We start from the raw sequence: 56916 nt of genomic DNA on the forward strand, positions 1-56916 counted from the left end.
GACTGAGTAACTCCATGGTAAAAGTAACTAGTTACCCAGGAAAGTCACTATTTCCATTACTTTAATAACAAGTTCAATTTCAAAGAATTTGAATATTCTTTGAGCAAATACGAAACACTCCAGTCTTTGACTGGAGTTTACTTAACGAGATGGGAATTACGACTCTTTTAGAGACGTTTTTTTTTTTCCGACTCAGTTCACTGAAGAGAGACAACTGTTTTGGGGCCACAACTGTTTTGGGGCCCAAATGGCTCTTCAGGTAGTTTTTGTTGCTTTACCTTACATTAACTATTATTATGTAACATAATAAGGGGAAAATAAAGACAAAGACTAAAACGCAGAGGAAATATAATTAAGATATTTAAATAAACAACCAAAAAAAGATCAAATACTGTGCGGCCCCCTCTAGTCAAGTCATGTTTATTTGTATTGCCCTTAATCACAAAGAGTCTCAAATGGCTGCACAGACCACAGAATATTGCAAACCACAGACTATTATTACACCATGCCCTGATCTAAAACCTACATGAGGGCAAGGAAATACTCAAAAACCTCAACAAACAGAAAATGAAGAAACCTGGAGAAGGGGCAGCACATGAGGTAATCCCCCTTCCAGGATGACCAGGCCGCAACGGATGTTGTGAAAACAAAATCATTTACAGATATTGTCAACATGAAATATAGGTCATTCATAAGCCATGGCACAAACACAACCCGGTTACACAAACATTAACCCGGCTTTTTCAATAACACAACTTTTAGTGCCCTGTTAGCGCTATGTTACATCGACACTCATTGCATGAGTAATAAAAATGAAAATTACCTTAGTGATCAATCCTATTCTCAACAACACACTTGTGATGCTTAGCTGTAGCTTGGTTCGGAAATTGTTGACCAAAAACTCAGCATGTAAAAATGGTCCACTCTAATATTTGTATTTTTGTTTCTTTTTTCCTTGCTTTTTCATTTTTCCTCTTTTTGTTTTCTTTTTACTTACTTTTTTTCCTTTTTCTTCTTAGTTTCTTTTAACACGCTTTTACTTCTTTTCCCTTGCTTTTTGCCTTTTTTTTCTTGTTTTTTTCCTTATTTTTCCTCTCTTGTTTCTGTTTTTCATTTATTTTTCATCTTTTTCTTAGCTTTTAATTTCCTTATTTTCTGTTATTTTCTTCATTGTTTCTGCTCTTTTTTACCTCTAGCTTTCATTTTTTTAAATGCTTTTGAAATTTTATTATTTTTTGTTTTCTTTGTTTCTTTTATGTTTTCTAATATTTTTCTAGCTTATTTCCCTTTTCTTCCTTTTTTCTAATGTTTTACTTTATTCTTCTTTTTTTCTAACATTTTACTTTATTATTTTAACCTTTTACTTTTTTTCTGGCCCTTTTTCTTCTTTTTGCCCTTTTTTATTTTTATTTTCTTCTGTTTCCTTTTCTTCGCATTTTACTTATTCTTTCATTGATCTAATTTCTCTTTTTTTTTAGGTCTATTTTTTTCTCCTTTTTTGTTTTTTTCTTATTTTTTTTATCGTTTTACCTATTTTCTTTCATTATGTTCTTCTTTTTATTTTTCCGAGCCGTCACTTCTTTTTGATTGTTTTTTTTAATCTCCCGTTTTCAATTTGTATTTTATTTTTTTATTATTTTTTTTGTCTTTTTTTTCTTTTCCTTCCTTTTAAAGTAATTTGTGCATAATATTACATAATAATTGGTCATAAATAGATTAAAGCAACAAAAAACAATCCGAAGAACTGTTTGGGAGTCAAAAGAGTTGCCTCTTTTTAGTTAGCCAAGCCGAAAAAGCGGTTTTCTAAAAAGAGCCAGAATTCTCAACAAAGCTTAGTGCAAGGCAGTGCTACCTAGTGGGAGAGGTTGGTGTGGCGTTACGGGTGGGGGTGGGTGGACCTCGGTGGACTTTGCCACATCACTGATGAGAAGTGACGCCCACGCCAAGTAGCTTTGTCCCCATTCTCTGCACTCGCAGAAAAGGGAGCGGATTTTATGTTGTTATTGCACACTGGATGTTGTTGGACAGCACTTTTGAGTTCCATTTCATTGGCTGAAAAGTGCTTTACAAATACGTTTTTGATTGATTGAATGCTGACACTGGTTGAGGCAGTGATTGCCACCTAGAGCAGAGGTTGAAAGAGGCATATTGGACGCATTCTGTGGAGGATAATGCACCACGTGACTACTCTATTGCAGGATACCTCCTCAAGTTTAACGCCATTATAATATAAATGAATTACAGTGGGTCTCATTTCTTTGATCAAACTGAAGGAGAATTTCTTAAAATTATATTTATTTGATTTGGAAACAAATTTGATGGTTATTGTGTTGCGGGTGGTGATCCAGATTCCCCCAAAATACGGCGGTCTCATTTTCTTCTAAAGGAAGCAATAGTCCAAACATGAGCTGATCAGACACTGGAGGTGAGTCCTGTGACCGGTTGAAGATTCCTGTTAACGCTTTGAAAATAAAGTTCAGCAATTGCCTGATTGGATAATAGGTGAATTTCCCTCTGGCATGCAACAAAATAAATCTCTGGCATGAATCATGATGACATAAATAGGCACAGAATTGAACTTTTGATCACAAATTTTATATATATATATATATATATATATATATATATATATATATATATATATATATGTGTGTGTGTGTGTATACATATTATCAGTGGGTGTTTTAAGGGGAGAAGTGGTCGTGCAACACATAAAACAGTTGTGTTGGTGAGTATGAAATTGCTGGTAACATTTAAAACAGAACCTATCTATCTACCTACCTACCTACCTACCTACCTACCTACCTACCTACCTACCTACCTACCTACCTACCTACCTACCTACCTACCTACCCTGGTCATATTCGAGAGGGATGACCAACAGCAAGAAACACATACGCAAAAACAAAGAAAAGAAAAAAGGAAAAAGTAGCTAAAAACAAAAAATATTGACCTAACCAACCCAAATGCCCAAACAAGTTAAGCATCTTGGCACCCAAGTTGGTCATGCTTTCATCCCTCCAGATGAAACGGGACACAAGAAACCACTCTTCTGTTCAACAGCAGGACCCAACAGCTTTTGCTGGTTTACCCCTGCCGCATCATACAGGTACCCTGCCCATCCCTTAGAACACGTCCAAACATCCCACTATCCTTTCACAACACCTCTCTACTCAAACCTATCACCAATAAGAGCTCTAGCCTCCACTACATTTAGACCTGTTTCCTGCAGTGCACTCATGACACAATCCATTCACATCAATCGCGGCCTTCCTCTTGATCTTCTTCCATTTACTTCTGCTCTGTAGAGCCTCTTCAACATTCGTCCTGCATCCATCCTCTGCATTAGGCCAAACCAACCAAGTATTCTCTCATCCACACGCTTGCTCAGTTCCACTACCACTCTCACAATTTCATTTCTAAATCTATCCAATCTTGTCACTCCTAACATACTCCTCAAACACTTTATCTGAAAAACATTTAATTTCCATCTCAAATCTGCGGTCAGGCTCCAAGTCTCTGCTCCATACAACACAGTCGGCACAATCACACTCTCATACAGCCCTCTCTTTACATCCATACTCAAACTCTTGTTACTCATCACTCCCATCAGAGCACCCCAAACTTTGCTTCTTTGCTTCCTTGATTCACTTGAACCTAATGAGAGAAATATGAATTAATTTAATACATTGTTGGATTTCTACGTGTGCAGGTCAATTCCTAAAAATTAAAGTAAAATAAATCAGGCATGTCCTTCTCCACTCCTTTTCTTTGTTACCTTTTATGCAGATGGCCTTTCGGAACCACGCTGGTACTGTCTCAGATCACTTGATCCATAAACACACACCCAACAACCTCTTAAGTGACTAAACTACAAATAAAAAATTACTACAAAAGACTTTAGCTAGCATGTTACTCTCAATCAGAGGTCAGGTCTTATGGCTCTTTTCATGAACACATATGGCTCAGAGATCAAAAACAAGTCACGTTTTTATCAGCAAAGTTGAGACAATCCTCAGTTCCTAACTGATTCAGACAAGTATATATGGTACACAGTTCAACTAGAGTTCAGAGTTAAGGTGTCACTCCTACAGACCCTGTATTTGACTGTAAATTGCTAAAGGATCCTTTATATGGAATCTCATTAAACTATCTGTTTTTTGTTGATGTAATTTATGATGAAAGCCAGATAAAAATACCCAGAGGATCTAGCAACTAACCTAGAGCAGTTTGATTGTGTGAAGGGCAGGAATGGTCGGAGCTATAGACAGGGCGTACACACTACTCTTTGCCTAGCGCTGTCTGCACTGCAGGTAAATTCTTTGGTATCCTCGTTTGCAGTATTTTGTGCCATTTGTACAAAATAATTTTGCTCGCATCGTGTTTTAAAACCATTATTTAGGACAAAAATGACAGTCAAATCGATCCTTCACACTCTTAAGTAGTAGCGGGAGGGAGACAGATTTTAAGTGGTATATTTATATTCATATGGGACACCGGCACCGGCATTATTATTATTATATAGATTTAATCAAATTGTAAAACGTCAAAATATGAAATAATATGTGCTGAAGAATTAGCTTTTGTCTGGGAAACGGTTTTTTATTTTTTTATTTTGTCTTAAAATATAAGGTGTGGCTCTCTAAAAAAAATACTCTAAAAATCTTGCTTTTGCTCTTTCGGTCCAAAGGTTGCCAACCTTTTCTGTATATTGCGGGAATTCAAGGTTTTGGATTGTTTGGCTTTACCGTCCTCCGGTGGTCAGAGGATGAACTACTAGAAGGACCCTCAGGTTGGCAAAAACACGCCGTGTATGAGCGCAACTATACCATTGTATCATTTTTGTAAACTTATGTTTTTAAAAAAAAACAATATGAGTGTTATCTAGAAATGTTCCTTATGCTATGGGTTGTGCACCACCATGATAGGTTGTGCTTCTCCCTGCAGACAAAATGTCTCCCGTTAGACGGACTCCGCCACCCCAGCAAGTGGAATTTTCGTACTCATGATAAAACAGGAGAATAAGCACACCGAAAAGAAAATCATTTTCTGCAGGTTAAAATCTGCAAATAGTGAAATATTTGGCTAAAAAGCTGAAAGAAAGTTTGCAAAACTTGTAAGTGACATGTGACGTAAGCAACCTAGAGGCAGAAGAGGAATCGGCGCATCTACTGTGATATGAAATATGAACATTTCTTTGGATTCAGTGATTTGAAAATGAACTGGAAGTTTGGTAAGCATGTTCTTTGTGATAGAGTTATTTGAATAATACAACTTGAGCGCTGAACTGAGAAGTGTGTTACTCAAGTGTTACTTCAGAAAAATATTACTCAAGTGGAAGTAAAAGCAATAATTAAAAAAATTACATGAGTAAAAATAAGTGCCAAAACGATGAGAGAGAAGCTAGGCCCACCCTGACTTCATTATTGACATTTTAAGTCGGCCCGAAATTTGGGCTGGGTTTGGGTCAGGGTCGTGTCCAGGCCAAAGATTTTACCTCTAATCCGGAGACATGCTTGGCAAGTCCATTCCCCTTACCCCCTTTACAAAAGCCTTAGTCATCTTAGAGGTGTATTTTGGGTCATTGTCAGGCTGGAACATTGCCCTGCGACCCAGTTTCTGGAGGGAGGGGATCGTTCTCTGCTCGAGTATTTCACAAGTTGAAGGCAATTGGACATTTCCATTGTCTCGTCTCGTGTTCTTTTCCTAGACCAGACCAAGTATTCAGACTTTGAAAAAATAGAGCTGGAGAGAAGCAATGCAGTTTAGGACATTTATTAGAACGTTTCAAATTAAGACAAAATCAAAGTCTACTCCGGACCAATCCATGGAGACACATATCCAAAGAAAGGCTAGGAAGAATGTATTTCCCTGTTTTCTAGGGAAGGGGTGCAGATTTGCAAAATAGAACATAAAACTCAAAGATTACAGGGCAAAAGAAAGGATAGCTCCCTTTACAAGATTTAGTACTGCACATTCCTGAGACATCAAAGGTTTTATGAAAAGTGTGGAAGACCATTGCTGGGAAGGTACTGATAAGAAAGGATACAGCTAATAAACACTTCACTAAAATATGTGAATACACATGATCCGCATCTACAACAACTAAATGAACAATGTGATCATCAAAGCAATGATGTGATGATCAAAAAACAAACTTACCATAGCTGGGAAACTCATGTTATGGTGACAATATACTCAGTGACCTATTTTAATAATCTTACACTGTACATCCTTGAGTTCGTGTTTCACTCAATGAACTGCAACTCCCCAACTCCAGTTTCACCCGTGCAGCCCTCAAATATGACCTTCCAACCACCATGCTTGACTGGAGGCACGACCCAAACATCTTTGTACTCCTCACCTAGTTGCCACCACACATGCTTCACACTACCTGGGACAAATACATTTGTATTTGTCTCAGCAGACCATCGGATACTATTCCAGTAAGCCATGGCCTTTGTTGACATAGCCTCAGCAAACTTTTACCGGGCTTTCTTGTGGACAGCCTTCAGGAGACGCTTTTTTAAATTAATTATAATGAAATCCCTGCAGAAATGTAACAGTTGTATTCACTTTTGTGACATACAGTAACATCTACAGAACAACACTTTCTGTTGGCCTTAGAAAATGTGTCTAATTGACAAAAATTGGCTGGCATTCATACTTCGCATTTGATAGAAACATCTGACACTGAATGTGTCTAGGCGCGGGCCTCAAACTATCATCCCGGGAGCTCCAATAGTCCCAAGGGCCTGTGTTTGAGACACCCGATTTCAAAACTCTGGGGTCAATAAATTTGTTATCATTTATCATAACACGAGGGTCACTGTGAGGAAGCTTACATGAATGTCCGTCGTCCAGATGCTAAGGGTACCCCCCAGAAAACAAAACCCTTGTGATATACCTGTCACTTTGGGTAATTTATATACTTACTTGTGCTTTGTAACACTTGTTTACTGTTACACTACCCAATCTATCCAGTGGTCAAATATGACACAGTGACCCTTTAAATATCAATATAGAGTATAATCCAAAAGTAAACTACGTATATCTTGAATATCAAAGTGAGATCGAGAATACTTTGTTAAACATGTCTTAATTACTTTTGATAACATTTTTAGCACATAGGGTTTTCATAATATTCCTTAATTGAAAGGCACCTTGCATTTTTAAGCAGCGACGTCAATGTGAATTTTTGCAGCTGCTGTTTGTCAGAGCAGAAGGTCGTAAAAATCCAGCATCCTCCTTCTGATTGGCTCGGCGAGACAACGCCAGATCACGTGAGGGATTTGCGCCACCCGAGCCAATGGCGTCGCTTGCTCTGCTGACCCACTGCCTTGCATACTGACCAGTGACAGTGACTTCAGCTCTTTCTAGAGAACCGGCTCTTTCAGCATGGCTCACTAAAAAAAGACGGCTATTTGATAAGAATTATCTTTATTGTCATTGATATCAAGGTTGTGAAACCTTGTATACAAAGAGATTAGATATGACACTCCAGGGTAACCAGGTAAGAAAAAGAAATAACACTATGACGATAGAGAGGCAAATGTATTTACAAAGTACTGCCTGGAGACTGGCCTGTTATAAAAACAGTGCAATGAAAGAAGTCAAGTCATGTTTATTTGTATAGCCCTCAATCACAAAGAGTCTCAAAGGGCTGCACAGACCACATATTATTGCAAACCACAGACTATTATTACACGACCCCCTGATCTAAAACGTACATGAGGGCAAGGAAAAACGCAAAAACCTCAACATGGGGAAAATGAAGAAACCTTGAGAAGTGACCGCACACGAGGTACTTCCCCCTTCCAGGATGACCAGGCTTCAATAGATAATCGCAACAGTAGTGCAATGAAAAGTAGTGCAATGACATTTAGCAGGAACAAAAAAAATCCCTGATGTAAAAGATGGACGGAGTCCTCTTTAAACTCAACATGAACTTTGTTTATTTACAGTACACGATATAGCTTCTTCACTCGGTTACAAACATCTTTTTAGACTCCACGCGGTCTTCTCTACCGTAATAACTCGTCTGCTGCGCAGGCACACTCAATTACCGTATATGACACCTGATAAGTCCCAAAATTATTTTGCGTGCTTGTTTAGTGTGGTGATGGCCTGTTTTTGTCTTTGTTTTGAAGGACCTGTAGCACCTACCAGAGGGAAACAGGTGAAAGATCGCCCTGTATATGGTCACTTCAGTAGACGTCAAAAACCAGATGAATGACTTTTTCTTTTTATACATTCAGGAATATTTGGGCCTAGGCGGGCTAGTAACTTCGTTTAGTTATGTGTATGGTTGTATGTTTATATTCGTGGTTTTTCATTCAACTTGATTTCCAAAATAAAAAAAAACATTGTAAAACGTTACACGAGTTAAATAAAAAGTGTCAAAATATTCTCTTAACACTGATTGTTAATAGTCTTTTGATTTCAATAAGTTTCATAAAGTGTTTTTGTAAATTTATAAAATTATTAATTGTTGCTTTGAGAAATTGTTCCGTGATGATTTAAACACATTTTTCCGTTTTTATATTATTATCTAATCTTAATTTCCGTAATAAACCCACGTGTAGATTTTGACAAAATAAAGATTACCTGCATGATAATAGGGTTGTTAAATTAGCAAGTTGTGATTTATTTTCTATGTACCGGTGCATACATTGCCTTAATTGAGGACATTGTGTTCCTGTGGCTATCTGCGGTTTGCTTACAGCCGACGACAGAACAAAACAGGAAGTGACACGGGAACCCGGAAGCAGAATTATATCAATACATTAATTATAATAAAGTCCTAACACAAAATGTACATGCGAAACACTTCCCAGTGAACCCACTGCATCTCTTAGCATTTTACTCACAGTAATTTGTTTGTTGGGCAAAAACAGTTGTCGTAAGGGCAACACTCTGACCTAAAACAAAAGAAAAAAAAGCATCTCGAAAGGAACCTGCTGATTCCTTGGGAGCCGGCTGACAGATCTGTTTCGTTCGCGAACGACAAATCCCTAATACTGACACTTCCCAGCCGCCCCCTCCCCTTGCGCACGTTGTTTTCTTGTTGAGTAGTCATCTTGTTGTTGTTCCTGCGGCCGGGTCTTCTCTCCTCCACGATGTCGCTCGACCAGCTCTCTGTTTCGGGCGAGGACGGGGCCAGCGACGGTCGGCGGCGGAGAGCTTGGGCGGGATCGACGCCTCCACCGGCCCTTCGGGGCTCATACGCGGCCAGGAGGAGTCTGGCGGCGGCCGCGGCGGGGAGAAAGATGACGCATCCCGGGAAAGCCATCCTAGCAGGTCCGCTGCTTCCTATTCTCTTTGCCCCCCCCAAAAGCTTCTTCATTGAGCCGCTTGCTAGCAATGTCTGCAGAGCTACTTCGAGAACAAGCTGTTCATGCGAAACTGGGTCACAAATGCAGTTCAGCAGTGATGCTCATGTGGTGTCTGTCCTTGTTAAAAGTGCGCAAATCAGTTGTAACAAATGTAAAATACTGTTCCCACTTCAGAGAGACATAAAAAATAACTCCCACCCACCCCAATGGGAATAACAAATCTTAATAATTTCAAACCAGCCATTTGAAATCTGCATGATACTTAACCCAAGCATGTCAAACTCGTGTTCTGGGGCCAGATCCAGAATTTTTGTTCTGAGGTGGGCCGGATCAGTAGAACAAAAGTGAAGGCCAAATATTAAGCTTTGTTTGATTACACTACAAATTATAATCACGGATGAAAAGGTATTCCCTCTAATTACAACACATTTATTCACAAACAATGGTTTAAATATTCAGCATTGAATGTGTCAACAGTTTTTTATTATCCGTTTACTAAATGCAGTTTTCATCTAATCCAACTCACTACAAACTGAAGTGAGACCAATGAATAAAATATGCGTGCCTCAGTTGTCATACTGCTTTGAAATAAATAGTTTTAGCTGTGAACGGCCAGGACAATAACATCAGATCAAACTACTAGGCTAAGTCTACTGAAGCTAAGAACATACAGCACAATGTTGTCTTCTAGTTAACAGATGACGACTCCTTTAAACCAAGGGTCAGGAACCTGTTACAAGCAAAATATTTTGATTTTATTTTGGAAAAGAGCAACACCATATATTTGAGACAAAATTCCAGACAAAATCTTTATCTTCAGCACATTTTATTTTACTGTGTGACATCTAATGATTCAATAAAATGAATGAAATAAGAGTAATGCTATTCACTTTAATCTCGTGCAATGTTATTTTGTAAACATGTCAGAAAATTCTGTAACCTAGAGTCTCACAGCGCAGGACGAGTGACAGAATGGAGTGCTTGCGCACTTTGCATGACTCCACCAATCCCTACTGCTCACCCTATCAAATTGCTCTGGGTGCTCTTCTGGTGTTTTGGCGTATTTATAGTTTGTTATATGGAATTTAATCATAAGCTGTGTCAACAGTGAGCAAAGATTATTAAAGAGCTTCCATATTAAGGATTGCTTAGAGATGAATAGCCATAACAAGTTTTTTTTGGGTGTGGCACCTTGACTGTAAACTGTAGTTAAAAACGCCCCCAATATAAACAGAACAATACCACACTTTACTTGAGCATTGGTTTGGATTTGCTTGGATTAAATCATTCCATTTTGGAAAAATATGGAGACAATTTGCACTCATCCCTCTTCAGGATTATTTATTGGGTAAGGGTTCTCTCTCTCACATGGAACAAGATAGTAATGGTTACCATGGTGGTCCAGTAGGAGAAATCCTACTGATCTGACTCAGATACAACACCATCATCATGTAGTCCCCGTTAATGTTGGTGTAAAGCCGCTCTTTAGAGATGAGACGAATCTTGCAGCACACTTTGCCTTGAGCGCCGCATGTCCCACATCGTTTAGGGGCTTCTATGCTCCAATACAGGTGATTCCAATTACCAGGATCGATAACAAGCTCCTGCCAGCTTGCTAACTAACTGATCATTTGTATCCCCTGAAGAAAACACTAAAAAATCATGTGGGACATGCAGCCCTCAAGTGCCCAGGTCTGCCCTAAAACTGGCACGTGTATGACAATATTGATACCAAATACTAAATCACCAGGGAAAACAGTTTTTTTGAATGATCACAAAAGGAAAAAAAAGTTTGATATTACTTATGAAAATCCGACGGGGCCTGTTGTGTTTTATCTGTATTGTATGTACACTCTGCATTGCGTCACTCATGTTCCTCATATTTTTGTGAAAAACAAACTGTGGCTATGATGTTACATCATTTGCGCTTTTGTCAAATATTAAAGGTCCTCTGTCTCGTGATAGGCCTTTGCGCTTGACCAAACAGGTGAATATTTTGTTCAAAAAAATCATTCATGATCGTTTCCAAAAATATTCCCCTCAGGTGGGATTGCAGGGGGAATCGAGATTTGTATCACTTTCCCGACTGAATATGTCAAGACCCAGTTGCAGCTGGACGAGCGAGCCAACCCGCCGCGTTACCGTGGCATTGGTAGGTGATACGTTTATTGTTCAACCTATTACAACATTGTCACAGTCGACCAAACATTTTGCTGTTCTTTGATTCACACACCATCTCGGATAAATCTGCTTTTGTAACCTATGAGATTTAATAAAAAAGAAAGGGTTCAGTGAAGTGACTTTAAAACTGGTTGGCCTTTCTTATCTGAGGGTTTATCTTCCTGTCCTCCTTGCTAGTTCAAAATCCTTTGATGTCTTCCCTCCTTATTTAGAGTGTCTACAAATATTTAAACTTATGAGTAGGTCACGCTAGGACAGTATCCGGCAGACGCTTCCTGCCAGGGCCAGTCTAAACGTCGCTGTTGTTGGCAGGTGACTGTGTGAAGCTGACTGTGCAAGATCACGGTCTCAGAGGCCTGTACCGAGGTCTAAGCTCACTGCTCTACGGCTCCATCCCCAAATCCGCCATCAGGTTTGACTTCTTTTCTGATCTGGATTTGATAGATCTTTCTTGTCGATGGATAATGATCCAAATTAAAGTTTCAGACTCAAGCAAGCTCGGCGCAGGGCTGACCACTGTAATTTACTTGCCTATGCAACCAAAATTACAGTCTCATAAAAGTCACCCAGGGCATGTATATGTTTGATAAAAAAGCTCAAGGACAAGGTTTGACTTTGTGACCAATTAATGGCAAATTTGATGAAATTGACATTTACAAAATCATGTATTCGCACATCACAAGTGCATGCTCACTTGAGATGCCAAAACGTTTTGAACAGGGCTCGACACCCTTTAATTTCATGCATATGCAACCAAAATTTGTTGTAAAATCATCTGGTCACACAGTGCGAATGCATGCTTGCTAAAGAAGCCCGAACACGGGACAGAGTTAGAACCGGTATTGTCCAGTATGGTGGAGCGGCATGCCACCACAATTTTTCCGAATGGGAGCCGGACTACTGATGGAGGTCCCCGCCAAATTGGCGCCGTTAGTCCTGCTGAGATGGGTTCAAACACCAACTGAGCGACCCTTCCCACTCATTCCCTGCTATAGCCAGAATTCAGTTACTTTTAATCATTCAAGCAAAACGGTTTGAACCAAAGTCGGTCCAACGCAGACAACAACAGGTTAGAAACTGACTGCACTTAAATCTCGAACGTTAATGCTGTATTTTCGAAAACGCGGAAATCTGGATTATCCGACCGACAGATTGCATTTAAATTAAGTTGGAGAAAATGAAAAACTAAAAACTACTTTTGTTAGTTTACATATTATGTTTTTAGCACTATGACACTGATTTAACCGGAAAAAATTAATACATGTGAGATATAAATTTCAGACTTGTAGAAAAAAATGAAGAGCTTTTCAATGCCTCAATTTGTGGTTTTCAAATGACTTTTTCAAGTTTTTTAGAACCTTGGGAGAACCCTGACAAGTTCGTGCTCAGTTAAGATGCCAAAATTACCTTTGAACAGGGCTCGACACTGTGAACAATTTCTTGCATATGCGACCAAAATTTGTCTTAAAATCATCTGGTCGCACAGCCCAAATACGTACATGTTTTCTTAAGACATTGGGACACTGGGACCAATTTCTCGGCTAAATGGCCAAATAAGCAGATCACAAACTTATCTGGTGGCACAGTGCAAGTATACGTGTTATAGCAATGCAACACATTGAGTCAATGTAGTTATTTACACATGCCATCTATGATTTGAAATTATGTAGTATTTGTTTGCCTAAATAAATTAAGTAAAGCAAAATCCTTGCAATCAATAGAGAAAGTTGTTGGCACCGAAATATAATGTAATGTAGTTAAAACACTGGCAATAGTAAAGGGTTGTGTGAGAAGTCGAGTTACCTACACAAAATCCTTTTTTTTCTTTCAGATTTGGCACTTTCGAAATTCTGAGCAACCCAATGCGAGATGCCACGGGCCGCCTGGATAACACACGCAGCCTCCTTTGCGGTCTGGGGGCGGGCATTGCAGAAGCTATCGTCATTGTGTGTCCGATGGAAACGCTCAAGGTGAGAAGCAAAATGGTAAAAGTTGGGGCACGTATTTGTATGTTGCATTGCTCTCCCCCATAGGTAAAGCTGATTCATGACCAGTGTTCAATGAGGCCTCGCTACCGGGGTTTCTTTCATGGCGTCAGTGAGATCATTAGAGAGCAAGGTTAAATTTAAAAACGACCTCCTGATGATTAACTATTGCTTCATCTAGTTTCTCTTGTCTCAGGTGTCCGTGGGACCTATCAGGGCCTGACGGCGACTGTGCTTAAGCAAGGAACCAATCAAGCTATTCGGTTTTATGTGATGAACGCGCTACGTAATTGGTACAAAGGTATGTGTTCCAAGACAACAAGCTTGAGAGCTAGTTCCCCTCCAAAACTGAGGTCATTACTAAAGTAGGGAAAGCTTTGATTCACTGGAAGATAGACGTGATACATTGAAATAACGAAAACTGAGACAAAGTATTAGATTATAATGACTGAAAGGGCCCGTAATAACCACAATCTGCCAGTTGTGCTAGCAATACAAGAAACGTGCTCGTCTTGTGCAGTTTTTGACCCAAAATATGCTTTATAGGTGATGATCCGAGAAAGGAAATGCACCCGATTGTCACGGCCATATTCGGGGCCACGGCGGGTGCCGCCAGCGTTTTCGGCAACACGCCTCTTGATGTGGTCAAGACCAGAATGCAGGTTTGTTCAGACATATGGTGCTTACATTTTTCAGGGATTCTGAAAAAGACTTTTCCAAGGGTCTGGAAGCCCACCGCTACAAGAATACGGTGGACTGCGCCTTCCAGATCCTTAAGCAGGAAGGTCCACAAGCGTGAGTTACCAGAGTTCATTTTTTGACAAGGTACGAGCAAAACCCTTTCTAATTTTTTCCCTTTCCATCCCGTCTCTTAAGATTCTACAAGGGGACAGTTCCCCGGCTGGGTCGGGTGTGTTTGGATGTGGCCATCGTCTTTGTCATCTATGAGGAGGTGGTTAAACTTCTGAACAATGTGTGGAAGACCCAGTAGGAGGACCATGGAGGACTGTCAAGACCGATAAAACCTTCTAAAAAAAGAAAAACACTGGACCACACACTTCAAGGTGTTGCTTTTGGAATATTGTCCAGTACAAAAGAAAAATGGCTCCAAGTAACCACAGGTTGTCGAATAGAAATTTTCTTTGGTGGTTCTAGCACACATAGATTGATCTAGCTGGAAGGTCACAGTTGAACAATTGAAAGAGTTTAGTTGGTCCAGTTGGAGTTTTTACTTTACATTAAGTATATTGTTCCAGGCTCTAGGTAAGCCCTGAATACTAAATCCACAATTATTTTTTTGGGGTTTTGTGAAAAAAAAAAAAAAAAAAAAAAAGATAACTGCAAAAAGGTTGGACTGTTACACAAGCACAAACGGGAAGTCTAGACCGGTCATTTTATGTATACAGGCTTCATTTTCAACTATATATCACGTTTCAGGATTGTTAAATTGAATAATGCACCTTTTTGATGGAAACTTAACAAGCCGCATGCTAGGTAAAAAAAATAATCTCATTTGATGTGTAGCCAAAACCTCAAAAACAACTTTAACATTGTGTTTTCGTCACGTGTTCTAAATATGTCACTCACACTTTTCTGTTTTTTTAAGGAGGGATTTTCAATGAGCTACACTCATTTAGCTACAATTTATGCTGCTTTTCTGTGTAGCTAATTGGCACAGATAGCTTTAATATATCACATATTATTACTTTATATTCACCACACATTTTTATGATAACTGAAATTTTATGACTGTTTAAAGCTTTTACCAGGAATCCATTAAGTTGCCAGATTTTCAGTTTTAAACAAATATTTTAAGGGCATTGTTTTGCAAAGCTTTAACTTCCATGCCTGTTTTGTGTTTATCTCTTTCATATCAAGCAAACCAAATTGTTTTTATACACTGTTGAACCCTAAATGTTTCATAACATTTTTACATGAAGAACTACTGAGTCGTGGAGGAAGCAGAGAGGCTTAGCGAGGAAACAAATGAGTATTTCAAACCACTCTGCCTTGCTTGCACAGATGAGCCTTCAGAATACCTTTTTCGCCAAACTTTTTCATCACAAAGTTGTTTTAATATGTGTGAGAGAGTCTGTGATTGTTTTGAATGATAAAAATATTAGAGCAGCAAATAAGTAGTTTTTCATGATGTAATACAAGTCGCTGTGTTAAAAGAAAATTGTGACTAGCTTTTTGTATTCGAGGGGAGATAGGGACTAAAGGCTGAGGGTGCAGAAGGGAGGTGTTGTAAGCAATTCCGCCCCAAAGTCTTCATATTCTCTGTCAGTGTATCACCATTATAACACTTGCCCACCAAACTGAAAGAGATTCCCCTTTACTCCAGCTCTCAGATCACTTGATGGAAATTAAACTGAATTAGAGGCTTGTATAGCTATCTTCTCCATCTGTTAAAAATAAAATCAGTTATCAGAATTGTTGATCATAAAACACAGACTAGAGCCGTGGATACTTTTGCTCACATTCTGAGGCATTTGTCTTTGCCACCACTTGCCACTCGTTGTCCGTCGGGACTCCAGTCCACAGCAAACACCTACATGAAAGTATTTAAATTTCATAAAAATACATTATGAAGTGATACAAACTCATATTTATTCAGCTAACACCTATTGTATTGAATTGGTCGTCATTGATAACAACGTAGTGAAACATTGCACGCAACAACATTATGGCACTCCAGAGTAAACATGTAATCTAAATAGTCAGAATTGGCAAAAATATTTACATATTGCTTAGGAGATTGACCCAAGTTGTAATAATAGTAAATTAAAAATATCGCATTGTATCAATAATGCAATTGTAATTTTTTGAATTAAAATGTAACTTTTTTTTACCATATTAAAGTTTAGATGTTTGATTAAATGAATACTTTTTAGTTTTTAATACTGTCATTTATACATATTTTTTAAAATCTATTACAACATAACATTTTTCAAACAAAAAATATTAAAACTTTACTTAACAAACCAAAGGACTCTTGGTTGCCTATCTAAGTCCAATCAAGTCGAGTTTATTTGTAAATCCTTTAATCACAAGAGGTCTCAAAGAGCTGCTACCATACATGTATTTTTTTGTATATAACACACCCTAATTAAGAAATTATGTATAGACAAAGTAAACCATGCACACAATACCAAAATAAAAATTACAATATTTAGTTTACATCCTTTAAACTGATTCATCATTAGATACACAAAAGTTGTGTCCCTCGTCGTGCTTTTATGGCGTTAATCATATCCTTCCGGACAACTTGCGATTGTGGTCAGGTATATTTTTGACTGATTAATAATTGCGCAAATAAAGGTAATTCAGAGATCCCTTGTTTTAATGGGGATCAGAACCACCCGCAAAAAGGGAAAAACTGCTAAGTAGTGTCACACCTTCATAAAAGCCACCAAAGGGTTAGATGAGGTAATTACAGACTTTGGGTTCATGACCGTCACAAAAATACAATTATAGATCTACAAATAATAACACACAACACATAATTGCAGTTGAACGATTTTAAACAAAATTGGAAGGCTTTGCCTTCAAGTGTAAGATAGCAACTTGGAGAGCGGCCAGCCAGCTTCATGCTAGCATCGGGTGTGCTCGAATGGAGACAGATCTCCATGATGAATAAAATAAAATGGATCCGAATGTAGCGGTTTCATTGATAATGGACCTGGCATTGGCAAGATGCATAGTTCGCAGCATTGGCTTTGAAGAGTTGTTAGCCGAGACCAGGGGTCAGCAACCTTTTCGGTGCGGAGAGCCATTTTCAAATTTCCTTGTAAATCAGTGTGCCACACCAAGATTAATGACTCGCACAACATTTTTTTTAATATCCAACGGAGCTGTCATTTTACACCAATCCAAATATACAACATGGATAGACATTTTAATCGTATAACTCTTTTTGAACCAAGGTACACTTTTATTTATAAAGAAGTTCCGTGGCACACCGTCCGACGAAAATGTTTGAAAATGAAGTACAGTGGAACCTCGGTTATCGCGGTTAATGGGGACCAAAACCACCTGCGATAAGTGAAAATCCGCGAAGTAGCGACGACCCTTCAAAAAAAAAAAAAAAAAAAAAAAAAAAAAAAAATTAATCCTTTTTTTAGACCCGGTTAATGGGGAACAAAACCACCCGCAAAAAGTGAAAATCTGCGAAGTAGCGACGACCCTTCAAAAATAAATAAAAATAAAAAAATCTCATCTTATATCATCTGCACCGCTTATCCTTATTAGGGTTGCGGGGGGGCTGGAGCCCATCCCAGCGATCTCAGGGCAGTGGGCAGGGGACACCCTGAACTGGTTGTCAGCCAATCGCAGCTGCAAATCACATTAGTTCTCACAGCTAGCTGCGTTCATCGACGCACGAGCCAAGTGATCCACCGCTAAGAGTCGTACAGCTGGGCGATTTTACGTCCGCCCGGGACGATCGGAGACATATTAACGACAGGGTTTTTACATGCGCCGCACCCCGGGCACACAGAGGAAATACCATGATCATGAAGGTGGTTCTTGGCCTTTTGGTTGAGAGTATGTACATCTAGTTGTGTTGGCATGTGACAGTTAGGTCAAGACATGTTGATTTTTGCAATCCGGAGATGGAATAAGAGCTTGCTCTGTCCACTCCATGCATCTGCTCGGTATTGCAGTACTTCCGGGAGCGGTGCATTCGCAAAGATCGCAGCAAGGCTTTGGGGCTAAGACCTTAGCTCGGCCATTTGGCTGAGAGTAAGTGTCCCGGCACCTTGGCTTTGTAGCGTATTATGAACTGACCAATAACGGATAATGGCTAAGTAATAAAGAGAATAGATCAATACCCCTTACAAAATCCCCAAACACCCAAACAAGTTAAGCACCTCGGCACCCAAGTTGGTCATGCTTTCGTCCCTCTGGATGAAACTTCTGAGACTATCACAGTGCAGGTGCATTTATATGAGGGATGTCAAACTCAATTGCACAAGGGGCCAAAATTCAAAACACACTTAAGGTCGCGGGCCAACCAAGATAAACATTTATTGAACACACTAATACTGAATGTTTTTGGAACGAAAATATGAATAAAAACAGACAAGAATATTAAATTTAAACCTTAAATCACTTATACAGGATTTATTATTTTGCTCTAAATAAAAATAGCTTGTTAAATTATACAACTTAGAACTTAACTTAAACAACTTAACATTAAAATAACATTCAAATTCCTTTGCTCCTATATCAATGTATATATGAAAAAAAAACTTAAATATCCCAAAAGATTTTGCTCTCCCTAATATATCTCCTGTCAAAAGTAGAAATATGAAAATGCTACAAAACCTGGAAATATACACAAAACATGTATTTTTCAGAAATAACAATTCTAATCATTCCGTTTTCTTTGCTCTTATGACTATGATTTGATCATTTGCTCTGATCGCAGCCGGACACTGTGTAGTTCATTGCAGTATTGTGTTTTCAGCGCGGCAAAAAGGGTATAGTATATATATAATATATAGCAGGGGTCGGGAACCTTTTTGACTCAAAAGCCATTAAAGCAAAATATATTAATTTTATTTTGGGAAAGAGCTGCACCATATGTTATGAGACAAATAGACTAAATTGCTAAACCCGCGCCCCAGACTAAATTATGATAAGAGAATAATGCCAGAGCCCATGTCCTAAAATCAACAAACATACCACTTTAAACTTGTCTCTTTCTTGCAATTACTCAAGATCCTTTTTTTTCCTACATATTGGTTTCAAAACCAGATGCAAGCATTTATTTTGTAAAAACATCACAACATTCTGAGAACAGGGAGCCTGATGTGCTTACTTTTGGCGCAGACGGAGTAGGGCGAGAGATGGGAGGGAATGCTTGCACTTTTTGCTTAGCTCCACCCATCCCTCCCACTCACCCAATCAAATAACTTTAAAATGTCTTCCAGTGTTTTCACGTATTTACAATTTGTTCCGCTGGATTCATCAAAAAGTATCTGAACACTAAACACAGATTATATAGTGAGCTTTTATAAAGGATTCTTTAGCATTGTACAGCCATAACGAGTTTTATTTTACCTTGACTGTAAATCGTAGTGAAAACGTGCCCTATATATTCTGAAAAGTACTGCTAACCAATTCAGTTTTGGTTTGGCTTTGGGTGTATCTGAACAGGATTAATGGATTAAGTTTTGAACGAGATGGAGAACGGGCCATTAATAACAATAATGTAAAATGGTCTTGCGGGCCGGATAGGATCACACGGCGGGCCGCACGTGGCCCGCGAGCCAGGAGTTTGACACATGTGATTTAAACAGAGACTTAATTCCACCCCGGTGGATTCCATTTATCATCGTTAGTCATTTAGTTCAATATTGAACCATTCAACCATTGAACTTCTGAACAGAGTTTGCTGCAGGTTTTGTTTTTTTTATTTGTTAAAAAAGTTCAAAATATCCAATAAAGTGATTTTCATTTCATGATTGTGGCCCACTTATTGTTGATTCTTCACAAGAAATTACAGTTTTAAATCTTGATGTTTGAAGTCGGAAATGTGGTAAAAGGTTACAAAGTTCAAGGGGGCCAAATAGATTCGCAAGCCACTGTATCATGTATAACGCGCAACCAAACTTGGATTTTTGTTTTGGTTTAAAAAATGCGAATTTTACACAAATAAATAATTCAAGCATTTTCTGGACCAAGAACCAAAGCAACAACAAAAAAAATGACACAGTTCAATTGAACATTAACACCACACTGCTTCCTTACCTCATCAGCGTGTCCAGGAAGATCCATGTTGAGCTTCCCACTCTTGATGTCCCAAACTTTGAGTGTGCTGTCGCTGCTGCCACTTACCAGCAGCCGGCTGTCAGCTGACCACGCCACCTGATAAACTGAGCCTACATGGCCACGGAGGGACATCAAATACCTGCAGGAGATGAAGTTCCCAGGCTTTTATTTAGCAGAAGATGCCAAAAACTGGCTTACAGCAGTATTACTCACTTTCCCGAGCGACCGTCCCATATTTTGATAGATTTGTCAAAGGACGCAGAGGCCAGGAGGCGAGTGTCCGGAGAGAAAAGTACTTCATTGACCAAGGCGCTGTGTCCTGTCATCCGGGCAAGAGGCTTCTTCTCTTCAGCAGGATTCCATAGAAACAAGGTGAAGTCGTCAGAGCCCGACACTAGGCGCTCTGGGTTGGAACCCTATGGAATCCAAAATTCCTATTTAAAAAACATTTAGGGGGGTACATCATGTTTGAATTAGAAAGATTTAGACCTACATACCCGAACATGATTGTATCTCTGCAAAGCTTTGTCCTTTATATCATCCACTAGAAAGAAACAATGCGATATAATTCAGATGTCACTTCCATTGCACGCTCTTCAATTGCTGGCCTACAAGAATTAAAACTTTCTTTATAGCCATTAATAACAACGTAGAGAACGTTCTTCCCTAGATTAAACACTGCACTCCAGAATAAAAATTAAAGGTGCTGTCTGAAATTTGAAACTTTGTTACCCTATGCCGCCATCTCTTGGCTTAGTCATGATCACAGCCTAAGGCAGCTTATTCATCAAGTACTGTATGTGCATTTCTTAGACACGCTCAAATAAACAATTCTTTTTCTTTTTAGGGTTTGGGTTGGCGTTCAGACTGTATTCGAAACAGGACATTTTTTCACTTTCGCCATTTTGATGCTTCACATACGAAAAACTTGATGACGAGTATAAAGGTCGGTGGTTCGCGCCCCGGCCGAGTCATTCCTAAGACTTAAAAAGTGGTCGGCGGCGCCCTCTGTTGGCTGCGGCTGCATCGGCTCGCTACAACGGGTCAGGTGCAATCGACATTTCGTTCTGTGTACATTGTTACACAGAATGACAATACAAGGAAATTATTATTATTATTATTATTATTATAAAGTCACTCTTCAACTTCCCCCCCTTTCTTTTGACCTAATGTGTTGCCTGTCACAGAACAGCGTTTCTAAAAGTAAGAAAAAAGCAGAGAAGCGCGGCAGATTTATTTTTTAATAAAGGCTCTTAAAACTCAGTTGGGCATTGTTAACAAATACTTAATAGATAAAATATCACCACATCGGATGAGGATCAGCACCTCTAAGTCCGAGACCATGGTATTCAGTCGGAAAAGGGTGGCATGCTCCCTCCCGGTTAAGGATGAGATATTGCCCCAAGTGGAGGAGTTCAAGTTTCTTGGGATCTTGTTCACGAGTGAGGGTAGGATGGAACGGGAGACCGACAGATGGGTCGGTGCAGCGTCTGCCGTCATTCGGACCCTGTACTGGTCCGTCGTGGTGAAGAGGGAGCTGAGCCGAAAGGCAAAGCTCTCGATCTACATTCCTACCCTCACCTATGGTTATGAACTTTGGGTTATGACCGAAAGAACGAGATCCCGGATAAAAGTGGCCGAAATGAGTTTCCTCCGCAGGATGTCTGGGTTTTCCCTTAGAGATAAAGTGAGAATCTCAGTCATGCGGGAGGGACTCGGTGTAGAGCCACTGCTCATCTGCATTGAGAGGAGCCAGTTGAGGTGGCTCGGGCATCTGATAAGGATGCCTGCTGGACACCTCCCTCGGGAAGTGTTCCGGGCATGTCCCACCGGCAGGAGGCCCCGAGGGCGACCCAGGACACGCTGGAGAGACTATGTCTCTCGGCTGGCTTGGGAACGCCTCGGGATTCCGTCGGATGAGCTGGAGGAGGTGGCTGGGGAAAGGGACATCTGGGCTTCCCTTTTAAGGCTGCTGCCCTCGCGACCCGACCCCGGATAAGCGGAAGATGATGGATGGATATCACCACATTTAAAAAGAGAATATGATTGAAAAAAATGTCAGGATAAAAAAGCAAAAACATTTACATGGTAGTGTTAAGAGACTGGCCTAAGTTGTAAATGAAATGAGCAAATGAAAGTCATGAGCATTTTTGAAAAATCAGGGAAAGGTGTATTACTATAATCCAGACTTAACTAAGTATGTAGGGATTCCCTTATCTTGTAGCTGTGATCAAAGGTGGGTTAAAAAAAATTCATAATCATTCATGTTTTCTCAAATTTGCTGGTCCAATTCAAAATCACTCGACAATTATAAAAAAGCAAATGGACAAGGTTGCCTTGAGATAACACTGCAGGGGGCTAGAGCTACCAAAACCTCTACTATATTTTCTTTAGCGATTAAAAATCAGTGCAAGGGCAAGAAAAACACAGGCCACCAAAACCCTCTGGAAAACCATATCACAGAGGGGCAGAAAAGGACCACCAATTCCAACTCAGTGCTGCAAACTAGCTTTCCACTCTTACGTGATCCTGTGAGGTCCTGCGGGTTGACAGTGGCACTTGCAGGTTCAAAGGCACCGGTCCGAAGCACGTAGTCGGTGCTGAGAGCCAACGTGTTGACCCAGTGGGCGTGGCCCTGCAGCGTTCTGCATTGGACACCCTAAAATAAAGCCAACATAGGACTATTCACAGATGCGTTTACCTTTAAAAATTGGGATGGGGTCTAAACCCCGTGATTAGAAAGTTAGGAAAAAAGTATTTCGTTAACAAGCAAGTATTCGTTATTCCCGGTTTCAACAAAGGTTTGTAAGAAAAAATATCCAAGACATCATAGCAAGAACCGATAGCATGTCTTTACTCATTGCGGGCAGAACAGGCATAAAAGCTCAGATGACAGACTAGACCAATATCAATTGTAAAGAAGATATTGCTTAGAAAAAGCTTTGCTTTGTTGAATCCACCTGTAACGGCATGAGTCCAAATGGATGAAAACCCCAAACTGGACAAATTTTGGCCACGTTTCTTCTGCAACCAGGAAAATTCCTCGAGTCCTTGGAACAATCGGAAATGTCTGATCTGAAAGGTGAGCTACCCAGTAATAATCTAGTCAGGATCTGATTCATAGTAATGCTATGCATCAAGGCCGCAGTAGGAAATTTGATTGAAAAACGTTGAAACAGTGTTTTTTCCCCTTCTTGATGAACCTCCTCTTCATTCATTCATTCATTTGAATTGTCATTTAAGTTTGAAGCGTATTTTTGTATGACTTAAATCCTGACACAAAATAGGTTTAGGTTGATTTTAAAAAGGTAACAGTGCGCATAAATTTAGACTATAAAACGAAATTAGAGTAAAGGACCGGTCATCAAACTGAAATAGAATAAAAACACTGTAAACCAAGAGTAATCTAACTTTTGGTTTTTCATCTAATATTTTCAACAGGATAGGATTGTTCTTTTAAGTTATTATACTACGATTTATCCTTTATATAATTTGTGTTAAGTGTCGTAAATTGTTTTGTCCATTGTTTATTAAATTGTCTGCGTTTTTTCAAATTAATTTTGACCCTGGTGTTTCCACTATTGATTTTACCACTCATTAGACCAAAATTAGTCCAGTAGCTTTTCTCCCCTCTGCCTAACAGCATAGGTGCTACAGGTGGGTCTTACGTCTTTTGCCCGCCACACTTTAATGGTCCGGTCCTGTGACGACGTGTAGAGAAGCCCGTCGCCGCCCCACTTGACACAAGTGACTGACTGCGTGTGGCCTGTAAGGATTTTGTCATAGCGGCCCAGCACCACATCCCAGATGCGCACTGAGCCATCCTTGGAGCTGCTTGCCAGGTAGCGACATTCTGGGTTGCTGGGGAAAAAAAAGATGGTTCAGTGACTAAAAGACATAAATATACAAAAGAATGGGAAAAAAACAAAAGATGGGTGGTGTTGTTACAGGTGAAGAGGTTCCCAGCAAAGCCAAGTGATCCATTTTGTGTGCCCAGTCAGGGTCTTCCCAATTTGTGTGCCTGTAACTGGATTCCATAGAAAGATCTATAAAAAGAATAAAAAATATTAAGACAAAAAATAACTGCTAAGTATAAACATGAATGTATTGTCACGCCACCTGGCTGTTTTTGCACCCTGATGCAAGCTTCTTCCCATCAGGCGACCAGGCGATGCTTAGAACCCAATGTGAGTGACCTATTCAATGTACAGCATAATCCATTGGAAAAAAATATGCCACTCTATCATGTACATTCATCGGAGCAACAAGCATACCTTTTGCAGTGTGGTGCGGCGTCTCTGTCATCAAGTCCCAAAAGCGTACTGTGGTATCACCTGAACCGCTGGCCAAATATCTGACAACAAATAGAAGACAAAAAATGTCCACCTTTTTACTGTCCTTTGTTTAAATGTAAACCCAAACTACTACGACTAATACTGTACACTTTATACAGTGATGCCTCTTTAAACAATCTCTGCTACACATGAAAATTACAGTATACGGGTTATTATTTTAACAGAAATTAACTTCGCTATATGAAGGAAAATCCAGTTCAAGAGCAGTCCCAGTAGCTACCGCTCAAAGCATGTGACTGCTTACAGCTAGAAGCAGGTTGTTCAGTTTGCCCATGAAAACTACTACAAAAATCGCTATTAATTGTGTAGGAGTTCATTTACAGTGACATTAAAGTATTCTTTTTTTTGTGTTTTTACGTAAAGTAAAATCAAGAGTCACTCCAGCTTATACCCGTCAACCCCCACCAAATGCTCCCCTTATTAATGATTGCAAATCCTCCCTATTAGGTGATAATAAACCTCATGAACAGAACGCAGGAAAGAAAAGCAAGACAGACTATGCTGAATACTTGGCCAATATTAACAATTAACAAGGGCTTTGTCGTCTGCTACCAGTGACAGAGACGACTTAGATTAGAGCCGAAATGGGCGAGATGAAATCGGAAATATAAATTGACATACAGCATACACAATTTGAAATGATACAAAAGGTAATGATTTGGGGAAAACATAAGTAGACTGGTATGCGATCTCCATGACACCTGCATGCAACCACTCCCCTTCCTCCACAACACGCACGCACATTCGTTACGGCGCTCATAATAAACTCGCCTTTTGTTGTTAATATATCCCACTTATCCTATTACTGTATTTTATTTAATATTTAATTACTATCTGACTGGGTTTTTAGTGACCAGGAAGATGTGTTTTATAGCTATTTGGGGTTTACGCTGTTGCTTTTGGGATGACAGTTTTAAATTATTTCATATTGGGAAAATGTGCTCTACGAGCATAATCCTGGAACGAATTTAGCTCCTAAGAATATGTACCTTTGTATTAACGTATACATGAAACTTACAAAAGTCAGAAGTCGAAGCACCACTTCATTATCGATTTTAAAATGAGGTCCTCCTGTGTGACTCACTTGCCAGTGGGACTGAACGCTGTGGAGATGACAGCTTCAGTGTGGCCCTGCAGTGAGCTGGTGCAGCGAGTGACTGCTCGCACTCTGAACACGGCCTGAGGCTGGTACACAACAGGCAGGACCTGCTCCGTCTCCCATGCCAGTGCCTTGATGCAGACATCCAGACTGGAAACAATTTCTGTGTCACCACGGGCGAAAAAAGCCAATGGCACTGCCTCTTCCTTAAAGAGAGGGAAAATAATTCTAAGAAAATCTATCCATTAGCTGGCTTCTTGTGGTCGCTTGTACCTTTTGCAGCAACGCATTGCAGACAAGTTGTAGTTTCTCCTGAGTGATGTCGACAGGAACATCAAAAGGAGAGCCCAGGATCTCCCCATTCTCATCCTGGAACTGGATCAGGAGCCGCTCCACCCCCTCACTCATTTTCAGGTGCCTTTTGTCAGAAGGATATAAAGCAACATTTCCTTTTTCGTTTTGAAAAAAATGAAACAAAGTGCAGTATTAATGCCAGTTATAGATCACTCAATAATAGCCATGATAATATTGTATTACTGGATTGTATTTCCATGTGACGCAAATATGTGTATATTTTTGAGCTGGTACTTAAGTGTTCAGGTAATGAAAGCCCCCTTCAAATGGATATTTCACTCAATACACAACGAAAGCTGCAAAACCTCGAAAGACAAAAACAAAATAACTTTTGCGGAAATATTTAATTGATACAACATTGCTTTGTGCGAGGACATATTATTAAAACTCACATAATGCATATAGTTACTCAATAATGGATGCCAAGGTTTTGTCTGTCAAAGACAACACTAGTTACCCTGCAAAGCTAACTCACGTAGCTAGCCATCCGCCGCCAGTGTTTTGACTTTGAGCACAATAAATCGTCAAAACAGCAATTCTAGCAGCGCTAAAACGATAAAACAATTGCTTCCATGTCAGTCGAGTGGCTTATCAAATAGCTTTGGCGTCAAAACGTTACCGTAAACGAAGACACTTCTTACTAGAAATCCACACGTGTGTGCAAATACAGAGATCTTGCAAAAGGCGAAGATGCTGTATCCGGTGTGAGAGTTTAGGCTGCAAGGACTTATGGGAAATGTGTGTGTTGACAAGTAGACATTGATCATCTCCCAGTAGAACGTTTCTGTTGAATTCAATCTTCCACTATCGAAAATATCCGTAGGGGTAAATTAACTTAAAGTGTATTATTTAGCGCCTTCTAGAGGTGAAAAAATATTTGTGAGAGAAAACACTTTATGATATAAATAAATAGGAAAATAATAGATGAATTATCATACATTCTTGGATTTTATATAATTCTCGAATATTGGAATTTTATGTTTATGTTACAAAACCTTAGTCTTACCTGGAGGGTGCTGACATGGTTAGCGGTGTTATGCCGAGAAATGCATCCCCTGTCGCGGGAGCGCACCCACGTCACTCCCGCTACCATAACCACTTTTACCTCGTTTTATCTCACTATCATATCACTTTTCGGGTATGTAATGGCGAACATATATCCATGACCACTTCTTCTTGCATTTGTTGGGAATGCAATACAACTTAAACCATTCCGTCTTGTATTTGTTGTGAATGTAATCGAACGGAAATGCACACCGTATATAAACCACTTTTGAGCAGGTAACATGTTTATTTTGCCTTTTTCGACTCAAATCGCTCGGTTTTTTTTCCTTTTTTTTCACATAAACATATTTTTATTTTAATACTTGTAGAGAAATATGTCTTTATTTTACGTAACATGAGTCTCGCATAATTGTCCGCCCTCTTGCTACTACGGGTACCTAAAAACCAAATCACCAGTCTATACAGCAAAATGCAGTCGTCGAAAAATATACACTGTCCCTTTAAAACGATAGGACCACTGTCCCCCTTCGGACAAATGACACGACATCAAAAGAATAAGTACTTTTTTGCTTTTTTTGGCTAGCAACAAAATGTCTTTGATGAATAAAGCCGTCAATGGCAGCAAAAGGGGGAGGGAACCCCTCGAAACTTATGCACTCTACTATAAAGCTTATGCTGAAACGAACTGTCAAATCATCAACAGATAAACGGGAGACGAACGTGTTTGATTTCTTCTCATCGTCAAACGAAGACGTGTTTTACTTGAATAAACAGATCATCGTGGGCCTAACATTGCCACAGCAACGTCTTGCTGCAACAGGTACTTCGAATTGTTTTTTCTTATTTTTAATCTTTCTTCTTTTTCTTGATTTTGTTCCTATTTTTCTCTATTTTCTCATTTCCTTTTTCCTTTATTTTTTCTTTTATTCTTTTGTCTTCTTTTTTACTTCATTTTTTTTCCTTTTTAGATTCCCTTATTTTTTTGCCCCCCACCCGTCTTTTTCCCCCTTTTCTTTATTTGTTCTTTTTCTTTATTTTGTCCCCTTTTCTATTTTTTCTCTTTTTGTTCACAAAAGGCTTTGTAAAATAAAATGAGAAGAAAAAGGGTTATTTTGAGTCTCTGTAGTTTGTATTCCTGGTTGCACTTTTTAGCACTAGTTTTTCAGTTGCAATACACAATGCAGTGACACCAAGTGGTCAAATATTATACACTGTCCCTTTAAAAGTATGATACATAAATAAGTACCTCTTTTTGAATATGTGTATAGCAAAAAACAATTGTGTGTCATATATCCTGTTTTTATTTCAAACATGTTAACATTAAATATACATTTTCACACATTTTTCATAATTTCATCGTAAATTTTCGTTTTGTTTTATAACAGCTAGGAAAATAATAAGCAAAACAAAAGTCATATAATGTACATTTTGAACGATATCGGAACGAATTGGAACACCAACAAATGATATTTTGGATATGATTTACAACCTTTTTAATCTAAAAATAAGTGTCCACTTCAGTGGGACACACAGAATGTGAAAGAAAGTTCCTTTATCATTTCCGGCACGCTAACAACATAAACATTAAAGGGACAGTGTGTAATATTGAATGTTTCCTAAAAATAAAAGAAACACTTCAAAAGAAAAACAAAAAAAAACAAGGTGAATTCAAATAAAATAATAAGTGAAAAATACATGAAGTATAATTTAATGGTCAAATTTTAATACTCATAAAGGTCAAGAAATTTGCTTTCATTTAACACAATCCAAACCTCATCTAAAGGGAGCTGACATCATTGTCAGCCATCTTGCTGTCACGGTTCTTTCTTTCTCTCTTTTCCTCTTTTTCTCTTTCTCTCTTTTTTTCTTTCTTTCTTTTTTTCGTTGTATGTGAAAGGTTGGTCCAAAAAAAAAGAAGAAAATGGTGCGGTTTGGTCACTTTGTGTAGTTTGTTTTCTTTCCCTGTGCTTTTTAGTACTCGTTTTCAGTTGCACTACAGAATACAATGACATCTAGTGGTCAAATAACACACACTATCCCTTTAAGGATAATTTATTTATTCATTAACCTTCGTTGCTGGCACAATCAAGACAGACAGAAATTAAACCCTGATTGTTTTCTTAATCCTAAAGATAAACATTAACGAATATATATACTGTATATATATATATATATATATATATATATATATATATATATATATATATATATATATATATATATATGAAATGCAATCTGAATTTTCCAGTATTCAGACAAAAAGAAATAATCAAACTGTCAAAATAATTGTAACTCATTATCATTCAGAATGATCATTGACAGGTAAGTGTGAACTACGTTCTCACATAATTATTATTTCAATCATCTGTACAGTAAGACTCAAACCACATAGTTCAATTTGTGATGCAGACCCGCGTAGTTCAAGATTGAGTCCAATGAGACGCTACAAAGTTTTATACTTTATTTGGTGAGCCCGTTGATGTTCTCCGGCACCAGACCTTCCATGACAGCACGTTTCGACTCCAAGATCTACACAATTGTCCGACAAGAATTCTTAAATGAAGCATGCATCATATTTAATTTTTTAAATATGTGCCTCGTTTACCTGGAAGTTGGCACTGAGGCCGATGATGCTCTGCATGTTTGTACTGTAATAGCCCAGCACGTATTGGCCGCCGAGTAGAGGGATGTCGTCTTTATCAATGGAGATCTAATAACCCAAAACAAAATGAAATAAAAAAACAAAATAAATAAATGCCTCACAGACATTGGAACTTGAATAACATGACTACATGCGGAAATTCTGCTTTTTATAATGTGCAGCATAAGATAAGTCAAGGTTTTCTATTATGATCTTGATCCTCCACTGTATTATATACCCACATTTTTTTTACATTAAGTTACTTTTCTTTGAAGAAAGTGTGGATTTTGTTTTTTTGATGTTTGCACTTGATTCTATTTCAATCCCACTGTATTTTAAAAAATACGTGATATTTTTTCAGTAGGTTCAACTAGGCCACGTGTGTCAAACTCATGGCCCGCAGGCCAAACGTGGCCTACCCCATAATTTTGCTGGTGTCTTGCAGTTTTATCTTACTAAAAATAAGTCTCAGACGCACTGTTAAAGGCATGTGTTAAACTCTTGGCCTACTGGCCAAAAGTGGCCAGATACGTTATTCGATGTGGCCCTGATAAAGTTAAAACTTATATGAACTCTATGTTGGCAGAATTAAACAAATAAAAACAAGCATTAAGGTAAATAAAATTTATTAGCATTGGTGATGGCCCAAACACCACTCGCCCCGGCTGGGCTCCCGGCCACACTGCGCGCCCCGTGTGTCTAGTTAACTTTAGTCACACAGGAAACAGATAAATACACCGGAAATGCAACTTCAAAATAAAAGAGTACAAAACTGATAAACGTACAAAAGATGCAATTAGACTGATTATTGAACCGTTACTTCATGTGTGTGTGAAAGATTGTTTTTATATTTAGGAATATAAAAACAAGTTATATTCAGACAGTGAATTCTGAGAAATGTTACAACCAAAACGACCAACCTATCAGGCCCTTGAGAAGTACAAGACAAAAATTAGCCAAACGACCTGCAGTGATAATGTCCACTTGATGTTGCCAAAGCCAGGCGCCACTCGCGAAACACCCACTGTAGCTGTATTTGATGACTCCTATTATTTAACCAGAAAACAATGTGAAAACACCTCCCCAATAATATTTTAAGTAAAATAAAATTCACGGACTCGCTATTTAAGGCAATACAAAAAATACAAAATTAAGAAAAATATCACTTGGGTGTCTTTGAAGAAGTTTAAAGAACCTTTAGTTCTTTTCTATAATAGATTCTAAACATAACAATGAAGTGCCCGAATTTTTGGAAACATTTTCAAAATAGAATAAACACTACCAGAGAATAAAGTGACAGTGTGAAATATTTAGTGCCTCCTAGTGGTACAAAAACTTTCATTCAGTAAAATTAAAAAAAAATGATTTTAATACAAGGCAAATATAAATGAAATATACCCAGATATTTTTCAAAAAAAATAAAATTACCATAGGTCGAGAAATGTGTACAGTATTTCTCTTGCATAATGTAGGGTCGCCGCCATGTTTGTCTGGCAACTTTCTGCTTAACTGTGCTCATGTGATCTGGTTTTCATTCACATTAAACAACAGTGCCATCTAGTGGTCCTATATTACACACTGGGGCTTTAGATAATAGAAAAGGGAAACATATTGAGGAAAAAAATCCTCAATAATCGTTTTACAATCAAATTTTACACCTATGAATTATGATTTAATTGTGAGCCTCCAAAAACCCCCAGCCCTCCAGCTAAGGCAAACTTTTTATGCAATTAATTTAATGGGCCGGCCCCTGGTGTTATAGTTTTTCTACTATGTGGCCCCAGAGCTAAAATTAGTTGTACACCCCTGCACTAGACTAAAGGCGTAATTTTCAACATTTAATCATTCCGGCCCTTGACTTTGAGCCATTTCTTTCATTTGGCCCTCTACCTATTTGATTTAAATTATCTTATGCTACATGCTAAATGCAAACACATTACCTGTATAACTTCATCAATCTCTGGTAAATCGCCCTCTCGAACCCACACAAAAGTCTCGTAGTCGCTCGAGCTCTTGAAGCCAACCTTCGCACAATATTGGTTTATTATTACCTGTATCTATGTTTTATTTACCCCAGGGATGCACCTTATAGAGGCCAATCCAGTCCCACGTTGATGATAGGAAGTCCTCCTCGACAGTGTAGTTCAGTAGAGCGTCCTGATCGGCACTCCAGATGCCCTCAGGAGATACGTGAACCAGTGGCGTGTCGAAGTGTTTCCTCAGCTTAGGCGTTCACAATAAAACAAAAAACAAAACAAAAATCATAAGCAGAGAGAGAGAGAGAGAGAGAGAGAGAGAGAGAGAGAGAGAAAGAGAGAGAGAGAGATGGAGAGAGAGAAGGAATATAGAAATAGACAGAGAAAGATAGAAAAGGAGAAACAGAAAGAGAGAGAGAAAGAGAGAGGAAGGGACAGAGAAAAAGACAAAGACAGAAAAAGGAATAAAGAGAGAGAAAGAAGGATTAAAAGCCTTGGCGGGCCTGATCCGGCTCACGGGTCGCATGTTTGACACCTCTGTGCTACGGATTTTTCGTCTCTCACCTCCAGGCTGAAACTGGCAATGACAGGCTTGTGGTCGCTAACACCGTAGCTCATGTCACTGGTGTATTTATCCTGAGTGACCACAAGGGGGTACTCATCCAAGCTGTCGTCCGTGGCGATTGACAGCTTGTCGTCGTCTTCCTCCGATGGGGAGTTTTTGGGTTTGATGCGCCACAGGATGCGGTCCGTCCATGCGGGCTTCCTTTTCTTGCCGCTATACAACCCGTGACAAGATCCAAGCTCGTTGTTAGTTTGTTAACCAAAACACTTACCTTCTTGACTACGCTAAGCTAAGGTAAAGATAAGATGTGGCCTGAAAAAATCCAGCCCGACCCGGCACAGGCCCGCAGGCATTTAAGGCTGACTCCGCCCGAACCCAACCAATTCACTTTATTTGCAGGATTGAGACCGAAGCAAACCCCAAATTCCATATTTTATTTTTGAGGACTCGGGAGAAGTCTGTAATTTTAACAGTTTGAAAATTGGGTCCTAAAACACAGCAGCAGTACGTTCTTAAACATCTAGTGTGATACTTTAAGAGAGAAGAAGCAGAGAGACAAAGAAAAACATTGAAAGTCGATAATCATAATAAAAACAAACAAAAATAGTCAGCGAGAGAGAAACCCAGCTGTTTCACATTTTAGGCCCGACTCGAGTCCTAATACGGGTCTTGGATTCAGGTTTGGGCTTAAGATTTTACAGGGATAAAGATATTTAGTCTTTCGCTTAGGGAGATTTACAGACATAGTGTCCTTCCCCACAGGAAAAGTTACTTTGAAGTTTACATAGTTTTCATTTTTGTTTTGAAGGAGACTTTTAAAAAGGATGTGACTTCAGATTTAGAGCCGTATTGGTTAAGTATTTATCAAATGTTTTCACTTGACACAGAGCATACCTGCCAACACTACTGTTTTACATGTATACTACCTGTGTTGGGAATAACGCCGTTCAAATAACGCAGTTAAGCAACAGCGTTATTTTTTTCCAGGAACGTGGTAATCTAACTAATTCAACGCTGTTTTTGTTACTGACGGACAAACGCGGTGATTTACTTTAGATCAGTGGTTCCCAAAGTGGGCGGATCTGAGGGGGCGGTGAGGAAGAATGGGGCGTCAGTCCAAAGTCGAAGTCAGAAGTTTATACGGAGTGCGGTTGTGAAACCGCAAAGCACTGCGTTTTCTTTCAAGGTTTTGTAGCGAGTGATGGAGTTTTGACCAACCACAATTGTGACAGTTCGAGTTTTAAAAGCGCCGACCAATCAGAGGCAAGTTTTAATAATTGCACAAGCCAATAAACGTGATTCAAAGTTGGCAAGCACCACACTGCCATATCCACTGTGTGAGCTCATTAAGTGTCATGGCGGACTCAACAGAGTCAATACACGAGAAGGAAACGAAGCTTGCACAGAAGAAGGGCGTTACCTATTTGGGCCTATTTTGGTTTTGATGAAGCGGACTTGGAACAGAAAAAAACGCCCGTTGCAGAATTTGCTTTCGCGTAGTCGCTAGGTCCAGAGGAAACACAATTCATTTGTACCAGTACCTTAAAAGTTATCACAGCATGTAAAAAGGATTACAAGTAAAAGACGAAGAAGGTGCATCTACAAGTGGACTGGGAGGTGAACAAACTTCCAAAACAGCATTTGCGACCTTGACACAGTACGAAAAAAGTTTGCAAAGGCACGAAGGAATAACCAATGCTGTGATTCTAGCTAAAAATGTCTAATAGTGTCCAACCCCAAAACCCGCCAGGAATACACGGGGGAGCCAAGGGTGCGCCAACCTGCAAAAGTTTGGGAACCATTGCTTTAGAATCTAAAGCAATGGTTCCCAAACTTATCAAAAGTTTAGATAAGGCGGTTTCCACTCGCCTCTGAGAATATTTAGGTTCACGTCTTTTCACCTTTCAAAATAGCGCCGACCATATAGTTAGATAGCGATTACGAATATAGTATTTACTAATGCAGCAAAAGAAAAGGCAAATGATGGTAGATACATGAGAAATTTAAGATCCCCGACTCGTGTCGTTCATGAACATAATGTCTTTATGAACCGGCTCTTAAAAGTGGGAGCTGGCTACCTGTCAATCGAGAGCCTGTTCCCTTCGATACGCTATATTTCTCTTGTCAAAATTATTTTTTTTAGGGATTCTGTGCTGATGGCCTTAAATTTGTTAAGAATAGAAAGGTTAAAATTGTTTGGGATGTAATATTTTTTGTAATAATAATACAGTGGAACCTCGGTTTTCGAACGCCTCTCAGTTCGAACAAATCGGTTCTCGACCAAAAATTTTGAGAAATTCTTGCTTCGCTTTTCGTTCAAAAAATCGTAGTTCGGACGCCGGTACGCTAGGGGCGATGCTGAGCGGCGTACGGGTGTAGATTGCCCCACCCCTCGTGAAGAACTGTTGTCACGTGACCGCGCACTTCTTTTTGCTTTCGTTTTTAATATCGGTGAACGGAGTGTTTTAACCCCTAATTATGCCTCGGAAGAAGGTCGGTGCAAGCAGCAAAGTTGCTACAGGTAAAAAAAGAAGAGTAGTGCGTACAACTATTGCATTTAAGAAAGAAATAATAGCAAAATATGAAGAAGATGTGCGAGTTTCCCTTCTTTCGAGGGAATAGAGCATGGCTTCTGCAGCCCACCACAAAGGTAAGAAATCCTATTCATAAATCTTTTCTTTATTCTTTAACCGCTCACCACTTGTTGTGGAGACCCCGGTGCTAAATGACGTGTAAACAACCTGATTTTTTTAATTTTTACACGTTCATGTTAGCGTAATCTAACGCGAACATACGATTAGCCTGGGTTAGCTTCATGTTTACGTCCATGGTAAGCCTTCAAGGATTTGGTAGGGATTAAAATGATTTTACATTACTTTTAATGGCAAAAACGATTTTCGGTGATAGACCAAATCGGTTTTCGAACAGGATTCTGCAACGGATTATGGTCGAGAACCGAGGTTCCACTGTACATAATAAATAGTAATATAAGGATTAAGCAACCTGAAGAGCCATTTGGGAGCAAAACCGAGAAAAAAGTCGGAATTACAATCATTACAATAGAGCATCCATCCATTATCTGCACTGCTTTTTCTCTGTAGGGTCACGGGGGTGCTGGAGCCCATCCCAGCTATCTTCAGTCGGCTGGGGACAACCTGAACTGGTTGCAGGGCATACAGAGACAGACAACTCACTCACTCATTCACACCTAGGGAAGATTCTAACTGGCCAATTAACCTGACAAAGGTCTTTGGAATGTGGGCAGAAACCGGAGAGCCCGGAGGAAACCCAGCCTAGCACGGAGAGAACATGCAAACTCCGCACCGGAAGGCTGGCAGCTGGATTTGAACCCATGACCTCAGAACTGTGCACAACAGACCAGTCAATCTAAATTGAATGTCTCATTATCTCATCTCATTAGCTGCAACCGCTTATCCTCAGTAGGGTCGCGGGGGTGCTGGAGCCCATCCCAGCAATCATTGGGCAGTGGGCAGGGGACACTCAAATGAACATTCTTATTAAGACGGGGGCTTCAATTTATCTTTATAAGGGCCTCAAATGGCCCTGGGCTGCTAGTTCGAAGCTCATTAAAAATGTAGGTTCACTCTTGAGACACTTTATGATAAAAACCCACACAACAAAACATAATTACCCTGAACGTTGGCCAAGCTCACAGAACAATTTTATTGGGTGAGCGGTAAGGTTGGGTGAAGCTAGGCACACACACCATGCTCCCCTTTCTCTCACACACGCCCACTGCGCTGAAGGAATATACATCAATAAACTTTTCGTTTGCAGTTTTTTGTGACATATTTTAAAAAAACAACTCTGCTTGGACCTTGCATTGAAACCAACAGTAAATGTAGGAGAGAGACAGGTTTAAAGTGGTATATTTGTTGATACGGGACACAAGCTAACGCATCATTGTTATCATTTTATCCAAATGGTATGATATAATGAAATTGCGTGTTTAATTGCTGTTAAAGATGTCGGAAAAAATTGTTAATACGTCATAATTATTATTATTATTATTATATTGTCAGATATAACAAAATTGTGAATGTGCTTAATTGCTGTTAAAATTGTCGAGAAAAATTGTTCATACCTCACATTGTTTATTTGCTGTCAATAGTGTCAATAAAATCGTTCAAACCATTTAACGTCACACAGAGAAATAAAATGTGCTAAAAAAAATTTGCTTGTGTCTGGAAAGTGGGTTTGGCGGTTTTGGTGATTTTGACTTCAAAAATTTGGTATGGCTCGCTCTCTCAAAAACATGAAAATATTTTCCTATTATGGCTTTTTAGGTCAAAAATGTTCCTGAACCCTGTTTTACAGATTGGAGGATTTAAACCAACAATTGTGGAATGAGACAATTTTTGTCACCAGTTTCTAAAGGGATGGAGGTTTGTCATGGAGACACCCACCTGGGCGTGTCTACTAGCCGAATTGAGAGCAGTGCCCAGGTAAGTGAGATGAACAGGAAAAGGAGCGTGGTGCTGCAGTGCTGTGAGGGTCTGGGCCTAAAAATGGTTAGGGGCAGCGCTGCAGAGCTAAGGCTTAGTAGACACACACGCAAAAATAATGACATCACAATGAAATCTCTCAGGGGTATACACTGTAAGTGACAATAACGCTTTTGAATGTAATAAACAAAACAAAATTGAAGTCACTATTACCTGCAGGTAATTATGACCATTTTCTTGAATTTTTACATCTTGTGTGTCTTACCCAAGGTCGTAGGCGTCGGAGTTACGGCTGAACTTGTAGGTTGGCTTGAAGTTCAGCGGTCCTTCCTCAAATTCCTGCAGGAAGGCCTCGTTTTTTTTCATTGTGAGCAGCTGTATGAACAGGAAATCAAGAGTGTAAAAAGTGACACTATCTTGATATTAAAATCATCAAATCATGTTACAATATCAAAAGCAGCGCAGCTCTTAGAAAGTCAGGTTGTATTTTATTTGTGCTACTAACCTCTAGTGCAGGGCTGTCAAACTCATTTTAGCTCATTGGTTACATTTTAGAAAAAAACACTCTCCCGGGGGCCAGACTTGTAAATCAATGGCATAAAATGTTTGCCTTAGCTGTTGGGCTGGGGATCTTTTGGAGGCACACAATGAAATTATAATTATGATTCAGGGGCGTAAGATTCAATAATAAAACGATTCCTTTTTTTCCCAAATTTTTTTTGTTCACAAAGATTGTCCTTACCCATAGTGTTAATCAGCTGTCTAATTGTAAAAAAAGAAAAACAACAATTTAATTAATTATCACAACTTGTTTTAAGGGTACTGTCTGGAAGTTGGAAAGGTTCTACCCGCTAGCGCCATCTTCTGGCTCAAATGATCATTGCAGCCTCTGTCAAGCTCCTTTTGTGGCGCATGCAAGTATGTGCATTTTTTAGATGCACTTCAATAAACCTTTTTTTTTGGGGGGGGGGGGGTTGAGTTGGTGTTTAAATCGTATTTGAAAAAGAACTTTTCTTACTTTTCCTACTTTTTTACTTTCTTGCACTGACAAAAAACTGCAGTGACTGAAAATTCAATATAGAAACATTTCAGCTGATTTCACTCACGAGCAGAACTTATACAAATATACCTGTTGCAATGACAGAAAATGATCAAACGATGTCAAAACATTTGAATTGAATACTGTGTTTTAATTCAAGAACACTGATTTAAATTATCTGGCAAATACTGGGTGAATTTGGGGTGGTCAGGGGTTATTTCGCATATGAGCATAAAAGGTCACTGAGACAACTTTTCCCCAAGGGGCCAGCAAGACCGAGGACATGAGCAGATGCCTATGTAACTACAATTGAGTTTGAAAGAAGCTAGCGAGCGGACAAGAGGCCTGGCTACACAGGAACAAACCGTGGCCCGCAGTAAAACAAAAAGGTTATGACCCAGCTTAACAAGCGACAAGAGAACCTTGCTGAGGAGACTGGTGGGACCCAGCCTGTGACCTCAAAGAAGCTACCAGCCTTCAACCATGGCTTCCACATATTGCATCCCATGGTCCTATTCACGGCCGGGTCTCCACTCTTAAGGATTCCTCATCATTCTACTGCCAAGGACATCAAAACTGGGCAGGTACCATCATAGAATCTAGACCAAACTCCATATCATGGTGCTAGGTTTTGATTGGTGTGACTTAAAGGTGGAATTCTATCAAATTACAATAACGTAATAACTGGTGAAGGTTATTTTTGTAACTAAATAGTTCCAGCTAAGATCTAAACTCCTATCTTTCTTTGTTTTATTTTCTTACTCTTGTTTTGTTTTGTGTTGTATTTAAGATTTTTCTGTAGATGATTGGTAAAAGTCCATAAATCCGAAAGTGTGTGTGTCTTGGTTAAAGTATATTGAACTTTCAAAAACGGTTAAAAAAGAATTAACTCAAAGTTGTGTGTTTCCACCCAACAGAATAACTAAAAATGTTTTTTCATCCGTTTTCCCGATATAATGGTCTAAAAACGTATGCGGTGCTCTAAAAAGGTGAAATGAGTTTGAAAAGAATAAACTCGGCTTTTTATCTTAAGTGGTCAATCGGTTATTTGTAAAAATAATTTATTGACCAGCCAAATTTCCCTACATTTTTAATCCAATAATAAATATCAGGGTTTAGTAGCACATGTTGTGGTTAGAAGACACATTCACACACCACACTGTTTGCATGTGTCACCTGGTCTTTGCTCCAAAGCAGGTTCAGACGTCCACCATTAATTGAGGAGCGCACAAAGTGAAGGCCATGGTCAGCGATGCGAAAGTTCAAGTCTCCAAACCAGAACACCAGCCTGGATATTGTAATACAATAGTCAAGTCATGTTTATTTGTTTAGCCCTTAATCACAAGCAGTGTCAAAGGGTTACACAGACCACCATTGACAAAACATCTTAGCCTAGCAACAAGAGTATCTCTTTTAGGGTCCAACTGTGGAATGTACTCCGCAACGGATTTGACATGTGCCTGGTGAGTCAGCGTTTGAAGTTGTGATTACTACTAACTCATTTTGTCTTATGTAACACTCTGTAGTTTTGTCCCATACTGTAATAATCACTGCAAGCGCTACTAACATTGATTAATCTGAGTTGGAACACACAGAAATAGAAGGTTTTCATCCAAGCCTGAATTTGTTTTGTGCAATCAAATGTAGATTAATGTAGAATGGGTTTAGCAGGAAAACAGGTGAGACAATAGCCTGAAATCTTACCTAGAACCTGTTCAAATGTGATAACATATCTGAAAAACTTGTATTTTACTAATTTTTTCAAATGGTAGGTCTAGGTGTTTCCAAAAGAGACCATTTGTTGACGAGCAGTTCACTGCTCTAAAAACTACGCATTCGTGTATTTTAGTTTGGCCAATTTTTAGACATTGTGAAAGAGTTGTATATGTCTTATATGCCTTTCCAGAAATCAATCACACTTGCATGTAATAACGGTGCGTAAAGATGATTCCCGATTGGCTTTGCACACATTAAATTTTCGTTTTGATTTGAATACACACCGTAAATGTGTACTTTTTTGTTGGGAATTTCATTGGCTAACCAAATATCAATCCAAAATTAAATCGGTTACTATTGGCCAAAGCTGAATTGGTCATGAGGTTTTTTTTTTTCAATACAAGTACTCATAGGTTGTCACAGGCTAAGGACCGCGAAAATAAAACTTGCAGTTGGCTTACAATGGTTTCAACCAAAACGTCAAAGGCTAATGGATATGAATGAATATTATGAAGAGTCTATGTAAAGGGGAGCAATGGAGCCAAAAAGAAAGATTACAACGAAGATCACTAAACAGTGCAGGAATGCTTTTAACCTGATTTTTTTCATCTGTCAGTATTATGGTGTGTTTTGGAGTAAAGATTTTACATGGTTATATTCACTGGACTTTTGTAAATCTAACCACACAAATTGTGTCATGACTAGAAGTTCCCAGCACTTTTGGGGAGCTATCCCGTTTTTATAGTTTTCAGGGCTCTTGTTTCAGACTGATCGTGATGTTTATGTGATGAGTATATTTTGGAATGGTCCTCGTGTCTTGAATCCCAAAGGTTTAAGCTTTCCAATGATATGTGACATGACATATTTCAGTAACTGGTGGCATTGGCGGGCCGTCGGAACGTTAAGGACATCAATTTTCCTCACATGACTGTCTCTTCCAGGAAATGTGCCACTCACCCTAGCCACAGGCCAGCTCTTGCATAGGCTTTCTAGATATTCAGCAGAAACAAGTCACCAACTTGAAGATTACTTCGAGAAACAGTCAAATTTTGTAGTGACGGCAGGTACTGTAGCCTCCGGCGGGTCCATCTACGTACCGCAATGCTTATCCTCACTAGATTTGTGAGGGTGCTCAAGCCCATCCCAGCCGCCTTCGGGCAGTGGGCAGGGGACATCCTGAACTGGTTGCAAGCCAATTGCAGGGCACACAGAGATATACAACCGTTTACTCGTTCATTCATACCTAGGGGCAATTCATAGTAATCAATTGATGTGTCATGCATGTCTTTGAAATGTGGAAACCCACACACGCACAGGGAGAACATGCAGACTACGCACAGGGAGGTCAGTGGCTGGATTTGAACCTGTGACCTCTGAACACAAAGCTCAAATAAACACCACATATTTGCACTTGAAATCAAAATTAGAAAACAACATGTAATAAATGTAAATGTCATAATTAATGGCTCAACAGTTAATGATTTTTTATCTGTCTAAATCCTCGTACTACAACACTTTTTTTTTTTACAAAATGACTAAAGGCATTTCACCCAAAAATCATTTTTTAGAAAAGCACTAATCAAAATTATAGAACACACTGATCAAAATCAGAGAACAACAATGACTTTGGCATGGAAAAAATCAGAAGATTACTACAGTCAGCAATTTTCAAGAAGCGTATATGCCTCTTGTGTGAATTAATTTAGCACATCTGCGGCCACAGGATAAGACTAGTCTCCCACACTGCTCTGCTGCGATTTTGGTCCATTCTTCTTCCAGCCTCCTCCTCAGTTTGGTCATTGTAGTGGGTTTCTTGACCATATCTTTGTCACAAAGGAATTTCCAGAGGTTTTCTATTGGATTCAGATCAGGACTCTGGGGTGGCCATGCCATTATTATTTTTTTTTCACCTTCAATAAAATTCTTTACCCATTTATTTTGTTGTGTGACATCCTGCATTGTCCTGCATGAAGACTGCACGCTGATTGGGCGATGGGCGCAAGTAAGGAACCATGTGCTGTCAAAGGTTTGGATACACGTTAACATTCACTCAGCCATGTAGCTCCACCAGAGGCCCAACTCTTGCAGCAGAAAATATGCCCCAAACCATGACACTTGCTCCTTCATCTTTCACTGACTTTTTCTTACACACTTTGGGTTTAATCTTTCTCCAATGTGTTGCCTAAAATAATTCTTACCATCAGACCCAGTTCTCCTCTGCCCACACAACATTCTCCTAAGCAAAGCTCAGTGTATCTTTTTTATTTTTTTTGTGTGCAAATGAGAGGTTTGATTAGTGCAATATAGGCCTCCAGTCCAAATGCTCTCACACGACGAGACAATGTTTGGCTAAAACAGATCATGACCATGTTCAGCTTCTGAATTGGTAAGCAATTCCAGCTGCAGTGTGGAACTGACTACCCATTGACATCCTGCGTAGAGACCAGGCCTCTCTTGCATTTGTCTTCTGTGGCCGATCAGCCTTCTTGGGCGACTTGAATGAGTTGGTAGTTTTGTAAATATTCTACATTCTTGAAATCATGGATTTGGAACAATCAACTTGTCTTGCTATGGCTGATGAGGTCATCCTTTTCGTTTTCAACTGGACAACCTGCTGCCAGAGCTTTCAGTCACTTTAGAAAGGCCCACCGCCTTGCAAAGTCAGTGAAACTGGCAGTTAGAATGCTAGTTAATAGGGGTTGACAGATATTCAATAAACATTCAACTCCATGTGTTGGATTAGCACCATTAAATGTTAGCACCTGAAAGTATACTCTAACTTTGATCAGCGCATTTTTTGCATAATACAGGTTTTTGATTTGAAGACCTTGTCCATTTTGTAAAACGGTGTTGGAGTACCAAATGTACAACCAAATGTCCTTAAACAGTTGAGCAATAAAGATGGGGTTTTTTTCAAAATGATTTTTTTTTATTAGTTGTGCTGTAATTTTGTTCTCAAGTGTCTGTACACCACTTCTTAAATGATCAACTTTCTTTCTTTAAGATTTTTTTTTACATTCTGATTCAAACAAAACTTGCAGATTGGCACGGAGAGGGCACAGTCTCAAAGTGATGTGTATGTCGTGCCATTCCAATTTAAAATTGACTAGTTATTCTACATTTAACGCAACGAGATTGCTTTCGATGGAGTATTGATGGATCCTTGTGCTTTGGTGGAGGTGTTTTGACTAACTTGTGGTCCAAAACATGCCGTGCGTCATCCACGTCAAACTCTTGTGTTTCCAAGATGTGCTCGAACTCGTCCACACGTTGTAAAGCGTGGCTCATGTGTGCCGCCAGGTGGCAGTTGAGGAAGCACACCTTGTGGCCGTAGAAGGAAAAGCGCACCGACACTGCACCTTTGTTACCCTACAAAAATTAATATCAACATCAGTTTTAATTGAAATCATTTTTTAAGTTTATGACTCAATACCCAGTATCCGAAGATCCCCGTGCGGGTGTACGTGCTGTGGATGTCTCTGATGTAAGGCAAGTGAGACTGTTTAGCGAACACCAACAGCAGCAAACCTTGCATTCTCACTGACGCCACCTGTAGGGACAGGCATAGAATGCGCACAAAAACAGGGATGAGAATGTAATTATTCTGTCCCCCAGGAAGAGCCTATTTGAAGTTTCCTTAGTTTGTTTTCCGTATTTATGTTGAGGCAGACTCTCATGCAGAAGGATGTCACAAAATAGAAACATTACTTCAATTCAGTAGTAAGACATTCTCATTGACACTAGAAGTGAGCGTCAACAAGAGAAATAAAATATAATTCATTGCACAGTATTTTGAATATAAGGTCTCAATTGCCATAGTGACCACAGATTTAGAGTTTTTTAGGAACCGTAATATGCTTTCAATTGTGGTTGCAGTTTGTTGCTCTCTGCAGGGTGAGCTGTTTTATGTGGTTGTGTACATTTGTGGTGTTTCCACAGAAGCAGACCACTTTACCACACAAATTACACCTGGCATTGTATTTTGCTCTATTTGGAAAAAGGTCCACATATCACTGTGCTTTGTGTTTGCCTCTGTCATTTTTAGCCTCTGATAGAGGTGCGTGCGTGAGTTTGCTCTCTTTTGCCTGTAATACAGAATGACGAAGCAGGCCAGGCTTGGAGAGGTGCTAAAGATGTGCCTGTCAGTCACAACTTGGGCATAAACGTGCCAAGGGCATTGGGTGAATCAGAGAAGGGCTGCGCTATCCATTTAGAAAAGCAGCGCTTTAGGGAAATTGGTAGAGGAACAAAATATTGAAGAGTTCCGATACTGCTAAATTGTGTAAAACACACACACACAAGAAGAGTAGAATAGTAGTCCAGGGGTCACCAACATGGTGCCCATGGGAAATGGCCCCTTAAGAAGACCTGAGTAGGCCACAGACTGGTTTTGAAAAATCATAGACCAGATCAGTGTCTTTGAATGGGCGAAGAATTCTTCTGAGATTATTTTTAGAATTTGCCTATACTTCATAACTATATCACACAAGGCAGATGATTTAGTGCAGGGATGGGCAAACTGTGGCCCTTGGGCCACATGAGGTCCATCGGCCTTTTTAATGTAACCTACCAATTGATAAAAATATAATGATAATAAGTATAAATATGGTAAAAAGAAATAATCGCAAACAATTTACTACCAAAAACAAACGTGTTGATTTGTTGCCACACTTCTTTATAGTGTTCTCGAAATTCAAATAGCTATCTACATTTTTCCTCACTTGTCTTTTTTCATGGAACATCTATTTCATAAAGATATTCATCAGATTTGATGAAAAAAAAATTGGGGCTTGCAATTTTTTCAGTTTTTAACGCATACTATCACGTTTTCTACACAATGTATTGCTTTAATTCTGAGTATTTCCAAATCAATTTAAAATAAATGGTCTAATTATAGACAAAAATAAAAGCAAAGTACAGGTAGATGTCGGCATACTTATCTATTCATAAATGCATATTGTCACTACTATTCTAAAAAGATTTGGGCCTTTTTTTTTAAACAGGTGAAATGGAAAAATTGCCAAAAAATGAGAATAATCATTTTGAAATAGCAGCAATGGTTTGCGAAAATTTGGACATGACTACATTATTTACATACTACATATTATACTACATTATCTTTTCCTCATATACTGCCAAGGGATCGTATTGCAGACTTTATTGGAAGATACAAATAATCAAATGAATATGTTTTTCCATCATCCCCCTTCTGCCAAATTATTAAACTGAGCACAACCTGCAAATTGAAAAGTTTTCTATGCATGCTTTGGTGTTTAGGTGAGCCTGTTTTAGTCAAGTCATGTTTTTTTTATAACCCCGAATAACAAGAAGTCTCAAAGGGCTGTAATTACTACAGACTATTACAGACTACTGACTATTATTACACCATACCCTGATCTGAAACCTACATGAGGGCAAGGAAAAACTCAAAAACTCAGCATGAGGTGAATAAAGAAACCTTGAGAAGGGACCGCACGTGAGGTATTCCCCCTTCGAGAATGACAGGGATGCAATGGACGTTGCATTACACAATTACAACCTGGTAATAACATATTATTAACATAGTAATAACATCATAATAATTTGCTCCTTTAGATATGCTTATCAAAATGGTAGCTCTCAATTTAAAAATTGTTGGTGACTTCAGCAACTAGTAATATTTATTTACCTTCACAAAGCCCCGAGGCGCCAACGTGTCCATGAAGACGTGACTCCATGAATCCTCCACGACCAAGTCTGAAATGAAGCGGACGGGTGTGGCGCAAACTTCCTGCAGTCTGACACACGACAATACAGTTTCAAATCAGTTTTGTTGATTTCAAATCCGTGTTTTGACCAGCGGTGGTCCGTCAGGGCCTTAAAAGCCTTATCTGCTGGCCTTAAAATATCTGAATCATGTGATGTTAATTATATACTGTCCATCAAAACGTATTGAATAATTGCAAATTGTCTCAGCTTTCTTTTATTGCTTTTCCCCTGGTTGCGCTGCTTACAGATGTATGCTATTATATTAAAGCAAGTAACCAATCGCATTTCAACCATTTCTTGTTGCCAGGGTTAGCAATCTACCCAGAGGCCTTCGCAGTAAGCTCTGCAGCCCCTTCGGCATAAAATAGCTGATGATTAACCTTGTGGTCTAGATTTTGAGTTGGCAAGTCAAAGCCTGCCAGCAGGCCTTTGGAAAGGTTTGCGGTTTCACAAACTTTGAGTGGCTAAAGAGATGGTAACAGAAATATCACAATAAAAATGTTTCCATCAAACAAACTTTTTCAGCCTCATATGAAAAGAAAAGAAATACAACAGTAAAAGCTCAACTTTCAGCATTAGCTTTGATGGCAATAGAAAAGAACTTCTTAATGGAACTGAAACGCCCCGATAATCCGTACAACGGAGTCATTAAAATCTTCTTGAGGAAAGAAAGGGGGATGGATATTTTGCAAAAACACAAATGATTTTTTGGGGGTAGTAAACTGTGTCTGTATTCATAACTAACATGGCAATCGTATGAAATTATTCTTGATGTATTCTATATGTGTCACTGCTGTAGCTGCAATAAATGTTTTATAGCCATGAAAGAGTTGTTGAGGGTTGTATTGAGGCATCCTACTGAAGGCCTAGGTGTGAAATGCACGGCCCGACACTGGTTTACGCACAAAGTATTTTGAAATCAGTTTGATGTTGTTGTCTTTTGACACACATTGTTTCCATTTTGGACATTTGTTTGTTTTATCTCCATCGAGACACTGGTCTCCAACGCGGTGCCCGCAGGCACCAGGTAGCCCCTTAACGGCACCTGAGTAGCCTGTGGACTGGTTCTGAAAATAGCCCAGGGTTGGGCTCATATTGATTTTTCAGGAAATTTGTTTACAGTGTAAACTGTGTCAAATCAATTTCTCACCCGATCACATAAAGGTCAGTGGGTGGCTGGACGTCAAGCTGTAGCAGAGAAGAGACATCATTGGGTGGCTCCGCAGTAGCCACGTTCCATGTCACCATGTGCAACCTGTCAATATGATTGTTAGTTTTATCCGTTTTCAATATTTTGCATTTCCAGTAACAACTATTAACATTGCATCCAGTTGTAAATATTCTCACATCTCTTTATTATTTTATTTTTTGGAGAAAAAGTTATTTAACTGAAAGAGCTGTAAGTAACTTTGTTACTCTGTCGCTATCTTCTGGCTTGTGTCTTCATTGCAGCCTCAGTTGGCTCATTCATAATACCTGCATTTTTTCATCTTTCTTTGGGTTTGGGTCGGTGTTTGGATTCTATTAGAAGAAGGCCTTTATTACTTTCAAAATTTTCATGCTACACTGAGAAAAAGGAAAAAAAAACGGTGAAGACATGCATGACGTGCCTCTCCAGCACTCCCCCCAACCCCCATTCCTTGAACCTAATGTGATCCGCAGATAGACGCAGTGGAAAATAAAGCATAAGGGTTCTTTAAACTTTGTTAAAACATACTTAATGGAGAAAATATTAAACTTTCAACTTTTTAAGGACCCCTAAAATGACGCACCACACCTTTTAATAAGCTATATAGTGCATAAAAAACATTTTCAGGAGCAAATATATTTTTGGTGGTGCCAAAAAGGGCCCACAGGTTGTTGTTTGAATACCTGTGATTTGTAGTGTTTTAAGGTTGTTTTCAGGTTCTTTGTGCAATGAAATCTTAGTTTTGAAAAATTCAAGGCTGGAACAATAAGTCCTCGTTGTTGACAAAATCAGTAATAGAAAAAGTCAACAATGAATTGTATTGCCGACCGTTGTTGCCAGACATGTTTTTCCAACAGAGTGAGACAGCTTTACATGAATATATTCTCTGCTGAGGGTCGCTCATGCGAAATAGTGTCTTTATCTCAAGCAAAGTTTGGAAGCATTTTAGCCCAGATAAGGTAGAAAGACTACTTGCAAAGTTTGCAAAACAGACCTTGCGTATCATGGCAGTACCTCAGGGTGCAACGACATTTAAACTGAGAGTCAGACAGCAGATTGAAACAGAGTCTGACTCAACACGATGAGGTTCAAGTAACATTCATGCCAATGCGGTTTTAATGAAACTATTTTAGTTGTTATATTTTGTTGTTAAAGAGAGCTTGAGGAATATGCCAGACTGTGCCTGACAGAAAAACAAACGACAGTTGAAACATCGAAAACGACTAACGGCAGTTGTTAAAACCATTTGATTTCAAACTGGTAATAATTGATAAGTTCTTTTGTTACATATGTTGTAGTTGACAACTGAATGTCCTTCACAAAATGGACATGATATTGGTTGTATTTGCTATTTACAACGGTAGGGCGCCCGCTCAGAGACTGGGAGGTCGCTGGTTCAAGCCTCGGCCGAGTCATACCTAAGACTTACAACATTGGTACTCATTGCCTCCCTGCTTGGCGCTCGGCATTAAGGGTTGGAATTGGGGGGTTTGGTAACTTAATGACTCCCAACACAGCAGTTGGGTCTAAAATGGCGGCGCCCTGTTTGGCTGCGGCTGCATCAGCTCGCTACAGTTTAACTGTACGGGCCAGGTGTATCGACATTTCGTTCTGTGTGCATGGTTACAAAGAATGACAATAAAAGTAAATTATATTCTATTCTTCTATTTTACTACTGCTTATGAGCCTATTCTGAGTTTACAGAGATAGAAAATGTTTACTTGATTTATTATTTATTTGCCTATCCCTAAAAATGGACAGAGGTTCATTCATGGATTTATGTCTACTGACTGAGCACTGTGCCTAATTTGTTTTGAGTAATTAATTTCCGTATGAATCTGCAGTATGTTCAATAAATGATGTATTTTCCATTGTACTTGTTTGCCTTATATTTATCATGATCTACATATAATTAAATCAAATTAATGCTAAATTTAAGAAAAAATTAATAACTATCCAATGATTCGACTAATACTTTCCATAGTCGGTGACAAATAGAATAGTCGTTAGTTAAACCGTTGAAAAAGTTTAAATTTCATAACCTTTGATACATACCGTACACTTCAGACATTTTCACCTGAGAGTACATTACACTTTGTCGTCGATTTTAGGTTTTATATTTTGATCTGAAGCACGAGAGCGCGCAATTGGGCCTTGGCGGAGGTCCACCTGAAAGCGTTGGTGGGCAGCTGGAAGCGCGAGCACAATTGAAAAGCATCATCAAGCGTGCGAGACATCTCCTCGCTGGCCTCGTCGTCCGAACTCATGTCGTCGATCCGTCTCAGAAGTTGAACCAGCCTCTGGCGGAGAAAAATCCTAGAGGAAGACGTCGAAGAAACCGATGTGCCGCTTGCCACACTGTCTGAACGTAGCCGGGCCCGGCCTGCCAGTAATTCCATCTCCGCCGGGTAAGGTCACTTCCTGTTGTCTTCGGAAGTCAGCCGGGAAATAACCGTGGCGATGTGTCCTCCAGCGATTTTCGTTCATAATAAGAGAAACGGTGCGGGATTGCAGAAGGAGATTTGTGGGAGGAATGTGGAGGCCAGTGTAATAAGCGGGTTAGCTGGGAGGTCGCCATTCGGCAATCAAAGCCCGCCAACTAATGAGCGGACAATGGCATTAGGCTTCTTTTGGTCGCATTCCATTTTTCTAACTCAAGTAGGTGATGGGTCAACCCGCATGCCGACATTCTTGTCGGGATGAGAATGCAAGTGTTGCCTAGTTCAAATCCATTTCAATGGCTTTTGATTTCCATAGCATCTCGTTTTAAATGTACTTGCTTGGTATCTGGTTTCCAATGTTTCTATAGCGAACTAGCATCTCAATTAAAGATTATTTTTATGATCAATGAATCGTTGGATTTTTTTTTTTTCAATTAATCAATGAATGGGATTTTAAAAATCACATTTTTGATTTCCTCCTCTATATTGACATATTGAGGTTTTGCTCATTTGAAAAATAGTGCACAAAACAACAATGAATTATATAACATAAAGCAATAAAAAAAATCAGGTGTTTGTCGAATAGTCAAAATTACTGTCTGGAATTTGAATATTTTGTACTTCCTGAATCTAATTATAGCTTATATTATCATTGCAGCCTTTGTCAAGCTACTTGAGTGGCACATGCAAGTATGTGCATTTCATACATGCGCTCAAATAAACTAATATTTTTTCATCGTTTTGGGGGTTTGGGTTGGCATTTGGACTGTATTTGAAACAGTCCTTTTCTTTCACCATTAATATGCTACACTCACAGAAAACCGCGAGCACAAGCATGAAATCACTCTTTACCGCCCCGAACTGCCCACCCCATTTCCTTCGGCATAATGTGTTCCACGGTTATAACACCTTCAGTAAGAGTAATATAGAAGCAGAAAGGAGGGGTGAAAAAAATCTATAGGGTCTTTGAATTCAGTTGGGTATTGTTAACACATACTTTATAGAGAAAATATTTGTCTTTCATATTTTTAAGGACAACTCAAACGACGCACCCCACCTTTACCAAAATAAACCAAAATACATACAAATGTATGCTATACACCTGCAAGTATGTATGATACTTTTTCATGAAGCCCAAAAAAAGAGAGGCAACAACAGAGAAGAACAAGATCACTTGCGAGAACTTGCTCCCTCATATCTTTCAGATGTAATTTCCCCCTATGTTCCAGTCCGGAGCCTTCGCTCTGAAAAAGCTCGTAACTAGTGATCCCAAGAGCCAAGAAGAGATCGTTCTCCATTTGGGCCCCGGTACTGGGGAATGCTCTGGCCTCTGAGATTCGATCTTCAACCTCAGTGGAACTGTTTAAATCTAGGCTTAAAACATATTTATATTCTATAGCTTATAAATTACCTATATTTTATGTTGACAATATCTGTGTATTCTTTGTTATTGCAACATCCGTTGCAGCCATCCGTCGAAGTGGGATTACCTAATGTGCGGTCCCTTCTCAAGGTTTCTTCATTTTCCTCATGTTGAGGTTTTTAACTTTTTCCCGGCCCTCATGAAGGTTTTAGATCGGAGGATGGTGTAAAAATAGTCTGTATTTTGCCATAATATGTGATTTGTTGTCAGCCCTTTGAGACTTCTTGTGTTTAAGGGCTATGCAATTAAACATGATTTGACTTTGTTGGATCAAGACGACCTCATGCATCAAAATAGGTTCTCGAGGCACCCTCTAAGGAACCAAAGTGCTACTACAAGTTCGTCACCAGATCAACAAAATGTGATCTTGAGTCGGCTTCTGCTGTATCAAAGTGGTACTATGAACATGTCTCCTCAACAGTTCAACTCTATCCCATTATAACTACGAAATTTAATGCACTCTCATTTGCATTGAATTGACATGCTGAGTGATACATAAATCGCACTTCACAACGAATCAAGGATGGATTTTTTTTGCCAATGCTTTTACAAACATATTTTAATAAATTGTTGCAGCACTATCCTCAATTGCTATTGAAAGGAAAATATGTTCTGGTTTCTGTCCTGGCAACAAGGAGAAAAGCCCCACGGCCACTTCTGGTTTCTGTTATGGCGGTGGGGGGAAAATCCCAAGGCTATTTCCAGTTTCTGTCTTGGTGGCGAGCAAAAATGACTTTTAGCCATCCTGTCCCCATTGCTGCAGCTTCTGTGACCTTTCTTTTGTTTTTCTTTTTGGTCTTTCTGGCATCCGGCCCTAGAGGGGGAGGTAATGTTGTGATCTGGCACGGCACCTTCCCCCAGAGGGTGTCAACAAGGTTTGGAACTGGGCTCAAGTTTGTCCAATCCTTCCTCACAAAAATGTAAAATGAATTCAAATTTTTCAGCCTATGATACTTCATGGATCTTTGCTCATAATTTACATTAATGTATTTTTTAATGAATTAAGTTTTTTTTCAACCATAGGAGGCACTACATTATACACACTGCCCCTTTAAATAATGAATAAACGATTATATTGTCACCTTGTTTTACTTTCAAGATAATTATATATTTTTGTTTAGTCAATTGAAATAAATTCACTCATTTTTTTGTCACAAAAAGTCAAAACTCGTTTAATTAAGATGGTCTGATACTTTTTTTTTTAGTGAGCATGAGCCAACTGTTCTTTATTTCAATAAGAGAGTCACATGGAGAGACTTAAGTGAAGAGTTTGTAAGTGGATCAGAAAGGTGAAGAATGGCGGTTTTATTGTGCAAATTCGCCCCAAAGCTTCTTACGACCGAGATTGCAACATTGGTTTCTCACTTCATGAACCATAGGTTAAAAAAAAAAAAAAAAAAAAAAAAACATACCTGCATTTGTCTCTTCCTCCACTTGGGAACCTTGAGGCACTCATGTCGTCTCCTGCACAAAGAAACAATACACACACACACACACACACACACACACACACACACACACACACACACACACACACACACACACACACACACACACACATTCAGATAAATCTCCAAAGCGGTCACCATGGCAACAGTCAAAGCTGCACATGTCATTTGTGAAATGGATTTATTAATCAGCCAAAGTGTTATCACGAACAAATAAAGCAGAACTTACACAAATTAAGTTATGTGTTCAATAATTACTAAACATGCATCCATTGTTTCCATAATGTAAACGTCATTTTGAAACGATCTCTTTTAGGTTCTTGAGCTTCTGCTAGTGCACATAGCGGACCAAATGGGGACCGCCACATTATTTTATGTGTCCCCTGAGACAATAAATTAGTTGCATCGTGTCAAAGAATGACATGCAGTTTTAAACATGTCAACTGGATTTCACCAAAGCCAGGCGCTTCTTGTACACCCGCTGTAGCTGTATTTGCTGACTATCATTAACCAAACAGAAAACATTTAGGAAACTCATCCAGGTAATATTTTACTTAAAATGAATATAACGGATATTTCATTTAAGGCTATACAAAATATTTGAAATTAAAAGGAAAAAAAGAATGTGGGTTGTCTTTGCAGAAGTTAAAAAAAGCTTTTGCTCCTTTCTATAAAAGGTACGAAACCTAACACAAGAAGTTCCCAGCCAAACATCCATCCATCCATTATCTGCACTGCTTATCTTCAGTAGGGTCGTGGGGGTGCTGGAGCCCATCCCAGCTATCCCCGGGCAGGGGGCAGGGGACACCCTGAACTGGGAGCCAGCCAGTCGCAGAGCACACAGGGACAGACAACTCACTCACTCATTCACACCTAGGGACAATTTGGACCAGCCAATCAACCTGCCGTGCATATTTTTGGAATATGGGAGGAAACCGGAGTGCCCGGAGGAAACCCACGCAAGCACGGGGGGAACATGCAAACTCCACACAGGGATGTTTGATCTCATGAGCTCCGAACTGTGCCGCACACGTGCTAACCACTGCGTTGCCGTGCCCCCGAGCCAAACATTTTAATTAAAAAAATAGAAAGAAGACTTTTAAATGAATACATTAATTATGTAAATTTGTGTTTGTATACTATTTTTGTCACTTTCCAGTCTGAATGAGTTTCACCAGGTTAAACATACTGTAATGGAATATAAATTAATTTTTGTTTTGCTTTTAATCACGAATGCAGTTGAACAACACCACAAGAGATAAGATCTTAGTGAAGGAAAAAACATTGAGGAAAAAAAGCCCTCCATTATCGTTTCATAATCAAATCTCACATCACTGTATCCTAATTCAATTGTGAACCTCCAAAAAGACCCCCAGCCCCCTAGGCCCACTTTTTATGCCTTTTATTCACTACTCTCGCCCCAGTGAGAAGGTCTTTTTTCTACCTTGTGGCCTCGAGCTAAAAAGAGTTTGACACTTAGTGCTAGTGAGTAACATCCTATTCAAAGACAAGCAATGCTGGGTGTAACAAAGCAGCCCTGACTGTCAGCAGCGGCAGGTGCCTTTTCGTACCGTTGTCTTGGCTTGTCTGGTGGCGAGGCGTTCGAAAGAAGCTGCAGACTCCTTGCGCGCAGATGACAAAGATGTCCAAGGAGGAGTCCAGAGTATGATTTTGTTTTCTTGCTGACGCTCCCGTTTTTGGAGCCGTGGAGCTTGCAGTTTCAGCCGTTCCGGCTTGCGCACAAAAACAACTAACTGCAACTGCCGCTGCCTCATGGGGGGACTTAAAGGTGGGATCAAGCTTATGATGCAGGTTGCTTGAGAAGCATTATGTCATCCGTGAATGGACGTGTTTGTCGAGTCGACATGACACATGCAGTTTTGACCATAAAACTGGAATTTGGGAAAACTCAGCTTGCGAAGCTTAAGTTTGGTAGATGTCATGTGTAGGCCTAAAAACTCCCAAGATGCCCTATGGTAAAACAGGTGTGTCTAACTCATTTAGCTGAAACAGGGGTCTCCAACCTTTTTCAAGTGTCATGCTACTTTTAGTTACTAATTAGCACAAAGGGCAACCAGTTTGTAATGAACTTAGATACAGTCGATGGCTTGCTAAATAGCTAAAAAGGTAGCAAAAAATGTAAAAAATCATCTAAATAGTTCGATTGAAAGCTAAAAACAAAGCGAGGTAGCAAACTAGATAGGAGCCCAAAATCTAGCTTAATAACGAGTAAAAAAGGTAAAATCAGGGGTCTTTAACCTTTTTCAAGCTGACAGCTACTTTGTTACTAATTAGCGCAAAGGGCACCCCATTTGATCTGCATTTCTACAATAACAACTTATCATGTCATTATTATGTTGGTACTAAATTTTTACCATGCTATTATTGGAAGTGGGGTTAAATAGACTCAGTCAACCAATAAAACATTTATTTTACCAGGAAATCACAATGACCCAGCACTGGTGAGCTATTTTCAAAACAGGTCCGCAGGCACCTCAGCTGTCCTTACGGGGCACCCTGGTGCCCGTAGGCAATACATTGTAGAACCCTGGGTAAAAAGCTAGCTAGATAGCTTGTTATATAGCTAAAAGGTAGAAGGTTAGCTAGCATAAAAAGGTTAGCATACAAAAAATGTAAAAAGCCACCTAGACAGTTGGATATAAATCTAAAAACAAAACCAGATAGCTAGCTGGAAAGGATCCCAAAATTTAGTTTGATAACTAGAAAAAAAAGTCAAATGTTAGCTACATAGCATGCATACAAATGTAAAAAGCTAGCTAGATAGCTCGCTAAAGATCCAAAAAGGTAGCTTAATAGAGAGAAAGGTAAACAGGTAAAAAACGAATAGGTACATAGATAGATAGATAGATAGATAGATAGATAGATAGATAGATAGATAGATAGATAGATAGATAGATAGATAGATAGATAGATAGATAGATAGATAGATAGATAGATAGATAGATAGATAGATAGATAGATAGATAGATAGATAGATAGATAGATAGATAGATAGATAGATAGATAGATAGATAGATAGATAGATAGATAGATAGATAGATAAAAGAGTAAAAACAAATCTAAATAGTCGAATATAGCTAGCTATAAAGTAGCTCAAAATTAAGCAAAAAGAGTAAAATGTTCACTGTATGACGTTAGATGATTTGATAAAATTTATAAAATAAAAATAATGCCAGAGCATGTCTCCCATATCAACATATATACCTTTTTAAACCCGCATTTTCTTAAGATTGTTGAGGCTCATTTTGACCCTCCTTTTTTTCAGAAATAATGATTTCAAAACAAGGTGCAAGAAGAGCTTTGTAACAATGTCACAAAATGCTGCAAACAGGGAAAATTACGTATTTACCTTCGTTGCACCAGACTAGACTAGACCCTGCGCTAGTCAGTATTTAAATGCTATAGACGAAATTTGTGGGAGGATGATTTAATCTCCGAGCCATATGTACCGGTACTCATGAAAAGAGTTATATCTGGCTCGTGAGCCATATGTTCCGACCACAGCCGTAAATCATTGTGCTAACCTCAAATATGCTGTCTAATGAAGTGGTTCTCAACTGGTCTGACTTCACAACCCACCGTCCCACCTTAATGAAAAACTGCAACCTAAATGATAAAAACATTTCCACTTCTCAAATATTTCTAATAAAGAGATTGTGCAGGCTAAAGCAGAGAGAGAGTAGAATATATTCACCTCTTTTCCCTAAAAAATATTTCTCACTTTGACTCAGTTGTTGTTGTCACTGTTTTGCACTTTTCCTTCCCCTTATCACTAACTTTATTTGAAGCCATTATGGGCAAAAAAGAAACAAAACAAACAAAACCACATTAATGAGATATGGTCCTTCCCAAACACAGTCAGGATGGTGCTGATTCATTGAACAGGAAGATGAAATCGAGCAGGGCATTATCGATATCTACTGTTAAGGAGTGGATATGATCCTTGTTTCTCTCTCTCTCCGTCTCTCCGTCTCTCCGTCTCTCTGTCTCTGTTTGTGTGACACTCCTTTGCAAATTTACTTTTTGAGGGGGCATTTCTGCGAAAACCGACAGATCTCTGGAATTCAATAGTATAATGTTTGTAGAATATCTGTAGTATTTATGTTGTATTTTCGTGGTATTTCTATTGTAATATATATGCAGTAGTGTTTTTGAATTATTTCCCTCACAAATAAATTATAAAACAATTATTGAGGTTTCCCTCAGGTTATCACAGTTGCCATAACGCCCAATTGGCCCCACCCGTGTGGCGCCAGCTGCGGCTCGTTGACAGATTGACTTCCCTTCTATTCAAGCTCAGTGCTCTCATTCACCCTTTGTCATTCCATTAACGAACCTCTGCACCCGCAAGATTTGGGTTTGGACTCTGTCCGGTTTTCTGCTTGTGTTTCCTGTCCAGTATTGTTCCCGTCTATTTTGTCCTGTTTAATATCGATCTCCAGTTTCATTCCCATCTAGTTTACCCTGTTTAATTTCAATATACAGTTTTGATATCAATCCTGTCTGTCCCGTTCTGTCCGGTTTTGACCCCATCTGTCCGATATCTGCTTGTGCAGTTATCGATCTTGTCGGCGTCTGGCTTCCTGCCATAGGGCTTCTGCCCAACGATCGCTGAATCACTGGCGTTTGGGTTAACGTGCATAACTGCCCCATTTCCCGTAAAATAAAAGCTTGTGTGAGAAACGTCACACATTTGGGTTATGCTCCTGTTCTGGTTCTTGACACAGGTTTCTCTCAGCATTGACATATAATGTTGTGGCAGGACACATTTAAGTTTGACATGTGTCCACCAAGGAAAAGCAGTCTGCCATATTTGATTGGGCAGCCGTTTCAAGCCTGGAAGCTTTCCTCATTGTTACTGCATTTGAAAATTTACACCAGATGTTTGGCTGTGTAGAGCAGAGGTTTTTAACCAGAGTACCATGAGATCTTATCTAGTGTGTCACAGGAAATCTACCCCAAAAAGCATGCATTGTTTAATATCTTCCTTGCGTCGATCATCTCAGTAACTGTAAACTTCATCCATATCAGTAAGTGGCAGAAAATTTAGTTCACATACAGCACCTTCATCATCTGGTTGCCGTTGTTTTGTTCCAATGTAAAGCGTCAGCCTGATACTAGATCCTAAATCACTGGGGAAAAACTGTCGTAC

General features: G+C 39.3%; 3 protein-coding genes, 1 long non-coding RNA gene and 1 pseudogene across 10 annotated transcripts; 3 read left to right on the forward strand and 2 right to left on the reverse strand.

Annotated features, from left to right (window-relative positions):
* Nucleotides 1-8812: 8812 nt before the first annotated feature.
* On the forward strand, nt 8813-19968 carry slc25a1a (solute carrier family 25 member 1a). Of its 2 annotated transcripts, XM_088321822.1 has the most exons (9): nt 8816-9300; nt 11380-11487; nt 11829-11928; nt 13348-13486; nt 13550-13634; nt 13698-13802; nt 14048-14163; nt 14223-14296; nt 14378-19968. In XM_088321822.1, the coding sequence occupies exons 1-9, from the start codon at nt 9120-9122 to the stop codon at nt 14490-14492; spliced, it is 1023 nt and encodes a 340-aa protein (XP_088177948.1). In that variant the 5' UTR covers nt 8816-9119; the 3' UTR covers nt 14493-19968. The 2 variants fall into 2 exon arrangements, with proteins under 2 accessions (XP_088177947.1, XP_088177948.1); XM_088321821.1 differs by having other exon boundaries at nt 8813-9300; nt 14048-14296.
* Nucleotides 14819-26877, reverse strand: nle1 (notchless homolog 1 (Drosophila)). Of its 3 annotated transcripts, none has more exons than XM_088321818.1 (13): nt 26706-26877; nt 26006-26150; nt 25718-25938; nt 24553-24632; nt 24398-24474; nt 24227-24324; nt 23947-24139; nt 22802-22937; nt 20776-20822; nt 20492-20694; nt 20258-20417; nt 15982-16052; nt 14819-15906 (listed from the first exon to the last, which is right to left on the reverse strand). In XM_088321818.1, the coding sequence occupies exons 2-13, from the start codon at nt 26138-26140 to the stop codon at nt 15894-15896; spliced, it is 1434 nt and encodes a 477-aa protein (XP_088177944.1). In that variant the 5' UTR covers nt 26141-26150; nt 26706-26877; the 3' UTR covers nt 14819-15893. The 3 variants fall into 3 exon arrangements, with proteins under 3 accessions (XP_088177944.1, XP_088177945.1, XP_088177946.1); XM_088321819.1 differs by having other exon boundaries at nt 26562-26707; XM_088321820.1 differs by lacking the exon at nt 26706-26877 and adding an exon at nt 26544-26693.
* Nucleotides 18021-18190, forward strand: LOC148349769 (U2 spliceosomal RNA; annotated as a pseudogene).
* An 814-nt stretch (nt 26878-27691) lies between the features above and the next one.
* On the forward strand, nt 27692-38320 carry LOC148349770 (uncharacterized). Its single transcript, XR_015847364.1, has 3 exons — nt 27692-27911; nt 36612-36739; nt 38042-38320. It is a non-coding gene; the product is annotated as an uncharacterized LOC148349770 (long non-coding RNA).
* inpp5kb (inositol polyphosphate-5-phosphatase Kb) lies at nt 28384-53508 on the reverse strand. 4 transcript variants are annotated; one of them, XM_088321386.1, is made up of 14 exons: nt 53315-53454; nt 51708-51759; nt 46393-46497; nt 45163-45271; nt 42928-43044; nt 42688-42863; nt 38955-39066; nt 37005-37114; nt 32273-32486; nt 31818-31955; nt 31673-31756; nt 30698-30778; nt 29697-29801; nt 28384-29620 (listed from the first exon to the last, which is right to left on the reverse strand). In XM_088321386.1, exons 2-14 carry the CDS (start codon nt 51749-51751, stop codon nt 29552-29554), a joined length of 1464 nt encoding a protein of 487 aa, XP_088177512.1. In that variant the 5' UTR covers nt 51752-51759; nt 53315-53454; the 3' UTR covers nt 28384-29551. The 4 variants fall into 4 exon arrangements, with proteins under 4 accessions (XP_088177512.1, XP_088177510.1, XP_088177511.1 ...); XM_088321384.1 differs by lacking the exons at nt 51708-51759; nt 53315-53454 and adding an exon at nt 48601-48974; XM_088321387.1 differs by lacking the exon at nt 30698-30778 and having other exon boundaries at nt 28385-29620; nt 53315-53508.
* Nucleotides 53509-56916: the final 3408 nt, after the last annotated feature.

Source organism: Urocampus carinirostris, chromosome 17 (assembly GCF_059441175.1).
Source record: "Urocampus carinirostris isolate Australia breed hairy pipefish chromosome 17, RoL_Ucar_1.0, whole genome shotgun sequence".
NCBI classification, from domain to species: Eukaryota; Metazoa; Chordata; class Actinopteri; order Syngnathiformes; family Syngnathidae; genus Urocampus; species Urocampus carinirostris.

Coding starts and splice junctions, on each gene's coding strand:
- inpp5kb (XM_088321384.1), bottom strand. CDS start 48,830: ATGGAATTACTGGCAGGCCGGGCCCGGCTACGTTCAGACAGTGTGGCA. Junction 42,864..42,927: donor CGGGGATCTTCGGATACTGG/GTATTGAGTCAT, acceptor TAATTTTTGTAG/GGTAACAAAGGTGCAGTGTC. Junction 39,067..42,687: donor CGGCATGTTTTGGACCACAA/GTTAGTCAAAAC, acceptor TACAATATCCAG/GCTGGTGTTCTGGTTTGGAG.
- slc25a1a (XM_088321821.1), top strand. CDS start 9,120: ATGTCGCTCGACCAGCTCTCTGTTTCGGGCGAGGACGGGGCCAGCGAC. Junction 11,488..11,828: donor GCCGCGTTACCGTGGCATTG/GTAGGTGATACG, acceptor TGTTGTTGGCAG/GTGACTGTGTGAAGCTGACT. Junction 14,297..14,377: donor AAGCAGGAAGGTCCACAAGC/GTGAGTTACCAG, acceptor CCGTCTCTTAAG/ATTCTACAAGGGGACAGTTC.
- nle1 (XM_088321818.1), bottom strand. CDS start 26,140: ATGAGTGAGGGGGTGGAGCGGCTCCTGATCCAGTTCCAGGATGAGAAT. Junction 24,325..24,397: donor CAGGGTGCAAAAACAGCCAG/GTGGCGTGACAA, acceptor TTCTTTTTATAG/ATCTTTCTATGGAATCCAGT. Junction 20,418..20,491: donor TGGGACGGTCGCTCGGGAAA/GTGAGTAATACT, acceptor CATCTCCTGCAG/GTATTTGATGTCCCTCCGTG.